The following is a 72,089-nucleotide window of genomic DNA, read 5'->3' as shown; positions in this document are numbered from 1 at the left end:
GGGACCCCTGTTTTCAATACTCCGGCACCCTCCCCTTCCCAAGGGTTTACAGCACTGGGTACAGTGCCTTGCAAAAGTATTCAACCCCCTTGGCATTTTTCATATTTTGTTGCATTACAACTTGTCATTTAAATTGATTTTTATTTGGATTTCATGTAATGGACATACACAAAATAGTCCAAAATGGTGAAGTGAAATGAAAAAAATTACTTGTTTCAAAAAAATAAATAACGGAAAAGTGGTGCGTGCATTTGTATTCACCCCCTTTGCTATGAAGCCCCTAAACAAGATCTGGTGCAACCAATTGCCTTCATAAGTCACATAATTAGTTAAATAAAGTCCACCTGTGTGCAATCTAAGTGTCACATGATCTGTCTCATGATCTCAGTATATATACACCTGTTCTGAAAGGCCCCAGAGTCTGCAACACCACTAAACAAGGGGCACCACCAAGCCAGTGGCACCATGAAGACCAAGGAGCTCTCCAAACACAATTTCAAATTTTGCTACATCAGACAGAATCGAGCCGTTCGGTCACATTTGAGAAGAAAAACATATTTTCATTTGCAATTATATATGTGAAAGTGAGATTTTCACATGTGGAGTGTTCTTACATGTGAAACTGCAAATTATATTTTCACATGAGCTTGCAATTCCACATGTGAATGTGAAATGTTTGCAGTTTCACATCTCACTTTCACATGTGGAATTGCAAGCTCATGTGAAAATCTAATTTGCAGTTTCACATGTAAGAAAACTCCTTGTGTGAAAATCTCACTTTCACATATATAATTGCAAGTTCACATGTGGTGGTGAAACAGTGTTACTCTCCTCACATGTGAAAATGTGGTGTTAACATGTTGCAGTAGCAATATTTCCACATATGAAATTGTAAATTCTGTAATGCTGTCACGGTTTCGGCTGAGGCGGCTCCTTCTCCTTGTTCGGGCAGGCTTCGGCGGTCGTCGTCTCCGGAGTACTAGCTGCCACCGTTCGATGTTTCATGTTTGACTGGTTTTGTCTGTTTGTTACACCTGTTCATTGTTAAGTGTTCATTAGGCACCCTACTTAGTTCTCTTGTGTTTGGTCAGGTGTTGTGTGTAATTGTTCGATGTCACGTGTAGATGTTGGTCCGCTGTTCTGTGCTCTCCGTATTTTCGTATTGTTTGAGAGAGTCCTGCACGTTGTGCACATTTACTTTGGACAGTCCAGTGTACGCTTGTTTCGCCTGTGGCCTGTTGCCGTGTTGGCTTGTACTGTCGGACTTCACTAAAGACATCTGTGTTTGAATCTCTGTGTCCTGCGTGTGATTCCACGTTCCCTCTACACTCAACCCTGACAGAATTACACACCATCTCTATGGAATCAGCAGGACCACCCGCACCCACTGAGATCATGGAGGAGCGTCTTCGTGGTCAGGAGGACAGAATCAACCAAATCGGGCACGCCCTGGACCGAGTGATGAACACCCTCCATCGATGGGAGACCAGCGGGGTACCCACACCCCCACCTACCGCACCATCACCATCGGTCAGCCCGCCCGTCCAACTTCCGGAACCCAGTGGGATTCGGCTCTCGCTCCCGAGGGCGTACGACGGCACCGCTGCCGGGTGTCAGGGGTTCCTGTTACAAGTTGAACTCTACCTCGCCACCGTACACCCGGCGCCCTCGGGACACGAGAGCGTGTCCGCCCTCATCTCCTGTCTCACCGGCAAGGTGTTGGAGTGGGCCAACGCCGAATGGAGGAGAATAGACGCCGCTTCTATCACCTATGCGGAGTTCTCCCGCCGCTTCCGTGCAGTGTTCGACCATCCACCAGAGGGGAAGGCGGCGGGGGAGCGTCTATTCTACCTCCGGCAGGGGATGAGGAGCGCTCAGGAGTTTGCACTGGAGTTCCGGACTCTAGCGGCAGATGCAGGGTGGAATGAGCGGGCACTAATAGACCACTTCCGCTGCAGCCTCCGGAAGGACGTCCGCAGAGAGTTGGCGTGCAGGGATACCACGCTTTCATTTGACCAGTTGGTTGACATGGCCATTCGGCTGGACACCCTGCTCGCTACCCGCGGACGTCCCAGGTGGGGTTCGCCCATTCCACCCTCCAGCACCTCCGAGCCGAGCCCGATGGAGCTCGGAGGTGCTGGCGCTAGAGGAAGGAGAAGAAGGAGCCCGAGGGGGGCCGTCCCCTGCACCAACTGTGGCCGTGGAGGGCACACCGCGGCTAGGTGCTGGGGAGGGTCCCCTGGTGGAGGAGAAGTCAGGCCACACATTGGGGAGTCCTCCCAGGTGAGTAGGCGCCCCACTTACCCAGAGCTTTCTGTCGTACACATAACCATACCTGTTAGTTTTCCACAGGTTGCACCTCGTTCCCAGCATAAGGCGCTAGTAGATTCAGGCGCAGCTGGGAATTTTGTAGATCGCAAATTCTGTGTAGAGTTAGGGATTCCCCTCCTTCCGGTAAATAATCCTTTCCCTGTACATGCCCTAGATAGTCGTCCGTTAGGATCCGGGTTGATTAGGGAGGTCACAGCGCCACTTAGGATGGAGACGCAGGGGGGTCATGAGGAGACGATTCAGCTCTATCTGATCGACTCTCCTGCGTATCCGGTGGTACTGGGGCTTCCCTGGTTGAGTACCCATGATCCTACTCTTTCTTGGCGAGAGAGGGCTCTTAAAGGGTGGTCTGCTCAGTGTGAGGGGCTATGTCTGGGTGTTTCCGTAGGGGCAACCTCGGTGGAGAGTCCGAACCAGATGCCCGCATTGCACATTCCCCCCGAGTATGAGGATTTGGCACTCGTGTTTAGCAAGACAAGAGCGGCAAGATTGCCACCTCATAGACAGGGGGATTGTGCGATAGACCTCCAGGCAGGAGCTGCGCTCCCGCGGATCCATGTGTATCCGTTGTCACAGGAGGAGAAGAGGGCAATGGAGACATACATTGCCGAGTCTCTGAGACAGGGATACATACGGCCCTCCACTTCTCCCACGTCCTCGAGCTTCTTTTTTGTGAAGAAAAAGGATGGAGGTTTGCGGCCGTGTATTGATTACCGCGGTCTAAATCAGGTTACTGTGAAATATAGTTATTCACTTCCGCTGATTGCGACTATGACGGAGTCATTACACGGGGCACGGTTCTTCACAAAATTGGACCTCAGGAGCGCATATAACTTGGTGCGCATTAGAGAGGGCGATGAATGGAAGACCGCATTTAGTACTACCTCCGATCATTACGAGTATCTGGTCATGCCATACGGGTTAATGAATGCTCCATCAGTCTTCCAATCCTTTGTAGATGAGATTTTCCGGGACATGCAGGGGCAGGGAGTAGTGGTGTACATAGACGATATTCTGGTGTACAGTTCTACCCGGGCCGAACATGTAGCCCTGGTGCGCAGAGTATTGAGGAGGTTGTTGGAGCATGACCTGTATTTCAAAGCCGAGAAATGTCTGTTCTTCCAGGAGTCGGTCTCCTTTTTGGGTTATCAGTTGTCTGCGTCAGGGGTGCGGATGGAGGTTGACCGTGTGTCAGCCGTGCGTAATTGGCAAACCCCAACCACGGTTAAAGAGGTGCAGCAGTTCTTGGGTTTTGCGAATTACTACCGGAGGTTTATCCGGGGTTTTGGACAGGTGGCAGCTCCCATAATGTCCCTTCTGAAGGGGGGTCCAGTGCGCTTGCGGTGGTCAGCTGAGGCGGACAGGGCTTTTGGGAGACTGAAGGACCTGTTTACCTCGGCTCCAGTGCTGGCGCACCCGGATCCCACTTTACCATTCCAAGTGGAGGTGGACGCGTCTGAAGCCGGTATCGGGGCTGTTCTCTCACAACGGTCCGGCACACCACCTAAACTCCGCCCCTGTGCTTTTTATTCGAAAAAGCTCAGTCCGGCGGAGCGTAATTATGACGTAGGGGACAGGGAGCTGTTAGCCGTGGTACAGGCCCTAAAGGTGTGGAGGCATTGGCTTGAGGGGGCTCAACACCCTTTTCTCATTCTGACTGACCACCGTAACCTGGAATACATTCGGGCAGCTAGGAGACTGAATCCTCGCCAGGCTTGGTGGACTATGTTTCTAGCCCGGTTCGTGTTTAAGATCACTTACATCCCTGGGTCCCAGAACGGGAAGGCAGATGCCCTGTCTCGGCGGTATGACACGGAGGAGAGGTGCGTGGAGCCCACTCCCATACTACCTAAGTCTTGTCTGGTTGCACCGGTGGTATGGGAGGTCGATGCGGAGATCGAGCGGGCATTACGCACCGACCCTAGCCCTCCACAGTGTCCGGTGGGTCGGACGTACGTCCCGCTCGAGGTCGGGATCGGCTTATTTATTGGGCTCACACGTCACCCTCCTCTGGGCATCCAGGTATTGGCCGGACGGTGCACTGCCTTAGTACAAAGTACTGGTGGCCAACGTTAGCCAGGGATGTGAGGATTTATGTCTCCTCCTGCTCAGTGTGTGCCCAGTGTAAGGCGCCCAGACACTTGCCCAGGGGTAAGTTACAACCCCTGCCCGTTCCACAACGACCCTGGTCTCACCTCTCGGTGGATTTTGTTACCGACCTTCCCTCCTCACAGGGGAATACCACCATCCTGGTCGTTGTGGATCGGTTCTCGAAGGCCTGTCGTCTCCTTCCCATGCCGGGTCTTCCTACTGCCCTACAGACCGCTGAGGCTCTATTTACTCACGTCTTCCAGCATTACGGGGTACCCGAGGATATAGTGTCTGATCGAGGCCCCCAGTTTACCTCCAGAGTCTGGAGAGCGTTTATGGAACGGTTGGGGGTTTCGGTGAGCCTTACCTCGGGTTACCACCCGGAGAGTAATGGGCAGGTCGAACGTGTCAACCAGGATGTGGGTAGGTTTCTGAGGTCATATTGCCAGGGCCGGCCGGAGGAGTGGGCGAGATATGTGCCCTGGGCCGAGATGGCACAGAACTCTCTCCGCCACTCCTCCACTAAACTAACCCCTTTCCAGTGTGTGTTAGGGTACCAGCCGGTTCTGGCACCTTGGCATGAGAGCCAGATCGAGGCCCCTGCGGTGGATGAGTGGGTGCGGCGCTCGGAGGAGACGTGGAACGCTGCACACGTCCATCTGCAGCGAGCCATCCGTCGACAGAAAACGAGCGCCGACCTCCACCGCAGTGAGGGGCCAGTGTACGCACCTGGAGATCGAGTCTGGCTCTCAACCAGAAACCTGCCCCTCCGCCTGCCCTGCCGGAAGCTGGGTCAGCGGTTTGTGGGGCCATTTAAAGTCCTGAGGAGATTGAACGAGGTGTGTTACAGGTTACAACTGCCCATTGATTACAAGAATATTAACCCCTCGTTCCATGTGTCTCTCCTCAGGCCGGTGGTAGCTGGTCCACTCCAGGACTTTGAGATAGAAGAGACTCCTCCGCCCCCGTTGGACATCGAGGGGGCTCCGGCGTACACTGTTCGGGCCATCCTAGATTCGAGACGCCGGATGGGGGGGTCTCCAATATCTCGTGGACTGGGAGGGGTACGGCCCGGAATAGCGGTGCTGGGTGCCGAGGAGGGACATCCTAGACCCGACTCTTCTGACCGAGTTCCATCGTGGTCATCCTACGCGCCCTGCTCCGCGTCCTCCTGGTCATCCCCGAGGCCGGGGGCGGCGCACGGCTGGAGCCGCGCGTCAAGGGGGGGGTACTGTCACGGTTTCGGCCGAGGCGGCTCCTTCTCCTTGTTCGGGCAGGCTTCGGCGGTCGTCGTCTCCGGAGTACTAGCTGCCACCGTTCGATGTTTCATGTTTGATTGGTTTTGTCTGTTTGTTACACCTGTTCATTGTTAAGTGTTCATTAGGCACCCTATTTAGTTCTCTTATGTTTGGTCAGGTGTTGTGTGTAATTGTTCGATGTCACGTGTAGATGTTGGTCCGCTGTTCTGTGCTCTCCGTATTTTCGTATTGTTTGAGAGAGTCCTGCACGTTGTGCACATTTACTTTGGACAGTCCAGTGTACGCTTGTTTCGCCTGTTGCCGTGTTGGCTTGTACTGTCGGACTTCACTAAAGACATCTTTTTTTTGAATCTCTGTGTCCTGCGTGTGATTCCACGTTCCCTCTACACTCAACCCTGACAAATGCCATTCTGTAAAAAGGTAACTTAGCCTATCTGAGCATAAAGTGCCTGTGTAGAAGTACAGATCAGGGTTGGGTTATAAAGAAATATCCACGGAGCACCATTTAAATCCATTATTAAAAAATTGAAAGAATATGGTACAACAACAAACCTGCCAAGAGAGGGCTGCCCACCAACACTCACGGACCAGGCAAGGAGGGCATTAATCAAAAAGACAACAAAGAGACCAAAGATAACCCTGAAGGAACTGCAAAGTTCCACAGCAGAGATTGGAGTTTCTGTCCATAGGACCACTTTAAGCAGTTCACTCCACAGAGCTGGGCTTTACTGAAGAGTGGCCAGAAAAAAGCCATTGCTTAAAGAAAAGAATAAGCAAATATGTTTGGTGTTGGCCAAAAGGCATGTAGGAGACTCCCCAAACATATGGAAGAAGGTACTCTGGTCAGATGAGACTACAATTGAGCTTTTTGGCCATCAAGGAAATCTCTATGTCTGGCTCAAACTCAACACCTCTCATCACCCTGAAAACACCATCCCCACAATGAAGCATGGTGGTGGCAGCATCATGCTGTGGGGATGTTTTTCATCAGCAGTGACTGGAAAACTGGTCAGAATTGAAGGAATGATAGATGGCACTAAGTACAGGGAAATTATTTCAATCTTCCAGAGATTTGAGACTGGGATGGAGGTTCACCATCCAGCAGGACAATGACCCTAAGCATACTGCTAAAGCAACACTCGAGTGGTTTAAGGGGAAACATTTAAATGTCTTGGAATGGCCTAGTCAAAGCCCAGACCTCAATCCAATTGAGAATCTGTGGTATGACTTAAAGATTGCTGTACACCAGCAGAACCCATCCAACTTGAAGGAGCTGGAGCAGTTTTGCCTTGAACAATGGGCAAAAATCCCAGTGGCTAGATGTGACAAGCTTATAGAGACATACCCCAAGAGACTTGCAGCTGTAATTTCTGCAAAAGGTGTCTCTACAAAGTATTGACTTTGGGGGGGGTGAATAGTTATGCACGTTTCAAGTTTTCAGTTTTTTTGTCTTATTTCTTGTTTGTTTCACAATAAAAAAAATATATTCAAAGTGGTAGGCATGTTGTGTATATCGAATGATACAAACCCCCCAAAAAACAATTTTAATTCCAGGTTGTAAGGCAATGAAATAGGAAAAATGCCAAGGGGGTGAATACTTTCGCATGCCACTGTATTTTTATGTAATGTTTAATGAGATTGGAGAACACATTGGGATGGATCTTAGACCATTCCTCCATACAGAATCTGTGCAGATCCATGATATCCTTTGGTCTGCGCTGATGAACTGCCCTCATCAATTCAAATGACAGGTTTTCCATGGGGTTCAAGTCAGGAGACTGAGATGGCCATTGCAAAATGTGGATTTTGTGGTCAATTAACAATTTCTTTGTGTATTGTCATGTGTACTTGGGGTTATTATCTTGGTGGAAGATCCACTTGTGGCCAAGTTTCGGCCTCCTGGCAGAGGCAACCAGGTTTTTGGCTAAAATGTCCTGGTAGTTGATAAAGTTCATGATGCCGTTGATTTTAAGAAATGCCCCAGGACCAGTGGAAGCAAAATAGCCCTATAACATCAAAGATCCACCACCAGTTTTAACAGTAGGTATGAGGTTATTTTCTGCATATGCATCCTCCTTTCGATGCCAAACCCACCGCTGGTGTGCGTGGCCAAAGAGCTCTATTTTCATATCATCTGACCATAGCACCGGTTCCAATCTAAGTCCCAATGCCGTTTAGCAAATTCCAGGCATTTACATTTGTTGGTTGAACCCAAACCATCATAATCACTGTGCATGGGGACAGCATACACTTGCGTCCAATACCAGTCAAGTTTACCACTGTTACAGTGGTTTTAAGCTTCTTAAATCACAATTCTGCCACTTTTTAACTAGTTAATATGCTGTTAGTATATATGCACTACTGTAAGATTTTTATACACATTTAGATGTTTTATCATTATTTGTTAGTCATACTCAATGTTCCCTCAATTTTTTTCTGGCAATGAGCAAATTTCAGGTCTGCTGAGTGCAAACTTGAACATTGTGAAAATTCTGTGCAACTTCCAACGTGCGTTTGCTGTGAACACTGAGGCTGTACCTGCTTTATGTTACAGTTTAACAGTGGCCAAGTAGGCTACTGTGGCTATTTGATCATAATGATCACAATGAGTGGCCTACCATCAAAAACAATGGAAAAAAATGCATCCCATTACATTTAACATGGAAATAGCTGTTCTATCACTCAGCCATCAGTAGCAGCTAATATGTGGTGTTCAATGTAGGCCTAGATTTCATGAGAATTTTAAAAAAAACATGCAGGGCTTGACATTAACCTGTTTATCCACTTGTCCTTAAGACAAGAAGGTAACTGAAAATGTTGTGTTTGATGCAATAAACCACTTTACAATATAAAATGCATTATTATTCCCATACCATTATTACAGAGAATTAGACAAATTATGCTACGCTCTGCCTATTGGCTACTTAACTTATTCAAGATTGTCTTATAATACAACACTGCCCCTTTACGACAAAAACAAGCTCTTTACCTGACTTGCTTTTCAAAGATGTCTAGAAATGTACACATTTTGTGCTCTTATAGGAAGCAATCACTCCCCTATTGCTGACTACAAATGATCTATAACTGGGCTAATAACTAAATAACTAGCAAAGGATATGAACAAAATGTGCACACGTGGCTACATGCAGTTCTTGCTTTGATCTCAAAACAATTACATACCACAGCTGTAAACACAGTCCAGTTCAAAGTAAATGGCACAGATCCATATACGGCAATGGTTTATTTGCATATAGGTCTACAGCAGGTCTGATTAGTTATGCCGCACCGGTCTGTATAGAGTCTTGCACAATAGAATCCAAGAAAATGCATAGTTCGTTTTATTTCCGTACGTTGTATTGAAAGTGGCTGATAATGTGTTGATTCGATCACAATTGCTACAATAAAGGGAAACGTTGATAGTGTTAACTAACAGGGAAAACTCCAGAAAGTTGAGTGAAGTTCAATTTCGTGCTTCTCTCCGTTGACTGATATTTATTCTGCACTGTGCAGCAGTCCTGGGGAGCTGTGTGGCGCATGTAATGGTCATACTGCATGATTCCTTGTTTTTGTCATTTTGAAGCTTCTGTATTGTCCTCGTCTACAGCATAATACAATTCTCAGGGTGTATTTCGTTTCCCATGATGCAATACTCTTCCTAGTTAGCCTGCAGCAGAGAGGATGAGGCGAAGCGAGAGGATTTACTCAGCCCAAAATCTGTCCATGTGAGAAACCCTTTTATTTGATCTAATATAAGTTTCATAATGTTTAGGCTGTAGCAATTTCCGGTTTTGCTCATCAGTAAAGACTAAATAGACATGATATCAATAAAATGACACAGAAACTGTGTAGGACATCACTAAATACTTCATAATAACAACCCAAATGTTAAACGTGGCATAGTTGTCCTTTAATTGTTGCCCTTAAAGTTGTAAATGGTATATTTAATTTAGTTTTTTAGCTATTTTATGTACACATTGCCTGATTTATGAAGGTCAACAACCATTTGTCTCTTTTCATTTGTGAGTTCTTTGCTTTTTCCCATGGTGATGGATGAGAAAGGAATTTTTCGTGTGTGTTACCTCATTTTTATTGATTTAATTTTGTTTGATTTAATTTATAAGAAACATTAGGGGTGCCAATAATGTTGACACTTACCTTTTTGAGAAATAAAATATTACTTGTTAAACAAAATATTTTTCTCTGCTAAATTCAATTGGTATTAATACAAATAAAAAATCCATACAATAGAGCTAAGTATTTGTATGATTTATTTTATACCGTCTTTTTCCTCATCTTTATCAAGGTTGCCAATCAATTTGGAGGTGCCTTCGGAAAGTATTCAGACCCCTTGACTTTTTCACATTCTATTAGGTTACAGCCTTATTCTAAAATGGATTACATTGTTATTTTCCCCTCATCAATCTACCCACAATACCACATGATGACGAAGTTAAAACAGGTTTTCAGAAATATTTGCCTTTTTATTTATTTTATAAACTGTACTAACACATTTACAAAAGTATTCAGTCCCTTTACACAGTACTTTGTTGAAGCACCTTTTGCAACGATTACAGCCTCTAGTCTTCTTGGGTATGATGCTACAAGCTTGGCATACCTGTATTTGGGGAGATTCTCCCATTCTTCTCTGCAGATCCTCTGAAGCTCTCTCAAGTTGGATGGGGAGCTTTGCTGCAGAGCTATTTTCACGTCTCTCCAGAGATGTTCAATCGCATTCAAGTCCGGTCTCTGGCTGGGCCACTCAATGACATTCAGAGACTTGTCCCAAAGCCACCCCTGCATTGTCTTGGCTGTGTGCTTAGGGTCGTTGTCCTGTTGGAAGGTGAAGCAGTCTGAGGTCCTGAGCGCTCTGGAGCAGGTTTTCATAAAGGATCTCTCTGTACTTTGCTCCGTTCATCTTTGCCTCGATCCTGAAAAACTGAAAAACATCCCCACAGCATGATGCTGTCACCACCATGCTTCACCGTAGGGATGGTGCCTGGTTTCCTCCAGACGTGACGCATGGCATTCAGGCCAAACAGTTTAATCTTGGTTTCATCAGACCAGTTAATCTTGTTGCTCATGGTCTGAGAGTCTTTAGGTGCCTTTTGGCAAACTCCAAGCGCGCTGTCATGTGCCTTTTACTGAAGAGTGGCATCCGTCTGGCCACTCTACCATAAATGCCTGATTGGTGGAGTGCTGCAGAGATGGTTGTCTTTCTGGAAGGTTCTCCCATCTCCACAGAGGAACTCTAGAGCTTTGTCAGAGTGACCATCAGGTTCTTTGTCACCTCCCCGATTGCTCAGTTTGGCCGAGCTGCCAGCTCTAGGAAGAGTCTTGGTGGTTCCAAACTTCTTCCATTTAAGAATGATGGTGGCCAATGCGTTCTTGGGGACCTTCAATGCTACAGAATGTTTTTGGTACCCTTCCCCAGGTCTGTGCCTCCACACAATCCTGTCTCGAATCTCTACGGACAATTCTTTCCACCTCATGGCTTGGTTTTTGCTCTGACATGCACTGTCAACTGTGGGACCTTACATAGACAGGCGTGTGCCTTTCCAAATCATGTCCAATCAATTGAATTTACCACAGGTGGACTCCAGTCAAGTTGTAGAACCATCTCAAGGATGATCAATGGAAACAGGATGCACCTGAGCTCAATAAGGCATTTCTGTTTTGTATTTGTAATAAATTTGCAAACATTTCTAAAAACCTATTTTCGCGTTGTCATTATGGGGTATTGTGTGTAGCTTGCTGAGGATGTTTATTTATTTAATCTATTTTAGATTAAGGCTGTAACGTAACACAGTGTGGAAAAAGTCAAGGGGTCTGAATACTTTCCGAAGGCACTGTAGATTTAAACAGTCACACTGAAGTTTACACACACACACACACACACACTCACACACACACACACCCTTTCTCTCCCCAGAGTAACCATTTTGAAAGCCACCTATGCGTTGTGTTCATTCCCCTCTTGGCCCGCCTGTCTAAACATGCCTCCTGTCTCTCATGGCTGCCAACTCCCAGTGTTCATAGTATCCCTAAAGAGAGACTGTCATAATACAATAAAAAAATCCAGATTAAAAGAGTCCCGTAGCCTAGACTGTTCAAAGACTACAGTGAGCTTTCACAAGTTATAGTTTTCGCAATGCTATTTTTGTAATCCCAGGTCATAGTAGGTTAAATGAGGACAACGGTCGTCATACAAATACAAGTTAACAATCTGTGAAAGTTGTCAGATCAAAAACATTATTCCGTTCTGAGTCAAGTCTTCAGTTTTGATACTTTCAAATAACCTCCTCCCTACAGCTGGAATGGTTAGAGCCTTGATTAGACAATGTTTTACTGAGAAAGAGATGCAAGGATACAATGCTCCCCTCCCCCATAAATACTGTTCAGAATTCAAGAATGAAAGTATGAAAATGTATGCACTCACTTACTGTAAGTCGCTCTGGATAAGAGTGTCTGCTAAATGACTAAAATGTAAATGTAAGAATATGGGGAAATGTTTTCTCCCTTAACTTGTGGTGAAAATAGCCATGTTCAGGACTCACTAGTTTAAATGTTAAGATTAATTTCCAAAAGAACTTGGATTACTTGCAAAACTGGGCCTTAGCTGAATATCCCTGACATGAATAATTCCCTCTGAATAAAAGTGATATCTTGTATCACTGCAAAATCTACTTTTAACAAGTTTGAATGTAAATGCATTTTGCTTTGCTGCATTTAAAAAAAAATGTTTGAATGAAGAACCGGGGAGCATTTCTTTATTCACTTTCAAGAAATAAACAAATAAAGAGAGGGTAAAAGTTCATGCCATAGCTTTGAAAAGGTAGTCTGCCAGAAAAACACTGCATGGATATGGAGGCAGATAACAACACAAACTGTCACGATCGTCATAATGAGTGGACCAAGGCGCAGCGTGAAATGCGTACATCATTTATTGAGTACTATTAACAACAACAAAACGAAACGTGAAGTCCTCGGTCATGAACACAAACTTACACGGAACAAGATCCCACAAATGACAAGTGCACAAAAGGCTGCCTAAGTATGGTTCCCAATCAGAGACAACGAGCCACAGCTGTCTCTAATTGGGAACCACCGCGGCCAACATAGAAACACATAAACTAGAACAAGAACATAGAAAACGAAACATAGTTTCGATGTGTAGTTCTAACACCCTGGCTCAACATATAAGAGTCCCTAGAGCCAGGGCGTGACAAACAGAGTATCGGCCTGTATACAGCACATGTGGTAAAGAGGTCAATGAAAGTGGCAGCTCTACCATTAGGGTTTTAGTGGCGGTGCCCCAGTAGACTATTGTTATCAATTATTAATGAACGTTTGTCAAATACGTTTTAAACTACATTAAGCTATTGTGCAATCACTGGCCATTGCCCCAATTTCAACATTGAATCATGCCAAAAACAGCAGCGGTCACCAGAGGTGAAGCAATGGCAGGGCCTTGCTGGGCACATGCCCTGCGAGATTGAATACTGGACCACCCAATAAGGTTGGATTAAAATATATATTTAAAAAATTGTAATAAATTAATTTGTTTTGATGTTTGTATTGTCTCCTGACTAATCAGAAATGTTGAAAAATGCAGTAGGAAGTTCCTGGAATCAAATTGGTTATATTGCAATCTTATTGTAACCCTAAAAGGGTTATTCGGTTGTCCCAATAGGAGAACCCTTTGAAGAACCCTTTTGGGTTCCAGGTAGAACCCTTTTGGTTCCAGGTAGAACCTTTTTGGGTTCTGTGTACAACCCTCTCCACAGAGAGTTCTATATGGAACCCAGAAGGGTTCTACCTAGAACCAAAAAGGGTTCTACCTGGAACCAAAAAGGTTTACCCTATTAGGACAGCCAAAGAACCCTTTTGGAAAAAAAATTCTAAGAGTATAGTCAGTCACAAGTAACAGTATGGTGAAACAAAGTTCACTCATGCGCTTTTTCAAAAAGCCACAGTTGGAGGATGAAGAAACAACACCTGCTCCACTACCTCTATCGGCCGTGCCCAATCTGTCAGAATCGTCCTCAGCACATGAGGAGGCTAGCATGTCAGCCCATGACGAGGTTCGCATGGCTACTGCTTCGACTTCCACAACCCAGCTAGCTCACTATCCCCCGGCCCTGCCTCATCATGGTGAACATGTCATCACCAGTCCACCTGCGGATTTGTCTGCAGTTGACGAACCACCCACACAACCAAAAATGTGAATGTTCCCCACTACAGTAATCAGTGGAAAATCTGTGTTTCTCATGGAAGTGATATGGACAGTTTTCTTGTCTGGAATACAGTTTGTCAAAGGACACTGTTTTCTATAAAATATGTAAACATTTCCATGAGGCCACTATGGAAGGTTTGTTAGAAACTGATATAAGGATTGGAAGCATCTTTGTGAGGCATACGTCAAGCACCAGGCTAGTAAACCCCACTCTTCTGCACTGGATTTGAAGGCTACAGTGCAAGCCATCGCAATCAAAGCTGTGGTAATGTTGTAAATCTATTTAACTGTGAGGCCATGGATTATTCATTTGTAGAGAGGAATCGTGATCACGTCAAAGTGGTTCTGGATATTGTTATGCTATGCGCTAAACAGGACATAGACTACGCGGACATAGGGAGAGTAAGAGGCCCTTAATAAGGGCAACTTATTACATTAATATCCAAATATGATCCAAAAATACAAAATCGTCTAGAGCAGCTACCCAAAAATGCAAAACTGAAAGAATCACTGCAGACCCCATGTGATCACTGGCATGTCTACTGTATGTTGAGGACGCTGAATTAACCATGTTTATTCAGCAACTGCATCGGAAAGTGGAGGGGGGTCAGAAATGTCAATCCCTTATCAATTTTCTGGACAGCTGCACCCCTGACATTTTCCCTAACATCAATAGACTACTAAGGCCCATCATCACCCTTCCTATGACTTTATATATTATGACTTCCTGTATTATACTTATGCTAAAATGAATATTCTATTCTACTGAGCCATTTACTTTATGTTCATATTTTTATATTTTATTACTTTTTTATTGTTGCATTGTCGAGAACAAACCTGAAAGTAAGCATTTTGTTTATTTCATTTCGTTGTGTATCCTGTACATACCACTAATAAAACTGGAACTTGGACTTGATGTAGTGTTGAGACTCTTCTCCATTACAGGCCGGATGAAAACTTCCATCAGATCTTGCATGCTGACTCCACATCTCAACAATCTAGCCCTGTTGTCATTTTAAAGGAAACTCAGTGACTCTTTGGACTATGACGAAATAATCTCCATCTTTAACACCAAGCCTGATTATAAACTCAGCAAAAAAAGAAACGTCCTTTTTTCAGGACCCTTAGACATGATTTGGAAAGACACACACCTATCTATATAAGGTCCCACAGTTGACAGTGCATGTCAGAGCAAAAACTAAGCCATGAGGTCGAAGGAATTGTCCGTAGAGCTTCAAGACAGGATTGTGTCAAGGCACAGATCTGGGGAAGAGTACAAAAACATTTTTGTAGCATTGAAGGTCCCCAAGAACACAGTGGCCTCCATCATTCTTAAATGGAAGAAGTTTGGAAACACAGAAGACACTTCCTAAAGCTGGCCGCCCGGCCAAACTGAGAAATCGGGGGAGAAGGGCCTTGGTTAGGAAGGTGACCAAGAACCCGATGGTCACTCTGACAGAGCTCCAGAGTTCCTCTGTGGAGATGGGAGAACCTTCCAGAAGTACAACCATCTCTGCAGCACTCCACCAATCAGGCCTTTTTGGTAGAGTGGCCAGACTGAAGCCACTCCTCAGTAAAAGGCACATGACAGCCCACTTGGAGTTTGCCAAAAGGCACCTAAAGGAATCTCAGACCATGAGAAACAAGATTATCTGGTCTGATGAAACCAAGATTGAACTCTTTGGCCTGAATGCCAAGCGTCACGTCTGGAGGAAACCAGGCACCGCTCATTACCTGGCCAAAACCATACCTATGGTGGTGGCAGCATCATGCTGTGGGGATGTTTTTCAGCGGCAGGGACTGGGAGTCTAGACAGGGTCGAGGGAAAGATGAACTGAGCAATGTACAGAGAGATCCTTGATGCAAATGTGCCCCAGAGCGCTCAGGACCTCAGACTGGGGCGAAGCACACAGCCAAGACAACGCTGGAGTTGCTTTGGGAAAAAATGAAATCCATTTTAGAATAGGGCTGTAACGTAACAAAATGTGGAAAACGTGAAGGGGTCTGAATACTTTCCTAATTAACTATATGTTCAATTAGTCAACATCCAGCCCTTCTAGATAGTGTACAGTAGTAGTGGAAGTATTGTCAACTATAATTAATATCAGGTCTAGTGTTTTACTCAGAACTCCTTTTTAACATGCATTTACACGTGTTTCTCTCCATTCCATCAACACTGTTATACAAGAAAAACAGTCATCCTATGTCACCTACGTATATAGTATATTGTGGAGAGAAATACTAAATCATTAATCTCTCATTATTGCACAGTTTGATATAATTCTTGGAATCAGAATCCCATTAATTTTCCAAATACATTTGTATGTACAGGAATTTGAATTGATTAAATGGTGCTGCCACAATAAACATAATATACAGACATAGACGATAAAAAGGATGGTCATTGTGTCAACAGAATGACTCACTCTTGTAATCTAAAGATATGTATCCATTTAAACAACAGTGGTAAGAACAATGCAGCCACCCTTCCTGAATCGTAGTCATAGTATACTGTGTGGAGTAATGGTGTTTGTTTCAAGAGGCCATGCTGGTTGACTTCAATTCCACACTCCGGTACATAGGGAAGGTGACATTAGATCGCCATGTTGCCTGTATATTGGCCTCTCATTGTTTTTGTTTTTCTGTTTTCAGGATGAGCTGCCTGTTGTCCAGGTCACTGGAGCTGTGAGACTCCACTGAGCCCTATTGATTTTCTCACCTACAACTCTCATAGTTCTACCGCTTTAAATTCATAATGCGCACCGAGTCTGTGACCCCATCTCACCTATACCTACCTAAGCTCTCTACCTGCCCCCTCATCTCCATCCCTTCTTCCTCTTTCCTCTTTGCTCCCTACCCCCACCCTCTTTTAGTGAGATTTACATCAAAAACATGAACTAGAACACCCTCAAATGTTTTAGTTTGCATAACTCAACAAACTTATTTTTTGGCTATTTGTTGCTTAGAAAACACCAAGTTCAATACCAATTTATGTGTTGTTCAGGGGCATGAGCTGGTTCCAATGTTAGGATTGGTTCATATAGAAATAACAGACAATTCTCTAGTCATGTGGAGGCAAGAGGCATAATTGAACTGTGCATTGCTTTCCGTGCACTAGTGAATATGCCCTGTGTGTACTTCAGCACCATGGACAGCTCCACAGGAATGGCTTTGGTTATTCTGACTTCTTTCATTGACGCATACACATAACAGTGGTTGAAAAGCAAACTACAATTGACTCTTACATCAGGTCATCTAATTGACACAATAGCCAAAACTTTTAGGTTCGTATTTTAAAGATTGTGATGCTATTCCCTGCTTTCTTGAAAGGATTGTGGTGAAAAGCAGTGATGAAACCAGCTCTACTCACTTGGGCCAGATCAGTGCAGTGAATATGACCCCAGAACAGTAGCGCTAGCTCTGCAGTGGCAATTCATCAAATGCTGTTTTACTCTGCTTACGTCAAAGAAAGGACATTTGGAGATACTGTTGTGGGTAATGTTGCAATTAGTAATGAGCACTGCATTGAATTTCAACTCCAAGGTTCTGTCTGAGGCGGAGGCAATTTTAGAGTGTGCGGGCCAATGCGAAAAGGAATTACTCTGGTCATGATTTGAATGGCTGATTAGAAGGACCTTGACTAGGTGACTAGGTGAAGATGGCACTGGGATGGAAAGCCACTGTTTTGCGAGTTCCTGACCAATTCTGCTATTTTGTGTGTTTTTTTGTACTGATCTACATTTTTTGGGTACATAATGTTTCCACCGCCGTTTGGGCACATTGATGAGACTATGGAGGCAAGTAAATAAACTACTCTCTGTTCTATTGGCGAATGTGCAATCGCTGGAGAACAAACTGGATGAGCTCAGCTCGAGACTATCCTATCAACGGAACATTAATAACAACTGTAATATACTATGCTTTTCGGAGTCATGGCTGAACAAGGACATGGACAATATACAGTTAGTTGGGTTTTCCAAACATCGGCAGGACAGAACAGCAGCGTCTGGTAAGATCCGTGGGGGTCGTGTGTGTCTCTTTGTCAACAAAGACTGGTGCGCAATCTGTAATATTAAGGAAGTATCAAGGTTCTGCTCACATGAGTTAGAATACCTCATGATAAACTGCAGACCATACTATTTACGGAGAGAGTTTTCATCTATATTTTTATTAGTTGTCTATTTACCACCCCAAACCAATGCGGGCACAAAGACCGCACTCAACAAGCTGTATAGGGCCATAAGCAAACAAGAAAAATGCTCATCCAGCGTCTGCGCTCCTAGTGGCCAGTGATTTTAATGCAGTAAATTTTTAATCCGTTTTACCTAATTTCTACCAGCATGTCACCTGTGCAACTAGAAAGGAAGAAAAAAAACTCTACATCACCTTTACTCCACACACAGAGACGCATACAAAGCACTCCCTCGCCCTCCATTTGGCATATCTGACCATAACTATATCCTCCTGAATCCTGCTTACAAGCAAAAACTCAAATAGGATGTAGCAGTGACGCGCTCAATACAGAAGTGGTCCGATGAAGCGGATGCTAAGCTACAGGACTGTTTCGCTAGCACAGACAGGAATATATTCCGTGATTCATCCGATGGCATTGAGGAGTTTACCAAATCAGTCACCGGCTTCATTGCTAAGTGTATTGATGACGTCGTCCCCACAGTAACAGTACCCACATATCCCAACCAGAAGCCATTATTTACAGACAACATCCACACTGAGCTAAAGGCAAGAGCTGGTGTTTTCAAGGAGTTTCAAGGAGGAATTTGATTTGATCTGTAGCCATTAAATGCTTTGAAAGGCTGGTCATGGCTCACATCAACACCATCATCCCAGAAACAGTGGACCCACTCCAATTCGCATACTGCCCAAACAGATCCACAGATGACGCAATCTCAATTGCACTCCACACTGCCCTTTCCCACCTGGACAAAATGAACACCTACGTGAGAATGCTGTTCATAGGCTACAGCTCAGTGTTCAACACCATAGTGCCCTCCAAGCTCATCACTAAAACTGAACACCTCCCTCTGCAATTGGATCCTGGACTTCCTGACAGGCCGCCCGCAGGTGGTGAGGGTAGGCAACAACAAATCCGCCACATTGTACCTCAACACGGGGGCCACTCAACACGGAGGCCCCTTAGGGGGTGTGTGCTTAGTCCCCTCCTGTACTCCCTGTTCACCACAACTGTGTGGCCGCGCACGACTCCAACACCATCATCAAGTTTGCCGATGACACGACTGTGGTGGGACTGATCATCAACAACGAAGAGACAGCCTATAGGGAGGAGGTCAGAAACCTGGCTGTGTGGTGACAGGACAACAACTTCTCCCTCAACGTGGGCAAGACAAAGGAGCTTATCGTGGACGGGCTGTAGTGGAGTAGGTCGAGAGCTTCAAGTTCCTCGGGGTCCACATTGGTAAGGACATATCATGGTCCAAACACACTAACACAGTCATGAAGAGGGAATGACAATGCCTCTTCCTATTCAAGAGGCTGAAAAGATTTGGCATGGGCCCTCAGATCCTCAAAAAACGTTATACAGCTGCATCATTGAGAGCATCTTGACTGGCGTCATCACTGCTTGGTATGTCAACTGCTCGGCACCTGACCGCAAGGCGCTACAGAGGGTAGTGCCTATCACCCAGTACATCACTTGGGCCAAACTCCTTGCCATCCAGGACCTCTATACCAGGCGGTGTCAGAGGAAAGCCCTAAAAATTGTGGAAGACTCCTGCTACCCAAGTCATTGACTGTTCTCTCTGCTACCGCACGGCAAGTGGTACCGGTGAGCTAAGTCTAGGACCAAAAGGCTCCTAAACAGCTTCTACCTCCAAGCCATAAGACTGATAAATAGTTAACCAAATAGCTATCTGGACTATCTGCATTGACCATTTTTTGCACTAACTCTTTTTGACTCTATGCACACAAGCTGGACTCACACATTAACACATACTTACACTGACACCTCAACACATAAACACACACTCACTCACAAATAACACGTACACACAGGCACACTGACGCCACACACACACACTTACACACTCATCACATACGCTGCTGCTGCTGTGTATTATCTATCTTGTTGCCTAGTCACTTTCCTCGTACCCCTGCACATCGACTCGGTACTGGTACCCCATGTATATAGCCAAGATATCATTGCTCATTGTGTATTTATTCCTCGTGCTACTATTATTTTATTTTGTATTATATATATTCTGCATTGTTGGGAAGGGCCCGTAAGTAAGCATTTCACTGTTAGTCTACACCTGTTGTTTACGAAGCATGTGACAATTAAAATGAGATTGATTTGAGGCATAATGGCTGTAGTCCCAACGCTTCTGTTCATCTAGCCACTTTTATGGGAATGCCTGCATAGTAGAGTACAGTGCATTCACTTAGTCTGCACTCAGGATGGAACAAGTGAACCATAATGAGGATGTTCATTGATGTTCAAGATGCGTTTTTAATATCCTGGTTGTTTGTAGTGTTCCTTGATCTATAAATGGATACAAAATACTATGACTGATAAAGATGTATATGCTGTCAAATGTCAATCGGCCTATTGCTTATTTTCCAGGCACCTGATTTGATGTTGTAAGGGGTTCGGGCTGGAATTTGCTCCATATCTTCAACTTCACAATCACCCTTACCCAACCCCTTGCAAACACACATAACAGGCGTAATGATTTGTTCCGAGGGTTGATAGTCACACAGGGGAATCAACCCGGTGCTCTCCACCCTCCCATCGTCACTAAAAGAGAGGAGACCTTCATTAGCCTGCCGCTATTCAGTAAGAACCCAAGTCCCCTCACCAGCTAGGCAAACAGGTGTTCCATAATAATCGCTGCTGAACTCCCAACAACACTGGTTCGCCCATTTCCCCTCCATATGCTTTAAGCTGTTAGGAAGTTACTGCTGAGGAATGACTGACAGTCCGGGTTACACCATCTTATTTACAGTGCTGACGATGATACAGTGTTTATTATGGGAAGGGCAGTGGATACTGTTTATTGTTAATGGTTGTATTTGGCATGGGAGGATCTTTTTATTGCCAGGATATTGGCCATTGATGTTATTAGTTTTCATTAATCTGATTAGCATAAATGTGTTATTTTATCAGTCGTTATGGTACTGTCTCAATTTTCCAATAGGTATAAGGTTAATGTGTTAATTAGCATGTGTGGGTGTGTGTCTATGAATCTTGTACTTTCTCATAATTAATCCCCATATAACTTATAGGCGTACCTACCAATGTGGTCTTTGTATTACAATTAGTCAATATGTCATTACAGTCGAAGTCAAAAGAGGGTGATGGCTTCAGGGAGATAACATCCACAGCTTAATCAAGTGTGAAGAAATCAGACAAGGACTACTGGGAATCAACATGATGACAAATTTGGACTCGGACAATAAATAAATAAACATGCAACAACATAACACATAAAAGCCCTAAGCCAAGAAAGAGAGAATCCATCGACAAATGTGTTTTTTTCTCCTCTGATTTCGGATAAACAAACAGAGATTCATGTCCAATTAAAACAATATTTACAGCATATTTGTGAGAATCTTCAGCCCCCAAGGTTGGCAATTGGAAGGAAAGCAGAGTTAAGAGACCTACCCCTGTGTGTGTGTGTGCTATCAAAAGCTGATCCATTTGATGCCTCAGCCTCAGACTGTTAGCTCTGCTCTCTCAGCTCCAAAGTCTGGATGATGACGCAGCCAAATCCATTCTAACACCTCCAAGAAAAACTGTCCTAATAATACATTTCCTGTGTCAGAGAATGGTCAATCATCCACAGTTTGCTGGATCCAAAGACTACTGAACAAAGCTGAGGACATAATCTAGTTCCCCTTGACGTACAGAATATTGACAATCTATTTTATATGTATATACTATACAGTATGTACAGTTTGAAAGGTTAGTAAATTACTAATGAAGATGTATTTCCTCCTTATCTACCCTTTAATGAATCACTGAACCTTTTTACTTCAAAAGACAATCTAATGATCTGTTGACACAAGGCGTATTTCTGAACCTCATACCTCAATCTGTTTAGATTTTTATTAATCCAGGATTGAGAAATCAAGAATACTATCAAACAGCCAATACTGAAAACAATTCGCCTGGCATCTGCTGAATAGATTAAATATATAAATTATATAAAATAGGTTGGTGGTAAGCAGTAACTACAGTAAGCGGCGAGACAATAGTGAATACAGATGACAGAGCCAGTTTGCTACAGCAGGAAAATTATTCTGCAGCAACATAAAATTTGAATTATTATGTAGATTACAATAAATTGACATTTTTGAAGGTGTTGATATATTTTTTGTTTCGGAAAATCAAGTCTGAAAAGTCAGAGTATAAATTACAAACTTCAGAAGCCTTTTTAAACTTCAAATACACAGGTTTAACATGTCCTTCATTGCAGGAAAGTTATCCTGCAACACGGTGATCAAATTAAGATCCTACATCTGTACATGTAAATCACTGGGCTGATATTAATCTATGATAGCCAGCTCATCATGATATGTGGTGGCAAAGTTCTGCACATTACAGATGGTGTCTGACGACCCTGGCATACAATGGTGCCCTGTGAAATCATGGGAAATCTGGCAGTCTGCGTTCTGATTGGAGCCAGCAGAGGAAAAGAGGAATACATGAATGTAGTGAGGTAATATTTATCTTATATTCGTATTATATAGAACTAACATGCGACCTGTGATAACACTAAGCAATAAATATGATCAAAATCTATTCAAATGTTAATCTGACTACACAAAGATGATTTAGCAATATGCGAGAGACTATAGTTAAGTTAAAGGCAAATAGGGCTCCCGAGTGGCGCAGCGGTCTAAGGCACTGCATCTCAGTGCTTGAGGCGTCACTACAGACCACCTGGTTCGATTCCAGACTGTATCACAACCGGCCTTGATTGGGAGTCTCATAGGGTGGCGCACAATTGGCCCAGCGTCGTCCGGGTTTGGCTGGTGTAGGCCGTCATTGTAAATAAGAATTTGTTCTTAACTGACTTGCCTAGTTAAATAAAGGTAAAATATATATTTTTTTTATTGAATTGCATTGTAAAATGAATGAATTCACATAAAAGGCATAAAGCTTAAGTTAGAAAGGCAATACTGAAATTAAGAAAACATTAAGTATCTATGCATGATCAGAGAGGGAGACACACAAAAAACATGGCTTGAGCCATGGCCTATTGCTCATGGGAGAGAGGGGGGGAGAATGAGAGAGAGTGTATCTCACCACAGCAGGTCAGGAACAAAGAGAAAGAAACAATGAAACTAAGACCCTTTTATAACCATTTGACCATTTTTATATTCAAAATCAGAGTTGTAACCAATAGCATTACTGATGAGTTAACCTCCAATCAGATATCAGCCCTACAGGATGTAAAGGCAACAACACCTATTGCTTAACAGATGTGTGACAGAGTGGGAGAGCAACACAGATAAGGCTGAATTACAGAGAAGACAATAAACCATTTGCATAGTGTTGATAAAAGTGAGGCCGGGGTTTTGAACCGGCCTACATGAGTTGAGCAAACACATAATTTTATGTTCACTGAATGTATGCCTATATTTTCTCAAGTTGGAGCTAAATTTGGGCCAACTAAACATTTTATGTTCAGTTAACACTTTAACCGAAAAGTTGAGTAAACAAAAAAATTGCTGTGGAACCAGATACTTAATAATAATTAGTTGAAACAACTCTTTTTTTTTTACAGTGAACACCTAATCAACAAAAAGGAATAGACATGCAGAGGAATGGACTGAAGCACAGTTAGCATACAGGTAATCTGGAAGAATGGAAATACAGACCAAAATACAGACCAAATACAGACCAACTGAAACATACAAGTGTTTTATTTATTTTTATTTTTTACCAATGGATGAAATCAAACAATGCAAGTATTATATTTTATAATGGCCATTGAAAGTCAGTGCTACTAACATAGCTACTAATTCTTCTTAGTAACTACTCTCTTCATGCAGATTAAACTTTTCACATAGTCTTTGCCTTAGCTTCCCCATCTTACGCACCGGACTCCCCTGCCAGCCTTGTCACCCCTGCTCCGCTCTCCCACCGTCAGGGAAAGACATTACTGCCACTCAGACGTTCAACCTCTTCCTGCTGTTCACCCTCTTCAGCCGCTCCTTAAATAGAGCCGTCAGTCTGCAGTCTGCCTGTAATTATGATGAAATACTAATTAAGGGCAGGCCTGACCCAGCCAGACATGCCCTCTCTCTCTCTCTCTCTCTCTCTCTGATCCTCTCTGATCCTCTCTCTCTCTCTCTGATCCTCTCTCCTGTCTGCTCCAGATGGTCTCAGGTACAGAGAACACTTGAGGAAGAGGCTCCTTCCAGGACTACAATGTGTGCTATCATGTCTAGGATAGGTCTGGATGTGTTTAGACTTACATACATGGACGTGTTTACACAGCCCATTCTCTTATGGAATATGCCAGGAGGTGCCGATTCTGCATGTACCAGATTACATTTGGACCTGGCGAAATGTGGAAGGTATACCGTGAGAGCCTATTACGTTTCAGTTGGCTTTTAGCTTGCTAGGATGTTGTGGATGGGGATGGACATTTAAGCCGCAGCTCTATTATCTATAATGTTACCTGTAGATTGTACTGTACATTTGGTGAATGTTTACTAACTTACGCTCTTTAGAGGTTCCATTAAGAGGTTATCATTAATGTCTTGGTGGATCTGAACAGGCATTAGAAATAATTCTGCATTAGCTATATGCATATTCCAGCTAGCTTATGTGACTCCTTCCCATCCATCATCGGTCTTAGTTATCCTCAGTGGCCATCTCTGCTCAGATGGTGGGCAGATAACCACAGATAGAGGTGAGCAAGGGTGGGAGCAGTTCATTACCTCCACCATCTCACTTCTGCCATACCTTAGTGCTTTCTCCTCTCTCTCTCCCTCTCTCTCTCTCTCTCTCTCTCTCTCTCTCTCTCTCTCTCTCTCTCTCTCTCTCTCTCTCTCTCTCTCTCTCTCTCGCTCTCTTCAAATGCTTTGCTAAGCAGCAGACAGACAGGCAGGCAACTAATGTGTCAAACGGTGATGGATGAGGCATAGAACAGCTTAATCGGGAATCAATGGAGGATACACCCAATAGCACCTCCAGTTCCTCCATGAGATATAGACCAGCAGATGGAAAACCTTGTCCTGTCTACTTGATCATCATCAGGAATTAACGACACATACATGACAGGAGCCATCCCACATACAGTACAGAATAACTCTGGAAGTAAGCCAGGTTCAGTGCAGGACTGCCTTAAAAGACTAGAATTCACTTGCCATAGTGCAACTCACTATCATGTCTTTGTGGTGTGGTTTGAGTCTTTTTAGACAACCCTCTGTCCACAGTGCAACCTGTTGTCAGCCTCCAGCCTCTTGTCCCCAAATCTCCCTACACCTGTTCCAAGTCACAAGTGCCAATCTGGCAAGGGCCTCATTGTCAGAGAGGAGTGAAGCAGAGGAGAGGAGTGAAGAGCTCGGTTTGTTTGCTAGCTCTCCTACTGTATCTCCCTCTCTCTCCCTGACAGCCCTCCATGCCTGCCACTCCACAGCTCCATAAGAGAGAGTGGAGCTCAGATAAACACAGGGACACAGAAAATAAGTGTCCCTAGAATAGAGGAGCTCTGTGCAGGGTTGGGTGCTCACCTCACTGAGTTCCTGTGGAGTCGCCAGAATGAGGCTTCCCACTTTGTTACTGAAATGTGATTGTTGCTCTTTGGCTCTCCAACACTTTCCTGAAACAAGTGCACTGTCATAACAGAACTACTCCTACAGATGAGTTATAAAGTTTAAACAAAGAAATTACACAAAGTATATCAAGGAGGGCAGTTTTGTCAACAAAGAATAAAAACTATTCTGTAAACAAACTGCCATTACATTGTAGATATGTCTTCAACAATCTGCTATAAGTTAAAATGTCATAACCTCTTTGATGCCTTGTTTGAGAATGCCATGTTATACGCCCTCCCTCCTCAGATGGAAGCCAGCTGCAGCTCACCTGTCACGCCCTGACTCTGAGGACGTTTATTTGTTGAGTCAGGGTGTGTATATTCCGTGTTGTGTGTTGCTATGTTGATTTTTCTATGTTTAGATCTAGAATGTGTAGATCTATGTTGGCCGGGGTGGTTCCCAATCAGAGGCAGCTGTAGCTCGTTGTCTCTGATTGGGGACCATACCTAGCAGCCTTTTGGCACCTGTTAGTTGTGGGATCTTGTTCCAGTTATGGTATGTTTGTGTGTTACCTTGGACTTGTGTCGCGTGTTCATTCGTTTAAATTAACATGTATGCTTATCACGCTGCGCCTTGGTCCGTCCAGTCTATAAACGATCGTGACATCACCCTTGAAGTCCACCATTGTGCCCCTGTTCCCTTCATGTATTTGATGCTGTTACTATTTTTTTTCTTGTTCAATAATATATGGCACAAATGCTTGCTTCTGACACTAGGGCTTCCAGTGTGGAATTCGAGCTGGATAAAGCCTCTGAAGAATGGCTGACACTATTGTTCACTGCTGGTGCACTCTGCCGGTCCCTGTCAGGGTGGTTTTGTGAACAGAGAAAGGAACCGTCATTCACCAATCTATTTTTAACCAGAATGGGTAGCATCTACAGTAAACAATGATACTTTAGATTGATAGTCAGAGTTGGGGTCTAGTGAATCCATTATATACAGTACCTGTCTTGATCATTTTATATATCTTATAAGCACATCATTGCGAAAGTGTCAGGGTAGGTGTCTAGCTGTTTCCGTTGTTGCAACCACGGTGGAAAGTCCAGACACTACCTCCACCGTGGACATTCCCCCCGAATACCTCGATTTGGCACACGCGTTTTCCAAAACGCAGGCAACCAAATTACCACCTCATTGGGTAGGGGATTGCGCGATAAACCTCCGGGTAGACGCTGTGCCTCCCAGGAGTCATGTATATCCCCTGTCGCAGGCTGAAACGGAGGCGATGGAGACATACGTCTTAGAGTCCCTGCGCCAGGGGTTCATACGTCCCCCACTTCGCCTGCCTTCTCAAGTTTCTTTTTTGTGAAGAAGAAAGACGGAGGTCTGCGCCCTAGCATTGATTACCGAGCATTTAACAAGGGGACAATTCGTTATAGTTATCCTCTACCCCTCATTCCATCTGTAATCGAGTCAATGCATGGGCGGGCTTCTTCACAAAATTAGATCTCTGGAGTGCGTACAACCTGGTGCGTTTCCGAGAAGGGGACTAGTGGAAGACAGCATTCAGCACAACCACTGGGCATTACGAATGCCTGGTGATGCCGTACGGTTTGATGAATGCTCCATCTGTCTTCCAGTCCTTTGTGAACGAGGTGTTTCGGACATGCTTGGTCGCGGTGTAGTGGTCTACATCGATGACATTCTGGTATATTCCGCTATGCGCGCTGAGTATGTGTCCCTGGTTCGCAAAGTGCTGGCCCGACTGTTGGAACATTACCTTTATGACAAGACAAAGTGCCTGTTTTTCCAACAGTCCGTCTCCTTCCTCGGATACCGCATCACCATCTCAGGTGTGGAGATGGAGGGATACCGATTTTGAGCCGTGCTTAATTGGCCGACTCCAACCACGGTAAAGGAGGTGCATCGCTTTATTGGCTTTGCCAACTACTATCGGAGGTTTATCTGGGGCTTTGGCAAGGTCGCAGCTCCCACCACCTCTCTGTTGAAGGGTGGGCCGTCCCGGCTCCGCTGGTCTGCTGAGGCTGACAGGGCTTTCAGTAACCTGAGGGCTCTGTTCACTTCAGCCCCGGTACTGGCCCATCCCGATCTATCAATACCTTTCGTAGTGGAGGTTGATGCGTCCAAGGTAGGGATAGGCGCTGTCCTATCTCAAAACTTGGGCACGCCACCCAAGAAGCTCAGCAGAACTACGATGTTGGTGATCGGGAGTTGTTGGATGTTGTCAGAGCCCTGACCGTGTGGAGGCACTGGCTCTAGGGAGCAAAACACCCTTTCCTCGTCTGGACTGACCACCATAACCTGGAGTACATCTGGGAAGAAAGGAGGCTGAACCCTTGCCAGGCCAGGTGGGCCCTGTTCTTCACCCGGTTTGATTTTACACTGTCCTTCATACCAGGTACAAAGAACGTGAAGGCAGAAGCACTGTTACGGCTGTATGACAGAGGAGAGGCCCATAGACAACACCCCATACTCCTGGCCACCTGCATTGTGGCACCGGTAGTGTTGGCGGTGGACGCGGACATAGAGCGGGCGTTACGCACAGAGCCATCTCCACCTCAGTGCCCAGCTGGGCGGTGGTATGTGCCGTCTCTTGTCCGTGACCGTCTGATCTATTGGGTACACATGTCCCCCTCCTCTGGTCACCCAGGTATCGGCCGTACAGTGTGCTGCCAGACTGGAAGGTAATGGTACCCTACCTTGGCTAAGGACGTGAGGGTGTATGTTTCCTCCTGCTCGGTGTGCGCCCAGAGTAAGGCACCTAGGCACCTACCAGAGGGTAAGTTACATCCCTTACCAGTTCCACAACGGCCAGTTCCCACTTGTGTATTGACTTTCTCACTGATCTTCCCCTCTCTCAGGGTAACACCGCCATACTGGTCATTTTGGACCTTTTCTAAAGCCTGTCGCCTCCTTCCTTTGCCCGGTTTCCCCACGGCCCTGCAGACTACAGAGGCCCTGTTTACTCACATCTTCCGGCACTACGGGGTGCCAGAGGACATAGTGTCTAACCGGGGTCCCCAGTTTACATCCAGGGTCTGGAAGGCGTTCATGGAACGTCTGGGGGTCTCGGTCACCCTGACCTCTGGGTTTCACCCCGAGTCAAATGGGCAGGTGGAATGGGTGAATCAGGATGTGGGTAGGTTCCTGCGGTTCTAATGCCAGGACCGGACGGGGGAGTGGTCGGTGTTCTTGCCATGGGCCGAATATACCCAGAACTCTCTCCGCCACTCCTCCACTAACCTAACGCCATTTCAATGTGTTTTAGGTTATCAGCCGGTTCTGGCACTGTGGCATCAGAGCCAGACCGAGACATGGGAACGCTGCTCACATCCACCTCCAGCGCGTCGTGCGCCGCCAGAAGGCCAACGCTGACCGCCACCGCAGTGACCCGGAATCTGCCCCTCCGCCTGCCCTGCCGGGAAGCTGAGCCCGCGGTTTGTGGGGCCGTTCAAAGTCCTGAGGAGAATAAACTAGGTTACCTATAGGTTACTACTCCCTCCAGATTACCGTATTAACCCCTCATTCCATGTGTCTCTCCTCAGGCCGGTGGTGGCTGGTCCGCTCCAGGAGTCTAAGGTGTGGAAGGTTCCTCCACTAAGCGTCCCAATTCAAATTTTGCCCTGATAAGTTTGCTTTATTTGAACACAGCAGAGTTCAATATTATAGAATGTGTGTGTGTTAGTATCCTTACAAATATGAACATCTACATGCTGTATGACACAGATAAGGGTAAGAATAAAGTAATCTTCTCTCTAACACTTTAAATGTTAGGGGTGGACCTCATCGGACCCTTCACCAAATCCAGGAATGGCAACAACTGGTGTCTGACGGCGACCTATCACTTTACCAAGTGGGTGGAGGCAATACCCATTAAGGTCAGTAAAGGAAGAGAATGTGCTTAACTCTAAATTCCCTTCTGTAACCCATTAAAAAGCAAAAATAGATTTTTGTTTTGTATGATACCCACCAGGAATGGTGGGAGAACAACTTGAAGGTAATTATCTTTGTACACAACAGCAGCGTCCAGGCCTCCACCGAGTACAGACGGGAGCCGCAACTGTTGACTGAGGTAAACAATGCAATTGTATATACAATTATTGCATATACTGTAGTCTTTCAAATTTGTGATTGACTTTGTGTTGTTGTTTGTCTATTGCAATTTTATAATAATTGTATTTATTCCTGTTATCAATCAAGGTGAGACTGAACATCGACAAGGCGCAGGAGAAACAGGAGAGCTACCGGAAGAGAATCAAGAAGGGGACCAAGTGTTTCGACATCCGGGCAAATTACTTGGTTTGGAAGAAGGATGAAAGGAAGGCGAGACCTGGGAAACCTTGCTGCTCTATCGCTCCTAACTGGGGTCACCATCCGTTAAGGTGAATATAAAAACCTCAGATATTTGCTTTTGCACACAAAATAACCTGAAGCTAATTTTAGTTTCCCTAACATATATTACAGTGAAGGGAAAAAAGTATTTGATCCCCTGCTGATTTTGTATGTTTGCCCACTGATAAAGACATGATCAGTCTATAATTTTAATGGTAGGTTTATTTGAACAGTGAGAGACAGAATAACAACAAAAAAATCCAGAAAAAATGCATATCAAAAATGTTATAAATTGATTTGAATTTTAATGAGGGAATTAAGTATTTGACCCCTCTGCAAAACATGAATTAGTACTTGGTGGCAAAACCCTTGTTGGCAATCACAGAGGTCAGACGTTTCTTGTAGTTGGCCACTAGGTTTGCACACATCTCAGGAGGGATTTTGTTCCACTCCTCTTTGCAGATCTTCTCCAAGTCATTAAGGTTTTGAGGCTGACGTTTGGCAACTCGAACCTTCAGCTCCCTCCACAGATTTTCTATGGAATTAAGGTCTGGAGACTGGCTAGACCACTCCAGGAACTTAATGTGCTTCTTCTTGAGCCACTCCTTTTTTGCCTTGGCCGTGTGTTTTGGGTCATTGTCATCCCTGGCTGAGGGAAGGAAGTTTTCACCCAAGATTTGATGGTACATGGACCCGTCCCTTTGATGTGGTGAAGTTGTCCTGTCCCCTTAGCAGAAAAACACCCCCAAAGCATAACGTTTCCACCTCCATGTTTGACAGTGGGAATGGTGTTCTTGGGGTCATAGGCAGCATTCCTCCTCCTCCAAACACGGCGAGTTGAGTTGATGCCAAAGAGCTCGATTTTGGTCTCATCTGACCACAACACTTTCACCCAGTTCTCCTCTGAATCATTCAGATGTTCATTGGCAAACTTCAGACGGCCCTGTATATGTGCTTTCTTGAGCAGGGGGACCTTGCGGGCGCTGCAGGATTTCAGTCCTTCACGGCGTAGTGTGTTACCAATTGTTTTCTTGGTGACTATGGTCCCAGCTGCCTTGAGATCATTGACAAGATCCTCCTGTGTAGTTCTGGGCTGATTCCTCACCGTTCTCATGATCATTGCAACTCCACGAGGTGAGGTCTTGCATGGAGCCCCAGGCCGAGGGAGACTGACAGTTATTTTGTGTTTCTTCCATTTGCAAATAATCGCACAAACTGTTGTCACCTTCTCACCAAGCTGCTTAGCGATGGTCTTGTAGCCCATTCCAGCCTTGTGTAGGTCTACAATCTTGTCCCTGACATCCTTGTAGAGCTCGTTGGTCTTGGCCATGGTAGAGAGTTTGGAATCAGATTGATTGATTGCTTCTGTGGACAGGTGTCTTTTTATAAGGTAACAAGCTGAGAATAGGAGTGTGCTCCTAATCTCAGCTCGTTACCTGTATAAAAGACACCTGGGAGCCAGAAATCTTTCTAATTGAGAGGGGGTCAAATACTTATTTCCCTCATTAAAATGCAAATCAATTTATAACATTTTTGACATGCGTTTTTCTGGATTTTGTTGTTGTTATTCTGTCTCTCACTGTTCAAATAAACCTACCATTAAAATGATAGACTGATCATTTCTTTGTCAGTGGGCAAACGTACAAAATCAGCAGGGGATCAAATACTTTTTTCCCTCACTGTATATGTCTTCTCTTTGTCTTCCTAGTGTTACCTCGGTGGAAGCCAACAATCTTCTCCAGTTGGAGCAGTTGGACGGTCGACCACTGAAAGCCCTAACACCCGACACTTCAATAGACAAAGTAGGTTGGTTGGTTGACATTTGAGAAAGCAAGAAATTGTAGTTGTTTTGAGCTTATAAAAATGTACCTCTTCAATTTACATCTCCAAATGGCTTTAGGACCATCGACTGTCCGAGGCCCCGGGAGGTATCCCATCCACCAGAGCCAGTGAGTTCGGATCAGCCTGATTCTCTGTGCTTTGAGTCGGAGGGGGACCAGCTTGAGGTAGGCTATACCTTCAAAAACTGTTGAAAATAAATATCTCCCATTTATAACAATGCACTAATGCATACAATTTTCTCACAGCAAAGTGTAACCTGTGTGTTTGCTTGTTTACGTCTCTGTCTCCTACCCTGTTCTCTTTAACTCTGCTCCTGTTCTCCAGGATCTAGAAGTTCTGCCCAACACCCAGATGTGGATCCACCTGATGTCCTCCATTACCAACTACCCCCCAACTTTTCATTACATCATCTCTGTTATTGTCATGTAGGGATTATCTGCTAAGAAAGTGTTCTTGCTCTATCATACTGGCCACATAATATGTGAGATACACAGATTAACTAAAAACACTAGGCAGATTGCAAGAAAAAGCCATATCTCAGACTGCCCATCATTTATTTTTATTGGCCAGTCTGAGATATGGCTTTTTCTTTTCAACTCTGCTTGGAAGGTCAGCATCCCGGAGTCGCCTCTTCACTGTTGACGTTGAGACTGGTGTTTAGCAGGTACTATTTAATGAAGCTGCCAGTTGAGGACCTGTGAGGTGTCTTTTTCTCAAACTAGACACTCTAATGTATTTGTCCTCTTGCTCAGTTGTGCACCGGGGCCTCCCACTCCTTTTTCTATTCTGGTTAGAGCCAGTTTGTGCTGTTCTGTGAAGGGAAAAGTACACAGTGTTGTACGAGATCTTCAGTTTCTTGGCAATTTCTTGCATGTAATTTCTCGAAACCCCGGCAAGGCTGCCGCCCAGGCACATCCCTAGCCGTGTCCTCAGAGCAAATGCCGACCAGCTGGCTGGTGTGTTTACGGACATATTCAATCTCTCCCTTTTCCAGTCTGCTGTCCCCACATGCTTCAAGATGGCCAACATTGTTCCTGTACCCAAGAAAGCAAAGGTAACTGAACTAAATGACTATTGCCCCGTAGCACTCACCTCTGTCATCATGAAGTGCTTTGAGAGACTAGTCAAGGATCATATCACCTCTGCCTTACCTGTCACCCTAGACCCACTTCAATTTGCTTACCGCCCCAATAGATCCACAGACGATGCAATCGCCATCAAACAGCACACTGCCCTATCCCATCTGGACAAGAGGAATACCTATGTAAGAATGCTGTTCATTGACTATAGCTAGGCATTCAACACCATAGTACCCTCCAAGCTGATCATTAAGCTCTAGGCCTTGGGTCTGAACCCCGCCTGTGCAACTGGGTCCTGGACTTCCTGATGGGCCGCCCCCAGGTAGTGAAGGTAGGAAACAACATCTCCACTTCGCTGATCCTCAACACTGGGGCCCCACAAGGTACTCCCTGTTCACCCATGACTGCGTGGCCAAGCACGCCTCCAACTCAATCATCAAGTTTGCAGATGACACAACAGTAGTAGGGTTGATTACCAACAATGACGAGACCGCCTACACAGCTAGCTTCTGTGACTCCTTCCCATCCATCATCGGTCTTAGTTATCCTCAGTGGCCATCTCTGCTCAGATGGTGGGCAGATAACCACAGATAGAGGTGAGCAAGGGTGGGAGCAGTTCATTACCTCCACCATCTCACTTCTGCCATACCTTAGTGCTCTCTCTCTCTCTCTCTCTCTCCCTCTCTCTCTCTCTCTCTCTCTCTCTCTCTCTCTCTCTCTCTCTCTCTCTCTCTCTCTCTCTCTCTCTCTCTCTCGCTCTCTTCAAATGCTTTGCTAAGCAGCAGACAGACAGGCAGGCAACTAATGTGTCAAACGGTGATGGATGAGGCATAGAACAGCTTAATCGGGAATCAATGGAGGATACACCCAATAGCACCTCCAGTTCCTCCATGAGATATAGACCAGCAGATGGAAAACCTTGTCCTGTCTACTTGATCATCATCAGGAATTAACGACACATACATGACAGGAGCCATCCCACATACAGTACAGAATAACTCTGGAAGTAAGCCAGGTTCAGTGCAGGACTGCCTTAAAAGACTAGAATTCACTTGCCATAGTGCAACTCACTATCATGTCTTTGTGGTGTGGTTTGAGTCTTTTTAGACAACCCTCTGTCCACAGTGCAACCTGTTGTCAGCCTCCAGCCTCTTGTCCCCAAATCTCCCTACACCTGTTCCAAGTCACAAGTGCCAATCTGGCAAGGGCCTCATTGTCAGAGAGGAGTGAAGCAGAGGAGAGGAGTGAAGAGCTCGGTTTGTTTGCTAGCTCTCCTACTGTATCTCCCTCTCTCTCCTGACAGCCCTCCATGCCTGCCACTCCACAGCTCCATAAGAGAGAGTGGAGCTCAGATAAACACAGGGACACAGAAAATAAGTGTCCCTAGAATAGAGGAGCTCTGTGCAGGGTTGGGTGCTCACCTCACTGAGTTCCTGTGGAGTCGCCAGAATGAGGCTTCCCACTTTGTTACTGAAATGTGATTGTTGCTCTTTGGCTCTCCAACACTTTCCTGAAACAAGTGCACTGTCATAACAGAACTACTCCTACAGATGAGTTATAAAGTTTAAACAAAGAAATTACACAAAGTATATCAAGGAGGGCAGTTTTGTCAACAAAGAATAAAAACTATTCTGTAAACAAACTGCCATTACATTGTAGATATGTCTTCAACAATCTGCTATAAGTTAAAATGTCATAACCTCTTTGATGCCTTGTTTGAGAATGCCATGTTATACGCCCTCCCTCCTCAGATGGAAGCCAGCTGCAGCTCACCTGTCACGCCCTGACTCTGAGGACGTTTATTTGTTGAGTCAGGGTGTGTATATTCCGTGTTGTGTGTTGCTATGTTGATTTTTCTATGTTTAGATCTAGAATGTGTAGATCTATGTTGGCCGGGGTGGTTCCCAATCAGAGGCAGCTGTAGCTCGTTGTCTCTGATTGGGGACCATACTTAGGCAGCCTTTTGGCACCTGTTAGTTGTGGGATCTTGTTCCAGTTATGGTATGTTTGTGTGTTACCTTGGACTTGTGTCGCGTGTTCATTCGTTTAAATTAACATGTATGCTTATCACGCTGCGCCTTGGTCCGTCCAGTCTATAAACGATCGTGACATCACCCTTGAAGTCCACCATTGTGCCCCTGTTCCCTTCATGTATTTGATGCTGTTACTATTTTTTTCTTGTTCAATAATATATGGCACAAATGCTTGCTTCTGACACTAGGGCTTCCAGTGTGGAATTCGAGCTGGATAAAGCCTCTGAAGAATGGCTGACACTATTGTTCACTGCTGGTGCACTCTGCCGGTCCCTTGTCAGGGTGGTTTTGTGAACAGAGAAAGGAACCGTCATTCACCAATCTATTTTTAACCAGAATGGGTAGCATCTACAGTAAACAATGATACTTTAGATTGATAGTCAGAGTTGGGGTCTAGTGAATCCATTATATACAGTACCTGTCTTGATCATTTTATATATCTTATAAGCACATCATTGCGAAAGTGTCAGGGTAGGTGTCTAGCTGTTTCCGTTGGTGCAACCACGGTGGAAAGTCCAGACACTACCTCCACCGTGGACATTCCCCCCGAATACCTCGATTTGGCACACGCGTTTTCCAAAACGCAGGCAACCAAGTTACCACCTCATCGGGCGGGGGATTGCGCGATAAACCTCCGGGTAGACGCTGTGCCTCCCAGGAGTCATGTATATCCCCTGTCGCAGGCTGAAACGGAGGCGATGGAGACATACGTCTTAGAGTCCCTGCGCCAGGGGTTCATACGTCCCCCACTTCGCCTGCCTTCTCAAGTTTCTTTTTTGTGAAGAAGAAAGACGGAGGTCTGCGCCCTAGCATTGATTACCGAGCATTTAACAAGGGGACAATTCATTATAGTTATCCTGTACCCCTCATTCCATCTGTAATCGAGTCAATGCATGGGCGGGCTTCTTCACAAAATTAGATCTCTGGAGTGCGTACAACCTGGTGCGTTTCTGAGAAGGGGACTAGTGGAAGACAGCATTCAGCACAACCACTGGGCATTACGAATGCCTGGTGATGCCGTACGGTTTGATGAATGCTCCATCTGTCTTCCAGTCCTTTGTGAACGAGGTGTTTCGGACATGCTTGGTCGCGGTGTAGTGGTCTACATCGATGACATTCTGGTATATTCCGCTATGCGCGCTGAGTATGTGTCCCTGGTTCGCAAAGTGCTGGCCCGACTGTTGGAACATTACCTTTATGACAAGACAAAGTGCCTGTTTTTCCAACAGTCCGTCTCCTTCCTCGGATACCGCATCACCATCTCAGGTGTGGAGATGGAGGGATACCGATTTTGAGCCGTGCTTAATTGGCCGACTCCAACCACGGTAAAGGAGGTGCATCGCTTTATTGGCTTTGCCAACTACTATCGGAGGTTTATCTGGGGCTTTGGCAAGGTCGCAGCTCCCACCACCTCTCTGTTGAAGGGTGGGCCGTCCCGGCTCCGCTGGTCTGCTGAGGCTGACAGGGCTTTCAGTAACCTGAGGGCTCTGTTCACTTCAGCCCCGGTACTGGCCCATCCCGATCTATCAATACCTTTCGTAGTGGAGGTTGATGCGTCCAAGGTAGGGATAGGCGCTGTCCTATCTCAAAACTTGGGCACGCCACCCAAGAAGCTCAGCAGAACTACGATGTTGGTGATCGGGAGTTGTTGGATGTTGTCAGAGCCCTGACCGTGTGGAGGCACTGGCTCTAGGGAGCAAAACACCCTTAGCTCGTCTGGACTGACCACCATAACCTGGAGTACATCTGGGAAGCAAGGAGGCTGAACCCTTGCCAGGCCAGGTGGGCCCTGTTCTTCACCCGGTTTGATTTTACACTGTCCTTCATACGAGGTACAAAGAACGTGAAGGCAGAAGCACTGTTACGGCTGTATGACAGAGGAGAGGCCCATAGACAACACCCCATACTCCTGGCCACCTGCATTGTGGCACCGGTAGTGTTGGCGGTGGACGCGGACATAGAGCGGGCGTTACGCACAGAGCCATCTCCACCTCAGTGCCCAGCTGGGCGGTGGTATGTGCCGTCTCTTGTCCGTGACCGTCTGATCTATTGGGTACACATGTCCCCCTCCTCTGGTCACCCAGGTATCGGCCGTACAGTGTGCTGCCAGACTGGAAGGTAATGGTACCCTACCTTGGCTAAGGACGTGAGGGTGTATGTTTCCTCCTGCTCGGTGTGCGCCCAGAGTAAGGCACCTAGGCACCTACCAGAGGGTAAGTTACATCCCTTACCAGTTCCACAACGGCCAGTTCCCACTTGTGTATTGACTTTCTCACTGATCTTCCCCTCTCTCAGGGTAACACCGCCATACTGGTCATTTTGGACCTTTTCTAAAGCCTGTCGCCTCCTTCCTTTGCCCGGTTTCCCCACGGCCCTGCAGACTACAGAGGCCCTGTTTACTCACATCTTCCGGCACTACGGGGTGCCAGAGGACATAGTGTCTAACCGGGGTCCCCAGTTTACATCCAGGGTCTGGAAGGCATTCATGGAACGTCTGGGGGTCTCGGTCACCCTGACCTCTGGGTTTCACCCCGAGTCAAATGGGCAGGTGGAATGGGTGAATCAGGATGTGGGTAGGTTCCTGCGGTTCTAATGCCAGGACCGGACGGGGGAGTGGTCGGTGTTCTTGCCATGGGCCGAATATACCCAGAACTCTCTCCGCCACTCCTCCACTAACCTAACGCCATTTCAATGTGTTTTAGGTTATCAGCCGGTTCTGGCACTGTGGCATCAGAGCCAGACCGAGACATGGAACGCTGCTCACATCCACCTCCAGCGCGTCGTGCGTCGCCAGAAGGCCAACGCTGACCGCCACCGCAGTGACCCGGAATCTGCCCCTCCGCCTGCCCTGCCGGAAGCTGAGCCCGCGGTTTGTGGGGCCGTTCAAAGTCCTGAGGAGAATAAACTAGGTTACCTATAGGTTACTACTCCCTCCAGATTACCGTATTAACCCCTCATTCCATGTGTCTCTCCTCAGGCCGGTGGTGGCTGGTCCGCTCCAGGAGTCTAAGGTGTGGAAGGTTCCTCCACTAAGCGTCCCAATTCAAATTTTGCCCTGATAAGTTTGCTTTATTTGAACACAGCAGAGTTCAATATTATAGAATGTGTGTGTGTTAGTATCCTTACAAATATGAACATCTACATGCTGTATGACACAGATAAGGGTAAGAATAAAGTAATCTTCTCTCTAACACTTTAAATGTTAGGGGTGGACCTCATCGGACCCTTCACCAAATCCAGGAATGGCAACAACTGGTGTCTGACGGCGACCTATCACTTTACCAAGTGGGTGGAGGCAATACCCATTAAGGTCAGTAAAGGAAGAGAATGTGCTTAACTCTAAATTCCCTTCTGTAACCCATTAAAAAGCAAAAATAGATTTTTGTTTTGTATGATACCCACCAGGAATGGTGGGAGAACAACTTGAAGGTAATTATCTTTGTACACAACAGCAGCGTCCAGGCCTCCACCGAGTACAGACGGGAGCCGCAACTGTTGACTGAGGTAAACAATGCAATTGTATATACAATTATTGCATATACTGTAGTCTTTCAAATTTGTGATTGACTTTGTGTTGTTGTTTGTCTATTGCAATTTTATAATAATTGTATTTATTCCTGTTATCAATCAAGGTGAGACTGAACATCGACAAGGCGCAGGAGAAACAGGAGAGCTACCGGAAGAGAATCAAGAAGGGGACCAAGTGTTTCGACATCCGGGCAAATTACTTGGTTTGGAAGAAGGATGAAAGGAAGGCGAGACCTGGGAAACCTTGCTGCTCTATCGCTCCTAACTGGGGTCACCATCCGTTAAGGTGAATATAAAAACCTCAGATATTTGCTTTTGCACACAAAATAACCTGAAGCTAATTTTAGTTTCCCTAACATATATTACAGTGAAGGGAAAAAAGTATTTGATCCCCTGCTGATTTTGTATGTTTGCCCACTGATAAAGACATGATCAGTCTATAATTTTAATGGTAGGTTTATTTGAACAGTGAGAGACAGAATAACAACAAAAAAATCCAGAAAAATGCATATCAAAAATGTTATAAATTGATTTGAATTTTAATGAGGGAATTAAGTATTTGACCCCTCTGCAAAACATGAATTAGTACTTGGTGGCAAAACCCTTGTTGGCAATCACAGAGGTCAGACGTTTCTTGTAGTTGGCCACTAGGTTTGCACACATCTCAGGAGGGATTTTGTTCCACTCCTCTTTGCAGATCTTCTCCAAGTCATTAAGGTTTTGAGGCTGACGTTTGGCAACTCGAACCTTCAGCTCCCTCCACAGATTTTCTATGGAATTAAGGTCTGGAGACTGGCTAGACCACTCCAGGAACTTAATGTGCTTCTTCTTGAGCCACTCCTTTTTTGCCTTGGCCGTGTGTTTTGGGTCATTGTCATCCCTGGCTGAGGGAAGGAAGTTTTCACCCAAGATTTGATGGTACATGGACCCGTCCCTTTGATGTGGTGAAGTTGTCCTGTCCCCTTAGCAGAAAAACACCCCCAAAGCATAACGTTTCCACCTCCATGTTTGACAGTGGGAATGGTGTTCTTGGGGTCATAGGCAGCATTCCTCCTCCTCCAAACACGGCGAGTTGAGTTGATGCCAAAGAGCTCGATTTTGGTCTCATCTGACCACAACACTTTCACCCAGTTCTCCTCTGAATCATTCAGATGTTCATTGGCAAACTTCAGACGGCCCTGTATATGTGCTTTCTTGAGCAGGGGGACCTTGCGGGCGCTGCAGGATTTCAGTCCTTCACGGCGTAGTGTGTTACCAATTGTTTTCTTGGTGACTATGGTCCCAGCTGCCTTGAGATCATTGACAAGATCCTCCTGTGTAGTTCTGGGCTGATTCCTCACCGTTCTCATGATCATTGCAACTCCACGAGGTGAGGTCTTGCATGGAGCCCCAGGCCGAGGGAGACTGACAGTTATTTTGTGTTTCTTCCATTTGCAAATAATCGCACAAACTGTTGTCACCTTCTCACCAAGCTGCTTGGCGATGGTCTTGTAGCCCATTCCAGCCTTGTGTAGGTCTACAATCTTGTCCCTGACATCCTTGTAGAGCTCGTTGGTCTTGGCCATGGTAGAGAGTTTGGAATCAGATTGATTGATTGCTTCTGTGGACAGGTGTCTTTTATAAAGGTAACAAGCTGAGAATAGGAGTGTGCTCCTAATCTCAGCTCGTTACCTGTATAAAAGACACCTGGGAGCCAGAAATCTTTCTAATTGAGAGGGGGTCAAATACTTATTTCCCTCATTAAAATGCAAATCAATTTATAACATTTTTGACATGCGTTTTTCTGGATTTTGTTGTTGTTATTCTGTCTCTCACTGTTCAAATAAACCTACCATTAAAATGATAGACTGATCATTTCTTTGTCAGTGGGCAAACGTACAAAATCAGCAGGGGGATCAAATACTTTTTTCCCTCACTGTATATGTCTTCTCTTTGTCTTCCTAGTGTTACCTCGGTGGAAGCCAACAATCTTCTCCAGTTGGAGCAGTTGGACGGTCGACCACTGAAAGCCCTAACACCCGACACTTCAATAGACAAAGTAGGTTGGTTGGTTGACATTTGAGAAAGCAAGAAATTGTAGTTGTTTTGAGCTTATAAAAATGTACCTCTTCAATTTACATCTCCAAATGGCTTTAGGACCATCGACTGTCCGAGCCCCCCAGGAGGTATCCCATCCACCAGAGCCAGTGAGTTCGGATCAGCCTGATTCTCTGTGCTTTGAGTCAGAGGGGGACCAGCTTGAGGTAGGCTATACCTTCAAAAACTGTTGAAAATAACATATCTCCCATTTATAACAATGCACTAATGCATACAATTTTCTCACAGCAAAGTGTAACCTGTGTGTTTGCTTGTTTACGTCTCTGTCTCCTACCCTGTTCTCTTTAACTCTGCTCCTGTTCTCCAGGATCTAGAAGTTCTGCCCAACACCCAGATGTGGATCCACCTGATGTCCTCCATTACCAACTACCCCCCAACTTTTCATTACATCATCTCTGTTATTGTCATGTAGGATTATCTGCTAAGAAAGTGTTCTTGCTCTATCATACTGGCCACATAATATGTGAGATACACAGATTAACTAAAAACACTAGGCAGATTGCAAAGAAAAAGCCATATCTCAGACTGCCCATCATTTATTTTTATTGGCCAGTCTGAGATATGGCTTTTTCTTTTCAACTCTGCTTGGAAGGTCAGCATCCCGGAGTCGCCTCTTCACTGTTGACGTTGAGACTGGTGTTTAGCAGGTACTATTTAATGAAGCTGCCAGTTGAGGACCTGTGAGGTGTCTTTTTCTCAAACTAGACACTCTAATGTATTTGTCCTCTTGCTCAGTTGTGCACCGGGGCCTCCCACTCCTTTTTCTATTCTGGTTAGAGCCAGTTTGTGCTGTTCTGTGAAGGGAAAAGTACACAGTGTTGTACGAGATCTTCAGTTTCTTGGCAATTTCTTGCATGTAATTTCTCGAAACCCCCGGCAAGGCTGCCGGCCCAGGCACATCCCTAGCCGTGTCCTCAGAGCAAATGCCGACCAGCTGGCTGGTGTGTTTACGGACATATTCAATCTCTCCCTTTTCCAGTCTGCTGTCCCCACATGCTTCAAGATGGCCAACATTGTTCCTGTACCCAAGAAAGCAAAGGTAACTGAACTAAATGACTATTGCCCCGTAGCACTCACCTCTGTCATCATGAAGTGCTTTGAGAGACTAGTCAAGGATCATATCACCTCTGCCTTACCTGTCACCCTAGACCCACTTCAATTTGCTTACCGCTCCCAATAGATCCACAGACGATGCAATCGCCATCAAACAGCACACTGCCCTATCCCATCTGGACAAGAGGAATACCTATGTAAGAATGCTGTTCATTGACTATAGCTAGGCATTCAACACCATAGTACCCTCCAAGCTGATCATTAAGCTCTAGGCCTTGGGTCTGAACCCCGCCTGTGCAACTGGGTCCTGGACTTCCTGATGGGCCGCCCCCAGGTAGTGAAGGTAGGAAACAACATCTCCACTTCGCTGATCCTCAACACTGGGGCCCCACAAGGTACTCCCTGTTCACCCATGACTGCGTGGCCAAGCACGCCTCCAACTCAATCATCAAGTTTGCAGATGACACAACAGTAGTAGGGTTGATTACCAACAATGACGAGACCGCCTACAAGGAGGAGGTGAGGGCTCTGGGAGTGAGGTGCCAGAAATATAACCTCTCACTCAATGTCAAGAAAACAAAGGAGATGATCGTGGACTTTAGGAAACAGCAGACGGTGCATCCCCCTATTCACATCGACGGGACCGCAGTGGAGAAGGTGGAAAGTTTCAAGTTCCTTGGCGTACACATCACTGACAAACTGAAATGGTCCACCCACGCAGACAGTGTTGTGAAGAAGGCGCAACAGAGCCTCTTCAACCTCAGGAGGCTGAAGAAATTTGGCTTGGCACCTAAAACCCTCACAAACTTTTACAGATGCACAATTGAGAGCATCCTGTCGGGCTGTATCACTGCCTGGTATGGCAACTGCACCGCCCGCAACCGCAGGGCTCTCCAGAGGGTGGTGCGGTCTGCCGAACGCATTACCAGGGGCAAACTACCCGCCCACCAAGACACCTACAGCACTCGATGTCACAGGAAGGCCAAAAAGATAATCAAGGACATCAACCACCCGCCACTGTCTGTTCACCCCGCTATCATCCAGAAGGCGAGGTCAGTACAGGTGCATCAAAGCTGGGACCGAGAGAATGAAAAACAGCTTCTATCTCAAGGCCATCAGACTGTTAAATAGCCATCACTAGCACATTAGATGCTGCTGCTGCCTATTGAAATCACTGGCCACTTTAAGAAATCGAACACTAGTCACTTTAATAATATTTACATATCTTGCACTACTCATCTCATATGTATATACTGTATTCTATTCTATAATACACTAATGTACTGTATCTTAGTACATGCCGCTCTGTCAGTGCTTGTCCATATACAGTGGGGAAAAAAAGTATTTAGTCAGCCACCAATTGTGCAAGTTCTCCCACTTAAAAAGATGAGAGATGCCTGTAATTTTCATCATAGGTACACGTCAACTATGACAGACAAATTGAGGAAAAAAAATCCAGAAAATCACATCGTAGGATTTTTAATGAATTTATTTGCAAATTATGGTGGAAAATAACTATTTGGTCACCTACAAACAAGCAAGATTTCTGGCTCTCACAGACCTGTAAATTCTTCTTTAAGAGGCTCCTCTGTCCTCCACTCGTTACCTGTATTAATGGCACCTGTTTGAACTTGTTATCAGTATAAAAGACACCTGTCCACAACCTCAAACAGTCACACTCCAAACTCCACAATGGCCAAGGCCAAAGAGCTGTCAAAGGACACCAGAAACAAAATTGTAGACCTGCACCAGGCTGGGAAGACTGAATCTGCAATAGGTAAGCAGCTTGGTTTGAAGAAATCAACTGTGGGAGCAATTATTAGGAAATGGAAGACATACAAGACCACTGATAATCTCCCTCGATCTGGGGCTCCACGCAAGATCTCACCCCGTGGGGTCAAAATGATCACAAGAACGGTGAGCAAAAATCCCAGAACCACACGGGGGGGACCTAGTGAATGACCTGCAGAGAGCTGGGACAAAAGTAACAAAGCCTACCATCAGTAACACACTACGCCGCCAGGGACTCAAATCCTGCAGTGCAAGACGTGTCCCCCTGCTTAAGCCAGTACATGTCCAGGCCCGTCTGAAGTGCATTTGGATGATCCAGAAGAGGATTGGGAGAATGTCATATGGTCAGATGAAACCAAAATATAACTTTTTGGTAAAAACTCAACTCGTCATGTTTGGAGGACAAAGAATGCTGAGTTGCATCCAAAGAACACCATACCTACTGTGAAGCATGGGGGGTGGAAACATCATGCTTTGGGGCTGTTTTTCTGCAAAGGGACCAGGACGACTGATCCGTGTAAAGGAAAGAATGAATGGGGCCATGTATCGTGAGATTTTGAGTGAAAACCTCCTTCCATCAGCAAGGGCATTGAAGATGAAACGTGGCTGAGTCTTTCAGCATGACAATGATCCCAAACACACCGCCCGGGCAACGAAGGAGTGGCTTCGTAAGAAGCATTTCAAGGTCCTGGAGTGGCCTAGCCAGTCTCCAGATCTCAACCCCATAGAAAATCTTTGGAGGGAGTTGAAAGTCCGTGTTGCCCAGCGACAGCCCCAAAACATCACTGCTCTAGAGGATATCTGCATGGAGGAATGGGCCAAAATACCAGAAACAGTGTGTGAAAACCTTGTGAAGACTTACAGAAAACGTTTGACCTGTGTCATTGGCAACAAAGGGTATATAACAAAGTATTGAGAAACTTTTGTTATTGACCAAATACTTATTTTCCACCATCATTTGCCAATAAATTCATAAAAAATCCTACAATGTGATTTTCTGGATTATTTTTTCTCATTTTGTCTGTCATAGTTGACGTGTACCTATGATGAAAATTACAGGCCTCTCTCATCTTTTTAAGTGGGAGAACTAGCACAATTGGTGGCTGACTAAATACTTTTTTTCCCCACTGTATGTATATATTCTTAAATTCCATTCCTTACTAGATTTGTGTGTATTGGGTATATGTTGTGAAATTGTTAGATATTACTTGTTAGATATTACTGCACTGTCGGAGCTAGAAGCACAAGTATTTCGCTACACCCGCAATAACATCTGCTAAACACGTGTATGTGACAAATACAATTTTATTTTATTTGGAATAGCCTTCATTTCTCAGAACAAGAATAGACTGACGAGTTTCAGAAGAAAGTTATTTGTTTCTTGCCATTTTTGAGCCTGTAATTGAACCCACAATTGCTGATGCTCCAGATACTCAACTAGTCTCAAAGAGGCCAGTTTTGTTTATTATGTAATCAGCAAAACAGTTTTCAGCTGTGCTAACATAATAGCAAAAGGGTTTTCTAATGATCAATTAGACTTTCAAAATGATAAACTTGGATTAGCAAAAACAATGTGCCATTGGAACATAGGACTGATGGTTGCTGATAATGTGCCTCTGAATGCCTATGTAGATATTCCATTAAAAATCAGCCATTTCCAGCTACAATGGCCATTTACAACATTAACAATGTCTACACTGTATTTCTGATCAATTAGATGTTATTTTAATGGACAAAAAAATGGCTTTTCTTTTGAAAACAAGGACATTTCTAAGTGACCCCGAATTTGTTGAACAGTAGTGTATATACAGCTATGGAAAATATTAAGAGACCACTGCTCATTTTTCTTCAACCAGCATCTCTACATGTATGACAGCCATTCCATTCCAGTGTCTGTTGAATTCCAACACAGGCACACCTCATTCTGAATTAGGTACTGATTAGGTGATAGGATCAGCTGGATGGCAAAAACAGTGCTAATAGTACCTCAAAAGTAATATTAATCAAAAAATTAATATTGACCATGCCAAAAGAGTTGAAAAGGAAAGTTTTGAGTGAGGAAAAGAAGGGTCCAATTCTGGCTTTACTGGCAGTGGGATACAGTGAGCGTCAGGTTGCTTCCATCCTTAAAATTTCAAAGACGGCGGTTCATAAGAACAAGGTCAAGCAGCAGACATTGGGGACAACAAAGCTACAGACCGGCAGAGGTCGAAAACGACTCTACTGACCGGGATGACCGCCAACTCATTCGAATGTCACTCAACAACCGTAGGATGACATCAAGTGACCTACAAAAAGAATGGCAAATGGCAGCTGGGGTGAAGTGCACGGTGAGGATGGTTCGAAACAGGCTCCTAGGGGCAGGGTTGAAGTCGTGCAAAGCTAGAAAAAAGCCCTTCATCAATGAGAAGCAAAAAAGAGCGAGGCTGAGGTTTGCAAAAGACCATAAGGATTGGACCGTAGAAAGGTCATCTTCAAAAGTCAAATTTTCAGCTTTGCCCAACACCTGGTCGTCTAATGGTTAGACGGAGACCTGGAGAGGCCTACAAGCCACAGTGTCTCGCACCCACTCTGAAATTTGGTGGAGGATCGGTGATGATCTGAGGGTGCTTCAGCAAGGCTGGAATCGGGCAGATTTGTCTTTGTGAAGGACGCATGAATCAAGCCACATACAAAGTTGTCCTGGAAGAAAACTTTTATATATATTTTTTTGTCATTTAGCAGACACTCTTATCCAGAGCAACTTACAGTTAGTGAGTGCATACATTATTGTTTTATTTTTCATACTGGCCCCCCGTGGGAATCAAACCCACAATCCTGGCATTGCAAACACCATGCTCTACCAACTGAGCTACATCCCTGCCAGCCATTCCCTCCCCTACCCTGGACTACGCTGGGCCAGTTGTGCGCCGCCCCATGGGTCTCCCGGTCGCGGCCAGCTACGACAGAGCCTGGATTCGAACCAGGATCTCTAGTGGCACAGCTACCACTGCGATGCAGTGCATTAAACAACTGCGCCACTCGGGACTTGCTTCCCTTTGCTCTGACATTGTTCCCCAACTCTGAGGATTGGTTTCTCCAGCAGGACAATGTGCCATGCCACACAGCCAGGTCAATCAAGGTGTGGATGGAGGACCATCCATCATGGCCAGCCTAATCTCCAGACCTGAACCCCATTGAAAACTTCTGGAATGTGATCAAGAGGAAGATGGATGGTCACAAGCCATCAAACAAAGATGAGCTGCTTGAATTGTTGCTCCAGGAGTGGCATAAAGTCACCCAACATCAATGTGAAAGACTGGTGGAGAGCATGCCAAGATGCATGAAAGTTGTGATTGAAAATCAGGGTTATTCCACCAAATATTGATTTCTGAACTCTTCCTAAGTTAAAACATTACTATTGTGTTGTTTAAAAATTAACATAAACTTATTTTCTTTGCATTATTCGAGGTCTGACAACACTGCATCTTTTTTGTTATTTTGACCAGTTGTCATTTTCTTCAAATAAATGCTCTAAATGACGACTATATTTTTATTTGGAACCCATCTCATCACCCCGAGAACATCTTCCCCACAGTGAAGCATGGTGGTGACAGCATCATGCTGTGGGGATGTTTTTCATCGGCAGGGACTGGGAAACTGGTCAGAATTGAAGGAATGATATATGGCGCTAAATACAGGGAAATTATTGAGGGAAACCTGTTTCAGTCTTCTAGAGATTTGAGACTGGGATGGAGGTTCACCTTCCAGCAGGACAATGACCCTAAGCCTACTGCTAAAGCAACACTCGAGTGGTTTAAGGGGAAACATTTAAATGTCTTAGAATGGCCTAGTCAAAGCCCTGACCTCAATCCAATTGAGAATCTGTGGTATGACTTAAAGATTACTGTACACCAGCGGAACCCATCCAACTTGAAGGAGCTGGAGCAGTTTTGCCTTGAAGAATAGGCAAAAATCCCAGTGGCTAGATGTGCCAAGGTTATAGAGACATACCCCAAGAGACTTGCAGCTGTAATTGCTGCAAAAGGTGGCTGTACTGCATCTAGGTAATGTACATGGATTTGTTTACAGAAAATTATGGTGTGCTGGGAAGGGGGGGCTATTAAAAAAACAAAGCCCAGGGCCTATGATTTCTTATTCCAGCCCTGATGTCATTAATCTTGTCGAGATTGATTTCAAATAGTTTATTACATCAGATACTATGGGACTGGAGTTTAAGTGTTGTGTGTCCAGATCTATGCATATTCATGTTGAAAGTAGAGTAGTTTATAGATTTGAGAGAGGACTGACACAATGTACTTAATGAATCCTGTTTCCGTCTGGTTAAAAAGAGCCATGCAGATGATGCAGATGATGCATTATACTTATTACTAATAACTTAATCAGCTGTAATTACTTCCTTTCATCGCAGAGCCATCAAGGGGACCACACACCCTCCCACCCCCATGCCTCAGTGCATACCCTCCCACGGGGAGCTTTACCTCTCTTAAAGCATCTCAGAACTTCTGATTACAGACAAGCAAATTGGTAGGTATAATCTGAGCGTTTGTGAGCTGCGAGGTGCTCACCTCTTATCTCAATAGACCTGTGGGTATCGAGTGTGATTGTGGTATATAGAAACTACTCACCATCTGACTGCCCTCCAGACACATAGACTGAGTACAAAGAGACCAGGCATTCACTTCCATCAACAGTGTATTATGGTGAATCCTCAGTGTCTAGTGCACATGTCAATTATAATGATGTGTAATTACAGTAGAGGTAGGGTGGGAGAGGGTGTGAGGCAGGGATACACATAGCATTAAGGTGAAGCTTGTGAAGATGATGATTCTGTAAAAATCAGACCTGGCTTCAAATAGTATTTGTTTCTTTCAAATATTTAGAAGAAATTAGTCACTGATCATTCCCTTTGTTTAAAAATAAAATTACTCAACAATAATTTAAAAACAACTCTTCACTCTTGACTTCATCATCCAACTCTCTTATGCACCCGGTTATCCTACCCAACTGTGAAACAGACTGAATGAGTTGAAGCTTTCCAGAAAGACCACATTGCTGTGACAGACTAGAGGGTGTGCTTCCACAAGCATTCCACCAACCAAAGGGCTTTTAGGCAGCTAGGAGGTTGGCATTTGGCAAACAACTCTGTCAGGCAAATTCTGATGAGTAATAATGTAGTCATGTTCCTATAGCTAGAATGTACAGTATGTGTGGAAAATCTAGGGCTGACAAGGGGAACTACTGTACCACTAATGCAATAACTCAATAGGTATTTACTGGTGTTTCCTGTAGTTGACACAATATTTTTCCACCAACATACTGTAAAAGCAGCATGTCATTGAATATTCACTGCACACATGGATCATATTATTGTATAATTGGCCACAAACACAAAAGGCAGTGGCACAATATGACTTAAAACCCCAGGCAAACTTTTCCACAGCCTACCCATATGTTTCTATACAATTATATGTGATTAAATGAATGACAAATACACATGCTCAGTCAGGGGTAACTGCTGACACTCTTTTCCTATAGTACACCAAGTCATGCTCACACACATGAAAACCCACCGACACACTTTATTTGGATTGGATTGACCATCTGTAGATGCTCTACATCTGTACATACTATCAACAAACACTCTGTTGGTAAGTAACTGCTTGCTAATGTTACAGTTAGGGTTAGGTTTAGAATAAGGGTTAGGGTAAGGGTAAATGTTAGGGCTAGGGTTAGGATAAGGGTTAAGGTTAGGGCTAGTGTTAGGAGATAGTTAGTTGAAATGTTACTGATAGTGTGTATATAGTCTGTAGAGCATCTACAGATGGACTATCCAAATAAAGTATTACTAAACCCACTAATGGAAAAAAGAGAGGTGTCCACAGTGTATGCAATATTCAATACCTTCTAAATTCAGTTTAGAATTTAAATAAAAATTGAAAATGTGAAAGTCACTCACCGGTGCAAGGAGATGTCCAGTTAGCATGCAGAGTCATGGAGTTGTACAGGGTCTCTCAAGTGCTTTCAGAATGCATGAGGAAGGATGCACAATTTAATATGCGGAGAAAAAGTAAGTGAAAAATAAATATCTCTGTTCATATTTCTCTAGCGCCAATATATTTTGAGCACAGTGTCAACTCACTTTAGTTTATTTGGTTTCTTTTCAGTGCGGCGAGGGCAGCAGCAAAGTAAAATGAAAAACAAAACCCAAAATCCAATGACTTTACTCCATTTAACTCTTGGAATTCAGCTGTGTGCAAGGAAGAGGAAGAATCAAAACAGCTCGAGGCCTAGACTTGAACACAACTCTTCTTCCTCTCAGTAACACAATATCAACACATCCACTAGATTGTTTACCCTGGCTGAGGCTCACAGGGATGGGCAGGACCCCTGCGGAGCGAGGAGGGCAGGAGGAGTCCCAAGGAGACAGAGATGGAGGTCCTGGGGGTGCAGAGATGTGCAGAGGATGCCCTTTGAGTCCTCTACTGGTACTTTCTTCCTTCTGTCTAACCTGGAGAGATCCAGCAGCTGATATTCATTCAAGCCACGCTCTCTCTTGGCATGAATCCCCCTTCAAACAGAAGCGGAGGAAGAGAGGAGCAGAGGAGGGGAGTAGATGGATAGAGCAGGATGAGAAGAGGAGGGGTGTAGAGAGACTGACTGAAAGGTAAGGTAAAAAAAACAGTGTATTCCGAAAGTCGTATTGCTGATGGCATGTGAAAGGCATAGTGGTTCCGCCTGGTGTGCGTCCTGTGTACCTCCTCCTCCAGGTGTCTCCCTGTGTCGTGGTTGTGGCGTGGTTGGGGCGGAGGCAGTGAATGACAGAGCGTTGGTGAGGGCTGCTGCGTCCTTCCAGCTACAGCAGCAGTCTTTACTCAAATAAATGCCTACGCTGTCACAGCACTCTGCTGCTTCACATTAGATTCAGCTTCCCTCTCTCTCTCTCACACACACACACACACTCCCTCTGCACCTCCCTCCCTCTCTATATCTCTCCCTCCCTCCCACATTCCCTCTCTCTCCCTCTCATTCAGTCACACGTGAGGAGCCCGGAATACAAATCAGTCCTTTATTCTGCTTTTATAAAAAGATGCCATTGTGCTACCCCAGTTTGTTAACTTCGGGAGCCAGAGGGGGCTACATGTCATCCCCCAGACCCCTGACTGGTTATCTGTGATCTGTCTTACCTACAGCTGGCCTGGGCTGCTAGAGGGGGGTCACGGTCAAAGCAACGCTGGAATGCTGGGCAGAATTTGGAGTGTGAGGAAGTGTCACGGTGTCACATGATATGAGAGAGAGTGAGTAATACAGTATCTGTTTATGAGGTAATCAATTCACATTTCCACTCAAACGATCATTTAAAAAAATTATGATCCTCCTGCAGGTTACCGCTTAGAAAAAAGGGTGCTATTTAGAACCTAAACGGGTTCTTCAGCTGTCTCCATAAGATAACCCTTTGAAGAACCCTTTTTGATTCCAGGTAGAACCCTTTTGGGTTCCATGTAGAACCCGTTCCACAGAAACTTTGACCAGTTTCATCAGTTAAAGGGATACTGCGAGATTCTGGAATTTAAGCCCTTGTTCTACTTACCCAGAGTCAGATGGCACTGCACACAGAGACAAAAAAATGGTATCCACGAGTTCATCTGACTCTGGGTAAGTAGAACAAGGGCTTAAATGCCAGAATCTCGCAGTATCCCTCTAAGTGATCCATAATATCACTCCATCTTTCCTATCTTATTGTTTCATATTGAATATACTGATTGTGTTGTGGTCTCACCTCAGCAGTTACAGTACAGTAGATAAACCACACTGCTATACTCTGTTAGTAATGTGCACTTCAATCAGTTACAGTAGTTATTCTGAACTTTGATCCATTTTGCTTCACGTAGAATATGAGAGCTGTCGACAATATGTTTCTCACATCCATCTAACACATTTAGCACAAATCATACATAGTCTGCCAAAAACCAAACCAATCAATCTATCCTATGGGGATTTCAGGTTACCCTGGAAAGTATACATACATGCATATTAATACACAGTGGATTTAGCAGTACACAGCCATATGATATCCACAGTGCAGGTATGTTTGGAGGCGCTGCTGGAAGGTAAGACAATCCAACAGTCTTCTGGATGGATAATGGGAGAGAAAGAAGAAAGGTGTATCAAAAAAGACTTGGCCAACAGGGAATACACAGCCAAAGCAGAGTGAACAGAGCAGGCATCACCCACTCCAGTGAAGAGCCAGGGTGAAGCTTTCCCACAGCATTATTGACACTGATGCAAAGGCAAATCTAGAATGAAGGGAGATAACAGCCTCAGCTGCCTGGGAGCTTTAGGACTGACGGAATATTTCAAGCACCAAATCTACAGCCTGAGTCCTCGCTAGCTGTCCTCTCCACACATGAGGTGTGATTCCAGGGTGGATTTAATAGGGGAAAAACATACAGTAAACATGCAGAAACAAAGGTTCACAGCTAGACTGTAGGCTTTGCAATTCTACTTTCACTCTGTTCTGACTGACTTTATCATCACAGAGTGCCAACTAGTTACAACTAACAACATGGTAAAATGTGTCAAAATAACAGTATTTCTTACATGACTGAGCATAGCAGACAATTTGTTCAACACTTAAGGTTCAGATGGAACTATATCCATCACACCCACCACCCATTTCCCTCACCCTTCCCCTCTCTTCTCTCCCCTCTCACCCACCACCACCTCCTTCCCACCTCTACTTAGAGTACTTTCACATACAAATCAACTTATTTCACTGGCATTAGCTCTAGCTGTAGCAACAGTTTCTTAGCAACGGTCATGGCTGGTCTCCGTGGAGTAATCACATCAGGAGAGGTGTGGTACTGTATCAGATATTGTGTCATGTTCTGACATGCCATAAACACATTCATATGACAGTCACCACACCTGTCAATCACCCTATAGCCAATGCAAAGATATTTTGGGATAATACTTCATGCACACACACACTCACACACACACACACACACACTCATTCATTCATTCACTCACTCACTCACACTTTCTCTTTCTCTCTCTCTCTCTTTCCTTCTCGCTGTCTATCCCTTTCCCCTACTACATGATCTCTATTAGATATAGCAGTCGAGTAATTGTGTCTGTGTCCGTGTAAGTGTTCAGGCACAGTATGTAAAACTCACAACAAGAGCACATCCAGTTTTTAAAGACTTGCCTCTTGACCTAATGCTCTTCAGAGAGGACAGGTCTCAGACCTAATTTACAGTACAAGCTAAGGCACTCTAATCACACACAGCTCTTTACAACCAACCAAATCCCCTCCAAAACCCATATGTAGGCAGGATTATTGTTTATTTCTTTATTTCTCCCCCAATGCTAATGACTTATTAGTAGGACACATACCTTTTCCCTTAAGTGGTTTATACATCATCTCCCTCTCCTCTAAATTAATTATATCATAGGTTAAAATAATAATAATAATAATATAATATGCCATTTGGCAGACGCTTTTATCCAAAGCGACAGATGGAGGGAAATTCTATGTGGCTGACAAACAGCCCTGGTGGAGGAGAGGAGGAGTAGAAGAGAGGAGGAGAGGAGGAATGTAGGAGTGAAAGAGAATCCAGGTCAGGAGAGAGAGGGCACAGTGCTCCTACTCTCCTATAGATCTAAGCTGATCCAGGCTTATACTGCCAGAGCTGGAGGTAAAGGAAGATCCAGCTGCACCCTGATATGAAACCAGATGTTGGACGATCATTAGTACTAACTGCCTTTGACCAGTTAGACTGAAAATCTGGACAGATTAGACACATTGCCTTTTCTGATGTAATCTAATAGTCTCTACGTCGGGGAGGCAGGTAGCTTAGTGGTTAAGAGTGTTGTGCCAGTAACCGAAAGGTCGCTGGTTCTAATCCCCGAGCCGACTAGGTGAAAAGTCTGTCAATGTGCCCTTGAGCAAGGCACTTAACCCTAATTGCTCCTGTAAATCGCTCTGGATAAGAGCATCTGCTGAATGACTAAAAAGTAATGTTAAAATGTACGTGGAAGATTTGCCTCAAAATAGGATTTGACTAGGAATAGTGAATTAGTTAGATGTTTCTGAATGGTAGTTGTGACCCCTCAGAGACGTGATACTGTAGTTACAGTTCACCTTGATAAAACAAAACAAACAAACAATCCTTTGTGAGTTCATCCAGGCGCAACCAGACCTCCAGAAGACCCTGGCCATGCAGCTGTCAGCTTCCTGCTCAACATGATATCATAGGAAAATGTTGTCCTGTCATGTTTTTGCAAAAAAGTAAGTGTCAACCAATTGATGCTTATGTCACTACATTGCATTCAATTGGAAAAGAAGAGTGTCATAAGATTGATCCTTATTTCACTACATTGCATTCAATGGGAAAAGATGTGTCACAGAGTTGATGCTTATGTCAATACATTCCAGTCAATGGGAAAAGATGAGACTCACAGACAGACAGAGACAGACATGTCTCGCTCTCTCTCTCTATTCTCTAATCCCTCACTCCCTCCCTCTACTTCACTTTGCCTCCTTCTCTCTTTCTCTACCTCCTATTTATCCATCTCTTTCTCTCTCCCTCCGGCTCTCTTCTATCTCTCTCTTTCTCCGTCCTATCTCCCTCCTCTCTATCTCTCTCTCGCCCCTTCCTCCATTCTCTCTCCCGTCCCTCTTTTACCCTGCCTCCCTCCCTCCCTCCCTTCCTCTCATCTCTTTATTTCCCTCTTCCTCCTCTCTCCCACCTCTGTCTGTCTGTTGACTCTTTCCCTCCCCCTTCCTCCTTCACCCTCTCCCTTTCTCTCTCCCTTTCTCTCTCCCCCTCCTTCACTCTCCCCCTTCTCTCTCCCCCCCATTTGCGCTCCCTCCTTCTCCCCCCCCCTCTTCTCACCTCTCTTTCCCTCCTCTCCCCCACCTCGAAAGACAGGATATTGATAAAGACAAACAGACAGGCAGACAACCACCCCTATGACCCCCAATTAAGTAATTTCCTGTTATCGCAGGAAGCTGAAATTCAACGTACGGCTTCCTGGGGACACTCTTTAATAACAATGCCCTGAGTTTCAAGTCTCATTAAGAATTGATCGTTCTACAGAGGATGGAAGACCGTGTTTTTGTGTAACTGCAGGGAAAGAATGAAGGACCATGTTGAGGATTAATTGCCACAGTAAACTGAACCTTAATCCAGGAGGGCATCCGTATGAAGTCATGATGGTCACAATGGGTTGTTTTGAACAACGTTTAGCTAGCTCAACTGAGTCTACTGGTCTGTCATGTTTATGCGAGGACTGTAGGTAATGCTTTTCTATCGAAGGAAGGCCTTGTTCTCTGCAGGACCAAGTTTTCACTGTGAAGAGTTAATTTCACATGGTCAGGTGTACAATTGGACGCGTCTGTTGAACGATCCCATACCTGAATTTATTTTCTAGCCTCAACCGTTCTGCTGATGTCACTTAAAATCACATTAACTCTAGGTAAGCCTTCAAGTGAGGCCAACCTTTCTGCAATGTAGTGGGGGGTGAAGCGAATTCATTAAACTTTTTATGTGTGAGTTCCAAATATATCTAACGGTCGCCCCAGCATGTTTTTTAATGCCTGTAATGTCAAAATGCACACACTGTTCCAAAATGTGATTTTTGCACTCACATTTCCAAAATGTAATTGTTATGCAACAGGATCAAACCAAGGCAAGATGCCTGCTAGTTATCTATAGGCTATGTTTCAACTTGTCAATTTCTAATTATTTTCCAACAAGCTTTATTTAACCTATAACAGACTAAGCCCTGCGTAAGCCGGGGGATTGGTGTTCTGATAAGCTATATGGAATTGTTTTAAGAAGGTCATAGCAAGGATCATCTTGAAGGAGTTCCCACATATGCTGAGCACTTGTTGGCTGCTTTTCCTTCACTCTGCCGTTTGACTCATTCCAAACCATCTCAATTGGTTTGAGGTCGGGGTATTGTGGAGGCCAGGTCATCTGATGCAGCACTCCATCACTCTCCTTCTTGGTAAAATAGCCCTTACACAGCCTGGAGGTGTGTTGGGTCATTTTCCTGTTGAAAAACAAATGATAGTCCCACTAAGCCCAAACCAGATGGGATGGCGTATCGCTGCAGAATGCTGTGGTAGCCATGCTGGTTAAGTGTGTCTTGAATTCTAAATAAATCACAGACAGTGTCACTAGCAAAGCACACCCACACCATCACAACTCCTTCTCCATGCTTCACGGTGGGAACCACACATGTGGATATAATCCATTCACCAATACGCATCTCAAGAAAGTCTCTTCTTATTATTGGTGTCCTTTAGTAGTGGTTTCTTTGCAGCAATTTGACCATGAAGGCCTGATTCATGCAGTCTCCTCTGAACAGTTGATGTTGAGATGTGTCTGTTACTTGAACTCTGTGAAGCATTTATTTGGGCTACAATCTGAGGTGTAGTTAACTCTAATGAATGTATCCTCTGCAGCAGAGGTAACTCTAGGGTTTTTGCGACTGCACTTGAAGAAACTTTCAAAGTTCTTGAAATGTTCAGCATTGACTGAACTTCATGTCTTAAAGTAACGATGGACTGTCATTTCTCTTTGCTTATTTGAGCTGTTCTTGCCATAATATGGACTTGGTCTTTTACCAAATCGGGCTATCTTCTGTATACCCCCCCTACCTTGTCACAACACAACTGATTGGCTCAAATGCATTAAGAAGGAAAGAAATTCCACAAATTAACTTTTAACAAGGCACACCTGTTAATTGAAATGCATTCCAGGTGACTACCTCATGAAGCTGGTTGAGAGAATGCCAAGAGTGTGCAAAGCTGTCATCAAGGCAAAGGGTGTCTACTTTGAAGAATCTCAAATCTCAAATATATTTTGATTTGTTTATTTCATAGTTTTGATGTCTTCATTATTATTCTACAATGTTGAAAATAGTTTAAAAAAAGAAAAAACCCTGGAATGAGTAGGTGTGTCCAAACTTTTGACTGGTACTGTATATAAATCTATTAAAAAATGACAACAATAGGAATTTGTTTAGATAGAGTTAAGGATATATTTTGTACTGTTCTACAAAGTCTTCGAAAAAATCGTAGTCCTATAGCCTATTTTCGTTTCCCTTACAATAAAAACATTACAGTGTAATCCATTTGATCAGCTTGATTTGTAGGTTCGTTTAGTAATAGGATTGTAGTAATTTATGAAGTCCAGTTACAGCTCATTTTGACAAAGTAGAAACGAAAAAGATAATAATAATATAACCAGCTAGGTGCACAGGTGAAATGGCACGGATATTCATGAAAAAAATCTAATTTGGAAATAGAGCTGCTCCTCTTGAATTATGGGATGTATTTGACATAAGTAAGTGTAATAGAAATGGCAGAATATGCTCTTTCTGATACTATATAGAAATCAAAATGTTTTACCTGAACGTGACTCTGAAGCAGAATTTAATAAAGTGATGATCCTTTCCCTCCATCTGTAAATTACAAGATGCGCCCATCTCTTCATGTACAATTTTACATTTGATATGCCTAATAGGCCTTATTGTCAATTTAATATTGTCTACATGCTAATTCTTATTATGTGGAAATTAGTTTCGGTATAGTTTAGGTGTAGTTTCGTTGGGTCGGCTGTGGAGGCTGACTGGCAACGTTTGTTTCACGCTCATCAAGTTGGTTAGAGTCAAGGATATGTTTTGCATTATTCTAAAGGCCTACTTGAAGGATAGGTTTTGCATTATTCTAAAGGCCTACTTCAACACATATAATGTTTCCTTACAATACATTTGATTAGTAATAGAGTTACAGTAAATAAAACAGTCCTGTAACAGCTTATTTTTACAAAGTAAAACGTAAAAGATAATGGTATCAACCCGCAAGGCACGCGGTCAAATTATTAACATAAGTGCCAATGCTGATAAATAGGCATAACACAAACTCATGATTACACTATTGTTGTTCTAAATTAAATTAACCTCTTCACCCTCATCATTCAGTTAGGCCTAATTTAAATTTGATTGTGAATTAACTTGCACAATTATCGCCCATTCCATCCATTTGCCATTCATTCAGCGGGCTGGCATCATTTGCTTCACTTTATTACGGTTAAATAAAGGATAAATTGTTCAATAAGGGTGCACTTGTCAATGTAATTTTAATTTTATCATGCAGTGCTAGCTGTGCCACTAGAGATCCTGGTTCGAATACAGGCTCTGTCGTAGCCGGCCGCGACCGGGAGACGCATGGGGCGGCACACAATTGGCCCAGCGTCGTCCAGGGTAGGGGAGGGAATGGCTGGCAGGGATGTAGCTCAGTTGGTAGAGCATGGTGTTTGCAACACCAGGGTTGTGGGTTCGATTCCCATGGGGGGCCAGTATCAAAAAATAAAAATATGTATGCACTCACTAACTGTAAGTCGCTCTGGATAAGAGCGTCTGCTAAATGACTCAAATGTAAAAATGGAAAATGGAAAGAGTCAAGGATATGTTTTGCATTATTCGAAAAGCCTACTGCAACATGTAGCATGTTTTCATTTCCCTTACAATACATTTGATTAGTAATAGAGTTATAGTAAGTAAAACAGTCCCATAACAGTTTCTTTTTACAAAGTAAAACATAAAAGAGAATGGTTTCAACCCCCAAGGCGCGCATCAAATTATTTCCTGCCAATCAATAGGCATAACACAAACTCATCATTACACTATTGTCTTTCTTAGTTAAATCAACCTCTTCACCCTCCTTATCATTCAGTTAGGCCTAATTTAAATTCAATTGTGAAGTATGGTGCACAATTATCACCCATTCATCCATTTGTTATTCATTCAGTAAGGAGAGAGAGAGACACATTAGCGCCTGGCTGGGTACCAACATCCTACAGCACATTGTCTTGGCGGGTTAAGTTAGGAATAGTTGTGGAAAAAAAAGAGATGTGTAAAATACAAACATTTAGGAAAAGTCAGTGAAGGAGCAGGACATAGCTTTCTTTTTGCATGATTTTTTAAAAACAAAATCAAACGTCATTGGCCGTTGGCCTATGGCAGTTTTAGTGTTAATGATAACCCTGACCCTAACCGTAACCCTAACCCAGATTAATGTCTACATTACGGCTCAACCCTAAACCTTGACTCAACTCTAACCCTAACCCTCTCTTCATCTCTACATCTTGGCTCAACCCTAACCCTAGCCATAACCCTAACTTCTTATCCACTAGCCCTAGAAAAACCCAAATTAACAATTCATGACTTCAGAACCGTTGAGGCTAGAAACAAAATACAGGTATTGAAACGCAAGCCTACACCTGACCAAGTGAAAGGAACTCTTCATAGTGAAAACTTGTTCCCACAGAGAACCTATCGTGACCTTATAGGGATGCCCTGTGTTGAGGTTCAGCTTACTGTGGCAACAGGAAATGGCTTAATTAACACTCAACATGGTGCTTCATTCTCTCCCTGCAGTTAAAACACTGTCTTCCATCTTCATTAGAACGGTAAATTCTTAACGTAAAAACTTGAAATTTAGAGCATGGTTAAAGAGTGTCCCCAGAAGGCCGTACATTGAATTTAGCTTCCTGCAATTACAGCAAGTAACTTTATTGGAGGTCATAGGAGCAGTCTCGAATGGTTAAAAAGTCTGAATCTTCTCAAATTGTACATATTTCTAACTGGGGACAATCATGATAGCTTGGCTGACGCGTGACCCACGTGACTACACAGCGAGCTGTGTTTCACTTGTCTGATAACTCTGGCTTGTAAAAGGGGGAGGTTAGCTAAAATGTTTAGCTACTTTAAGTTACTTTTTGATTGGTTCTCATATGCACGCTATTTGCTTGTGCAAAGCCCCCATGCTTCCTCGTCAATTTGTTATGCCGCACTAGAGAGGTAAACAAGCCAAGCTAAAGTTAGGCTAGCTGGCTAGCTAGCCTAGCTAACGACCAATTTAGGGATTACATTAAAATAAGAGCAACTTGAAGCATTTTGAGCATTGGTGTGAAGGGAGGATGTATTAGCAGTCTTGCCAACGAGCTTTGGGGGAAAGCCTAATTTACCAGCTAGCTAGCTACAGTAGTTATAGTCTTCAAGAAGCAAGGAAAACAGCCTCCAATTCTGACAGTCATGTCCACACTCAATGCTGTGGTGGACAGAGGAACAAATCCACGAGGCGACAGGCCTGGGTCTCAGAGCGGTGGTTGGGTGGTTGTGGAGGAAGACAAGAACACTATATGGGAGAATGCATGCGATTTTGTCTTCGGATGTCCAGAGAGCTGGTTGGGGAAGACAGGGAGAGATGTATTGGCCTCAGTCCTATACAGCTCCAAAATCGTCAGAATCATTTACATTTTAGTCATTTAGCAGACGCTCTTATCCAGAGCGATTTATAGTTAGTGAGTGCATACATTTTTCATACTGGCCCACCGTGGGAATCGAACCCACAACCTTGGCGTTGCAAACGCCATGCTCTACCAACTGAGCTACACGGGACCATCATTGTGGATGAAGTTTATAAGACCTTCATATGGTATGTACAATGACATAGAACTGTACTTCGACGGTATAGAATAATACTGCGATGGATACATGTCATGTCGAAATGGGAATTATAGGGGTGACACACTAGTGAATGATTGATTGAAAGTTTTGTATTTGTACCAAAGTAATGAGTAAGAAGTGTTTGTTTGCATTAAATGTTTGCATGATAGGCCTGTAAGATATTGAGTAGCCTAAATAAAGTGACAGAACTGCATTATAAATGAATGGCTGACAGGCAGCATAAGGGCTGAAAGAGGCACTACAGTACTTTTACTGGATTCAACTATGGGAAACCCGCACATAACATTTTATTATGCAAGAACTGCTAGCATAGTAATCAAATGTGCTTCAATATCTTTATATTGTTACCAATTATACATTTATTCTGACTGGGGATGGTAATTAAGAATCTATAACCTACTTTTTATCACAGTCAGCACTGTAACAACAGTATCTTTCTGTAGGGGTCAGGGCTCAAAATGAAAACCTACCTTTCGGGGGAGTTTCAGCAAGCTTGGAGAACTGCGTTCTTTGGTGAAAGAAGATGGACGACATGGGTCCCATTATGCCTGGCAAAAACCAAACACTGCATTCCAAAGTAAGAACCTCATACCAACGGTCGAGCATGGTGGTGGTAGTGTGATGGTTTGGGGATGCTTTACTGCCTCAGGACCTGGACGACTTGCCTTAATAGAAGGAATCATGAATTCTGCTCTGTATCAGAGAATTCTACAGGAGAATGTCTGGCCATCCGTCTGTGAGCTGAAGCTGAAGCGCAGCTGGGCCATGCAGCAAGACTATGATCCAAAACATACATTCAAGTCTACATGAAAATGCTTAAAAAGCACCAAATTATACGTTTTGGAATGACCTAGTCAAAGTCCAGACCTAATCCCAATTGAGATGTTGTGGCAGGACTTGAAACGAGCAGGTCATGCTTGAAAACTCACAAATGTCGCTGAGTTAAAGCAGTTCTGCATGCAAGAGTGGGCCAAAATTCCTCCTCAGCGATTTGAGAGACTGATCAACAACTACAGGAAGCATTTTGTTTTAGTAATTGCAGCTAAAAGTGGCACAACCAGCTATTGAGCGTAAGGGGGCAATTACTTTTTCACACAGGGGAATTGGGTGTTGCATAACTTTGTTAATTAAATAAATAAAATAAGTACCCATTTTTGTTGTTATTTGTAAACTCAGGTAACCTTTATCTAATATTAGGTTTTGGTTGAAGATCTGATAACATTCAGTATTTACTCAAAGCCAGTGGCATGTCAATTGTAAAGATTGAAAAAGTAAGGGGCCTAGACAGCTGCCCTGGGGAATTCCTGATTCTACTTGGATTATGTTGGAGAGGCTTCCATTAAAGAACACCCTCTGTGTTCTGTTAGACAGAATAGCCACATGTGCGCACTCCCTGAAATACTTTGGAGAAAATATAATTTATATTTTATTCAGCTTTGTTCAATTGTATTCTTCATACTATAAAATAATATAAAATAATGCCATGGAATTCTAAGCAAATCTTGTCTGCTAAATGAACTAGTGTAGCCCACAGCCATATGGCATAGCCAGATCAGGGCCTAACACCAGGACAACTCAGAGTATGCTATACCATTCTTCTGAAACAGACTACATTTTCATCAAATGTTTCTTTAGTCCTGTCTAAAATAAATAATGGATTTATTGTGATGGATTTTTAAGACCTTTTAAAATGTAGATGTTCCAAAGGTCTGCATCAGTGGCTTGTAGGCTATGCGTGGAATCCAGGAGATGCTAAATGTGGTTATGTTAATTAACGGTAAATTACCTTGAGACCGGCAGTCATTTGCTTGACAATCACCAGCTGACAAAATGGCATGACCACCACAGCCCTAGTTGACACTCATCATTCCCGTTGACTGGGAATTTGTTCACATTAGCTTCAACCCTGTGACACTCATCTTTTCCCATTGAATGCAATGTATTGACATTACCTTACTTGGCGTTACCTTAGACTGTAAACTATCATGGTCAAAACATATAGATTCAATGGTTGTAAAGATGGGGAGAGGTCTGTCCGTAATAAAGAAATGCTCTGCAATTTCTGCAGGCTCTAGTTTTGTCTAATCTTGATTATTGTCCGGTCGTGTGGTCCTGTGCTGCAAGGAAATACCTAGTTAAGCTGCAGCTGGCCCAAAACAGTGTGGCACGTCTTGCTCTTCATTGTAATCAGAGGGCTGATATAAATACTATGCATGCCAGCCTCTCTTGGCTAAGAGTTGAGGAGAGACTGACTGCATCACTTCTTTTCATAAGAAACATGAATGTGTTGAAAATCCCAAATTGTTTGCATAGTCAACTTACACACAGCTCTGACACACACACACTTACCCCACCAGACATGCCACCAGGGGTCTTTTCACAGTCCCCAAATCCAGAACAAATTCAAGAAAGCGTACAGTATTATGTAGAGCCATTATTGCATGGAACTCCATTCCATCTCATATTGCTCAAATAAACAGCAAACCTGGTTTCAAAAAACAGATAAAGCAACACCTCATGGCACAACGCCTCTCCCCTATTTGACCTAGATAGTTTGTGTGTATGTATTGATATGTAGGCTGCGTGTGCCTTAAAAAAATGTATGTAGTTCTTTCCTTGAGCTGTTCTTTTCTATTAATATGCTGTATTATGTCATGTTTCATGTTTTGTGTGGACCCCAGGAAGAGTAGCTGCTGCTTTTGCAACAGTTAATGGGATTCTAATAAAATACCAAATACATAAGCTTCAACTGGTTGACATTCATCTTTTCCCAATGACTACAATGTATTGATATAGGTATCAACCTTGTGACACTCTTCTTTTCCCATTGAATGCAATGTATTAACATAAGCGTCAATCGGTTTAAGCAAAACTTTTTGCAAAAACTTGACAGGATGATTTTTTAAGGCTCATAATGGGCTGTCCTACTATGCAAGCTTCGAATTTCAAATAATTAAATCAAATTGTATTTGTCACATGTGCCGTATACAGCAGGTGCCGTATACAGCATACAATTTGATTTAATTATTTGAAATTCGAAGCTTGCATAGTAGGACAGCCCATTATGAGCCTTAAAAAATCATCCTGTCAATGTGAAATGCTTACTTACAAGCCCTTAACCAACAATGCAGTTTTAAGAAAAATAAGAGCTATGGTAAAAAATAAAAAAATAACTTGAAAATAACAATAATGAGGCTATATAAAGTGGGTACCGGTACCGAGTGTCACGTTCATCGTGTAAAGGATTGGACCAAGGTGCAGCGTTTATTATATAAACACAGACAAAATCACAAAATCCAACAGAACGTGAAGTTCAAAAGACTAAACATCCAACAAGCCAACAGAAACAAGATCCCACAACTAAGGTAGGCAACATGGTTGCCTAAGTATGATCCCCAATAAGAGACAACGATTGACAGCTGCCTCTGATTGGGAACCACACCCGGACAACATAGATATACACATTCTAGAATGTACACCTAGATATTCACACCCTGACCAAACCAACTAGAGATCTCTATGTCAAGGCGTGACACCGAGTCAATGTGCGGGGGTAAAGGTTAGTCGAGGTAATTGAGGTAATATGTACATGTACAGTTGAAGTCGGAAGTTTACATACACGTTAGCCAAATACTTTTAAACTCAGTTTTTCACAATTTCTGACATTTAATCCCAGTAAAAATTCCCTGTCTTTGGTCAGTTATGATCACCACTTTATTTTAAGAATATGAAATGTCAGAATAATAGTAGAGAGAATGATTTATTTCAGCTTTTATTTATTTCATCACAATTCCCATTGGGTCAGAAGTTTACATACACTCAATTAGTATTTGGTAGCATTGCCTTTAAATTGCTTAACTTGGGTCAAACGTTTCGGGTAGCCTTCCACAAGCTTCCCACAATAAGTTGGGTGAATTTTGGCCCATTCCTCCTGACAGAGATAGTGTAACTGAGTCAGGTTTGTAGGCCTCCTTGCTCGCGCAAGCTTTTTCAGTTCTGCCCACACATTTTCTATAGGATTGAGGTCAGGGCTTTGTGATGGCCACTCCAATACCTTTACTTTGTTGTCCTTAAGCCATTTTGCCACAACTTTGGAAGTATGCTTTGGGTCATTGTCCATTTGGAAGACCCATTTGCGAGCAAGCTTTAACTTCCTGACTGATGTCTTGAGATGTTGCTTCAATATATCCACATAATTATCCTTCCTCATGATGTCATCTATTTTGTGAAGTGCACCAGTCCCTCCTGCAGCAAAGCACCCCCACAGCATGATGCTGCCACCACCATGCTTCACGGTTGGGATGGTGTTTTTCGGCTTGCAAGCTTCCCCCTTTGTCCTCCAAACATAACGATGGTCATTATGGCCAAACAGTTCTATTTTTGTTTCAAACCGCAAACCGTAGTCTGGCTTTTTTATGGCAGTTTTGGAGCAGTGGCTTCATCCTTGCTGAGCGGCCTTTCAGGTTATGTCGATATAGGACTCATTTTACTGTGGATATAGATACTTTTATACCTGTCTCCTCCATCATCTTCACAAGGTCCTTTGCTGTTGTTCTGGGATCGATTTGCACTTTTCGCACCAAAGTACGTTCATCTCTAGGAGACAGAACGTGTCTCCTTCCTGAGCGGTATGACGGCTGCGTTGTCCCAAGGTGTTTGTAGTTGCGTGCTATTGTTTGTACAGATGAACGTGGTACCTTCAGGCATTTGGAAATTGCTCCCAAGAATGAACCAGACTTGTGGAGGTCTACCATTTTTTTTCTGAGGTATTGGCTAATTTCTTCTGATTTTCCCATAATGTCAAGCAATGAGGCACTGTGTTTGAAGGTAGGCCTTGAAATTCATCCACAGGTACACCTCCAATTGACTCAAATTATTTCAATTAGCCTATCAGAAGCTTCTAAAGCATTACATAATTTTCTGGAATTTTCCAAGCTGTTTAAAGGCACAGTCAACTTAGTGTATGTAAACTTCTGACCCACTGGAATTGTGATACAGTGAATTATAAGTGAAATAATCTGTCTGTAAACAATTGTTGGCAAAATGACTTGTGTCATGCGCAAAGTAGATGTCTTAACTGACTTGCCAAAACTATAGTTTGTGAACAAGAAATTTGTGGAGTGGTTGAAAAACGAGTTTTAATGACTCCAACCTAAGTGTATGTAAAATTCCGACTTCAGCTGTAGGCCAAGGACTAGATATAGTATATTTTTACCTGGAGTTTGTTCTTATTGTTGGCTACTAATTTCACCACTTTTAGCCTTGAAATCTTGGGTTGTTTACTACACTACTTTACTCACTCTGTTTAGCACATGGCCTCACATGTGAATCCTTAAAGAGATGGGTGGGGCTAAGGCTTAAGAGGGTGTGAACGATGCTGAATAGGTGTAGACAAAGAAGAGCTCTCCAGTAGCTGTACCAAACATTCAAGGTCATTTTCTCAAAAGTGGGGTTACAAGGTTATTACATTTTACATTTTAGTCATTTAGCAGACGCTCTTATACAGAGCGACTTACAGTTAGTGAGTGCATACAGTTTCATATTTTCAAAGCAGAATTACTTTCCCATTGTTCCTCAACTGCAATGTATGATATACATTTACATTTACATTTTAGTCATTTAGCAGACGCTCTACTAATTTTTCTACTTTTATCCAATGTAAAAAATACAATTTCAAATGTTGCTACATAAGACCGAATCGAGGCGGTTGGTCACATATGAGGAAGGGTTTATAAAAGATTCCCCTTAACATTCCTATGGTCGGTACACGGTAAGACCTGCCTCATAAAATGAAAATAAAAACGTCCAGGTTTTAAACAATTACGTTTATGGTTAGTCCGTAAGAGTCTATTGACTCACCCATGTGTCAATCTAAGTAACATAATAAAAAAAATCCCCATCAAAGTCTGTCAGTTTAAGACAATTTTGCATAGGCTGCATCTCAATCCACCACATCCGCCTATGTCGGCCTTCCACATCTGCGGTGGAAGGTGGCCAAGCTACAGCGGTGTTTGCCAGACCATGAGACATCCTGAAAATTGGGTTTCTCACGAAAACTTCTGTAGCATCTGAATGGTTTGACCTACTAATATGACCACTCTATGGAAAGATGAGACTCATGAACACAATGGTGTTTTCTGTTTTGCTCTACTACCCCCACAAGTGTCACGGGACTCGTCTGAAGGTAACCGGAACCGGTTTAAGACAAAAGGCAGGAACACCATACGCATCCTTGGATCTTTTTATTTATTTTATTTTTATTTAACCTTTATTTAACCAGGTAAGCCAGTTGAGAACAATTTCTCATTTACAACTGCGACCTGGCCAAGATAAAGCAAAGCAGTGCGATAAAAACAACAACAACACAGAGTTACATATGGAATAAACAGAACGTACAGTCAATAACACAATAGAAAATCTATATACAGTGTTTGAAAATGTAGTAAGTTATGGAGGTAAGGCAATAAATACGCCATAGTGCAAAATAATTATATTATAATTTAGTATTAACACTGGAGTGATATATGTGCAGAAGATGATGTGCAAATAGAGATACTGGGGTGCAAATGAGAAAAATAAATAACAATGTAAATAAGAATATGGGGATGAGGTAGTTGGGTGGGCTAATTACAGATGGGCTGTGTACAGGTGCAGTGATCGGTAAGCTGCTCTGAGAAGTTAGTGAGCGAGATAAGTGTATCCAGCTTCAGAGATTTTTGCAGTTTGTTCCAGTCATTTGCAGCAGAGAACTGGAAGGAATGGCGGCCAAAGGAGGTGTTGGCTTTGGGGATGACCAGTGAGATATACCTGCTGGAACGCATACTATGGGTGGGTGTTGCTATGGTGACCAATGTTCTAAGATAAGGCGGGATTTGCCTAGAAGTGATTTATAGATGACCTGGAGCCAGTGGGTTTGGTGATGAATATGTAGTGAGGGCCAGCCAACGAGAGCGTACAGGTCACAATGGTGGGTAGTATATGGGGCTTTGGTGACAAAACGGATGGCACTGTGATAGACTACATCCAATTTGCGGAGTAGAGTGTTGGAAGCTATTTTGTAAATGACATCGCCGAAGTCAAGGATCGGTAGGATAGTCAGTTTTACGAGGGCATGTTTAGCAGCATGAGTGAAGGAGGCTTTGTTAACACAGTGTCCATTGAAGGGCCAGATGTATACAAAATGGTGTCGTCTGCGTAGAGGTGGATCTGAAAGTCACCAGCAGCAAGAGCGACATCATTGATATACACAGAGAATAGAGTCGGCCCGAGAATTGAACCCTGTGGCACCACCATAGAGACGGCCAGAGGTCCAGACAACAGGCCCTTCGATTTGACACTGAACTCTATCTGAGAAGTAGTTGTTGAACCAGGTGAGGCAGTCATTTGAGAAACCAAGGCTATTTAGTCTGCCAATAAGAATGCGGTGATTGGCAGAGTCAAAAGCCTTGGCCAGGTCGATGAAGACGGCTGCACAGTACTGTCTTTTATCGATCGCGGTTATTATATCGTTTAGGACCTTGAGCGTGGCTGAGGTGCACCCATGACCAGCTCGGAAACCAGATTGCTTAGCGGAGAAGGTACGGTGGGATTTGAAATGGTCGGTGATCTGTTTATTAACTTGGCTTTCAAATGCTTTTGAAAGGCAGGGCAGGATGGAGATAGGTCTGTAACAGTTTGGATCTAGAGTGTCACCCCTTTGAAGAGGACGATGACCGCGGCAGCTTTCCAATCTCTGAGGATCTCAGACGATTCGAAAGAGAGTTTGAGCAGGCTAGTAATAGGGGTTGCGACAATTTCTTGGGTTGTTTACTACACTACTTTACTCACTCTGTTTAGCACATGGCCTCACATGTGAATCCTTAAAGAGATGGGTGGGGCTAAGGCTTAAGAGGGTGTGAATGATGCTGAATAGGTGTAGACAAAGAAGAGCTCTCCAGTAGCTGTACCAAACATTCAAGGTCATGCTGATTTTAGAAAGAAAGGGTCCAGATTGTCTAGCCCAGCTGATTCGGAGGGGTCCAGATTTAGCAGCTCTTTCAGGACATCAGCTATCTGAATTTGGGTGAAGGAGAAGCGGGGGGGGCATGGGCAAGTTGCAGCAGAGGGTGCAGAGCTGGTGGCCGGGGTAGGGGTAGCCAGGTGGAAAGCATGGCCAGCCGTAGCAAAATGCTTATTGAAATTCTCGATTATCGTACATTTATCGGTGGTGACAGTGTTTCCTAGCCTAAGTGCAGTGGCTAGCTGGGAGGAGGTGCTCTTATTCTCCATGGACTTTACAGTGTTCCAAAACTTTTTGGAGTTAGTGCTACAGGATGCACATTTCTGTTTGAAAAAGCTAGTCTTTGCTTTCCTAACTGATTGTGTATATTGGTTCCTGAATTCCCTGAAATGTTGCATATTGCGGGGGCTGTTCGATGCTAATGCAGTACGCCACAGGATGTTTTGTGCTGATCAAGGGCAGTCAAGTCTGGGGTGAACCAGGGGCTATATCTGTTCTTAGTTCTGAATTTTTTGAATGGGGCATGCTTATTTCAGATGGAGAGCAAAGCACATTTGAAGAACATCCAGGCATCCTCTACTGACGGAATGAGGTCAATATCCATCCAGGATACCCGGGCCAGGTCAATTAGAAAGGCCTGCTCACTGAAGTGTTTTAGAGAGTGTTTGACAGTGATGAGGGGTGGCCGTTTGACTGCAGACCCATTACGGACGCAGGCAATGAGGCAGTGATCGCTGAGATCCTGGTTGAAGACAGCGGCGGTGTATTTAGAGGGTAAATTAGTCAGGATGATATCTATGAGGGTGCCTAAGTTTATGGATTTAGGGTTGTACCTGGTAGGTTCATTGATAATTTGTGTGAGATTGAGGGCATCTAGTTCAGATTGTAGGACGGCCGGGGTGTTAAGCATATCCCAGTTTAGGTCACCAAGCAGTACAAACAGTGAGGATAGTTGGGGACAAGCAATTCACATATGGTGTCCAGGGCACAACTGGGGGCTGAGGGGGGATCTAATCATCACAACGCTAATCTAAATGATAGGAGTGCACCACTGTGAACTGACCGCCGTCCGATGAACAGAATAACACAGTTTCCCTGTAACAGTAAATCCATAGCACTTACAGTATAATAGAACATATACAAATGTGTAGCTCTTTATTAACTCTGGAAACAAACTAAACCTGACAATTTAATTCACACAGTACCATTCATTTAGTCGATTAAAGTTTTCATCAGTCTTCACGCCAGATCGATGTTTATCTATTTTCTGACAACCATTGTAGAATGCACTTCACTTCCCAGTTGGGTTGTCTTGATGTAGCTTCTTCATTTCTCCCCATTTCTATGTCGTCTAGTATAGCAGTGCTACTGATTTCTGCATTTCTAAAGTTAATGCTAGGCTCCGTTCACTTGCGCTTCTTCTTGTTTCATTTCTTTCATAGCCTCCTCCTCCTCTTCTTGTTGGCACCATTCTTAAAATGTTAGTGAATAAAATAAATAAAAAGTAACTAATCATCCATGACAAGTTACAGGTGTTAAGTCTAATAGTAATAGTAATAAGATTAGTAGTAGCAGTAGTAGTGCGTTGCTGGGTAATGACGTAAACAATGCCACTTTTTCTGAATGTACTGGCCATGTGCATGTTGTCTAGTATATCGTGGGCAAGATAGGGTCTAACAATGGGAATTCCAAACCCCCCGTTGTAAAAAAAATACTATCAAAAGCCAGATAGTTGTAGCTGTATGCTGACTGCATTTCATTGACTGGATTGACGTGTTCAGGTCATAATGCAGTATGGATTTGCTTTATGTAGGTGTATAAAAAGTAAAAGGTCATAAAAACTGACGTTACAGAAGTTATCCATCTTGCATTGAGTATTTAACCCATATCTCTCTGTTAAAAATGTGAATGCTAATGGTGATGGTCATAATCATCAATATGGATCCACAGTGCTTATAAAGATATTAAAGTTTCTTGACTTCTACCTTCATATACTAGCGACATGCATAAATTGTGCTTTTGAATAAATAAAGTTTGAGTTACTTACATACCACACATCAGATCTGGATTTGACTAGATCTGAATCTGTGAAAGTTTATTTTGCGTTGACATTTATCTTGTTGTCTTGGCGTCAGTTTGCCATGCTCCTAGGAAGAGAACAACACTCAGTGTTAGATTAATTTAATAAACGTCAATCTCCTTGACAAGCAAAATTATGTTGTGCCAGCCATGTCAATTACACAGCCTTTCATACTCTGTTGAACCCATGACACACTGCAGATAGTAATAAGGGGCCTCTTACAGAGGGACACACACCAAGATAAACCCCAAACTAGAACAACTATTTATTTACAAACAAGCAAACTATGACATATCATATAATGAAGCGGTGTGGCAGTGAAAACCGTACAGGGGTTAAGCACACACAAACAGGCTAACCAAATCAAAATCAAATCAAATCAAATGTTATTTGTCACATACACGTGTTTAGAAGATGTTATTGCGGGTGTAGCGAAATGCTTGTGCTTCTAGCTACAATAGTGCAGTAATATCTAGCAAGTAATATCTAACAATTTCACAACATATATGCAATACACACAAATCTAGTAAGGAATGGGATTTAAGAATATATATATATATATATATATATATATATATATATATATATATATATATATATATATGGACAAGCAATGACAGAGCGGCATGGACTAAGATACAGTTGAATATTATAGAATAGAATACAGTATATACATATGAGATGAGTAGTGCAAGATATGTAAACATTATTAAAGTGACTAGTGTTCAATTTATTAAAGTGGCCAGTGATTTCAATAGGCAGCAGCAGCCTCTAATGTGCTAGTGATGGCTATTTAACAGTCTAATGGCCTTGAGAAAGAAGCTGTTTTTCAGTCTCTCGGTCCCAGTATTGATGCACCTGTACTGACCTCGCCTTCTGGATAATAGCGGGGTGAACAGAAAGTGGCTCAGGTGTACTGGCCAACTTCATTAGAGGGAACATACAATAAATACTGTATATACAGATTGATTATCCAGACACAGAGCTCAGGGTGCCCACGGCCTGGCATACTGGTGTGGCACGTACAGATCTGCCCGTATCTGCCTTGGCAAGACTAGTCAGACTGTGTTACCATCAGCATTAACTGATTATGCATCTAGTATGTGCCAGTCAGGGAAGATAAATTGAATGGAGGATATCTCTCTCTTTCTCTGAATCTATCTCGGTCGACCTCTCCTTCTACCTTTTCCTCTCCGTCTCCCTCTTTCCCTCTCCCTCGCTCTCATAAAGGAAGTCAGAGGTATGGGACTTTCTTTGGGGGAGGTATGAGACAGCTTAGGCCTTCCAAATGCATGGGAGGCTTTCAAACAGCTGCTGCTGAGGAGAGCTACAGACCTTATTATTATGTGATACAATTCAACAATTCTTTAATACGCCACAAACAATGTGATGGATCTCTTTGTTTGTTTACAAGAGAGCCATTACATTGTATGACATTGTTTTCTGTTTCTTAATTATCACAATGTGAATCTCATCCACATATATAAGCTTCAATCCATTCAGCCAAGAGGACAGTCAGACATGCAAGCAGCTCAGTTGAATAATTGAACAGTAAGTTTCACAAAAGCATCCATCTCTACTTTCGAATGACACAAAATATGTCATAATATAAGGTAAGTGTTTGGTCCCATTGTAGGCAGTCGAAAGCACAAGAACATCAATAACAAAATAACTTTTATTTCCACTGTATTCTGAATAACAAAGTAAATGCCTGGAGATAGTTTGGCACATTTTGTTTTATGCAAAGTAGTATTACTTCTATTAAAGTCAATTGAGAATTACTGTATTGGTATGGTTAATTTCATTCGAATTAAATAGCCAGAAAGGTTAATAAAAATAGCAAAAATGGACTGAAAATTTGAAGAACCTGATTTGCTACATGGTTGCTCTGTGAGACTTCTCAGACAGTGAGAATTGTCTGTGGTATTGAGCTGCACTGTCCAAGAGGAGGAGGAGGAGAAGAAGGAGGAGGAGGAGGAGATATATGAGGAGGAGAGTATGTAGCCAGGGTCTTTATTAAGAAC

The 72,089-nt window shown here is 43.8% G+C and overlaps 1 long non-coding RNA gene across 1 annotated transcript; it reads right to left on the bottom strand.

Moving 5' to 3' along the window:
* Positions 1-23,990: 23,990 nt before the first annotated feature.
* LOC121577215 lies at positions 23,991-50,360 on the bottom strand. The gene is made up of 3 exons (XR_006002581.2): positions 49,581-50,360; positions 49,398-49,459; positions 23,991-24,141 (listed from the first exon to the last, which is right to left on the bottom strand). It is a non-coding gene; the product is annotated as an uncharacterized LOC121577215 (long non-coding RNA).
* Positions 50,361-72,089: the final 21,729 nt, after the last annotated feature.

The sequence above is a fragment of the Coregonus clupeaformis genome, chromosome 11 (genome assembly GCF_020615455.1).
Source record: "Coregonus clupeaformis isolate EN_2021a chromosome 11, ASM2061545v1, whole genome shotgun sequence".
Classification (NCBI taxonomy): Eukaryota; Metazoa; Chordata; class Actinopteri; order Salmoniformes; family Salmonidae; genus Coregonus; species Coregonus clupeaformis.
Note: the sequence above shows the minus strand (reverse complement) of the source record. Positions and strands in the feature narration are given on the sequence as shown.